Source organism: Nelusetta ayraudi, unplaced genomic scaffold, assembly GCF_046127955.1.
Source record: "Nelusetta ayraudi isolate G7.1 ecotype Tasmania unplaced genomic scaffold, CSIRO-AGI_Nayr_v1 ptg000135l, whole genome shotgun sequence".
Lineage (NCBI taxonomy): Eukaryota > Metazoa > Chordata > Actinopteri > Tetraodontiformes > Monacanthidae > Nelusetta > Nelusetta ayraudi.
Genome location: NW_027466185.1, coordinates 14637500 through 14709588, shown reverse-complemented (window position 1 = coordinate 14709588; position 72089 = coordinate 14637500). Strand labels below are relative to the sequence as shown.

General features: G+C 48.1%; 1 protein-coding gene across 3 annotated transcripts; it reads right to left on the bottom strand.

Moving 5' to 3' along the window:
- Window positions 1-30561: 30561 nt before the first annotated feature.
- On the bottom strand, window positions 30562-61054 carry LOC142877056 (teashirt homolog 1-like). 3 transcript variants are annotated; one of them, XM_076011398.1, is made up of 3 exons: window positions 60673-61054; window positions 59714-60445; window positions 30562-35278 (listed from the first exon to the last, which is right to left on the bottom strand). In XM_076011398.1, exons 2-3 carry the CDS (start codon window positions 59751-59753, stop codon window positions 31935-31937), a joined length of 3384 nt encoding a protein of 1127 aa, XP_075867513.1. In that variant the 5' UTR covers window positions 59754-60445; window positions 60673-61054; the 3' UTR covers window positions 30562-31934. The 3 variants fall into 3 exon arrangements, with proteins under 3 accessions (XP_075867513.1, XP_075867515.1, XP_075867514.1); XM_076011400.1 differs by having other exon boundaries at window positions 60335-60445; window positions 60673-61053; XM_076011399.1 differs by lacking the exon at window positions 60673-61054 and having other exon boundaries at window positions 59714-60634.
- Between the last annotated feature and the right edge of the window lie 11035 nt (window positions 61055-72089).

The following is a 72089-nucleotide window of genomic DNA, read 5'->3' as shown; positions in this document are numbered from 1 at the left end:
CCCACTTGGCTGTAGAGCCCCCCGCCCCGCTTCTCGCCAGGGAGAACTAACATATGTGATTGACAGAGGTTTTTACAAATCAGACTTTTTTTTTCCAAGTCACATATCCATCAACATTCAGAGGTCTTTTTAAGTCTGGAGCCTTTTACACAGTTCACAAGGGTTGGATCTAATTCTACACTGATTCACATAAAGTTTTAAAGTCTTTTTCCTCCACCAAAGTAGAGCAGAAGTGCGTTGTTGTACCTCTGAATGTGGTCTGACAACAAGAACAACACCAAAAGTCAAAAACAAACGTAGCCTCTTTGCACAGAAGAGACTGGCTTTGAAAAAAAGGCACTGAAATTGAGGCAAACGTGGCTGCAAGGAGGAAGTTTCACCAGAGACTGGAAACGATTCACCCGGGCTTCAGCTCCACTCTGGAGGTGATCATTAGCTGCAGGCTGGGGGGCTGTAAGGGGAGAGGGGGGCGGGGGGTGGGGGGGTGGGGAGTGAGGTGAAGGTGGATTTGGCGACGTCTGAGGCCGAGCAGCAGCAGCCTGTGCAGCGGCCGTCCAGGGGGAGTCGCAGTCTTTAGTCGAGGACTCGTGTTTTATTAGTTGAACGATATAAAACATGACAAAACGCCGACTCAAAGAGAATCAAAGATGCTCCCCTCTCCCACAGGGGGACTCGTATATAGGCCAAGAGCTGCTTGCAACCCCTCCCTCCCTCCCCCCTTTTCTGTCTCTCTCTCCTGGGTGGCGTGCGTGCATTGTCAGGCAGCCTCTAAATCCACGCCCCCATCGACAAACAACCAATCAGCAGCATCTGTAGAAACACAGGCACACCCTCCTCCTCCTCCTCCTCCTCCTCCTCCTCCTCCACCTTCACCATCTTCACCACCTCGGTCCACAGCACATTGTGACTGTACGACTGCAAACTGTATCCACATCAAAAAGAAGCTGAACTTCTTTAGCTCTGCAGGAAACAGCACACTTAACCCGGTGTTTACAGCCTGCCTGCTGAAAACTGAGGCTTTGTGGAGCCTCTCTGTTTGAAGAGGGATGAAAACAAGGTGGTCTCAGGGGGCGGAGCTGACACTTGGCAGGGGGTGGGGACGTTGACTAACCTGACATGGGCATGAGGTATTAGGGCACTTATGTGACATCACAAGGGGACGGTTCCCAGGATTGAAAAGAGGAGATATCAAGAAAAGGAAAAGTTGGAATTGCATCACATGTAGTGTTTGTCAGACAGGTAATAAATACATTCTGATCCATTTTCCTTGGGAATACTGGATACAGTGCTTGACCTTTAATGGTGACTTTGCTGAACCAAACACAGTTAGCTCTCTGTGTTTATTACAGTTTGACCCTAAAGTGACCCATCAGCAGCCGGAAAACCTAAAGTTTCTTTGTGGCTTTGTGACCCAACAAATCTGGGCTAAATTCAGCGTACAAGCAATTTGTCACAATTTGCCAACCTTCCGTCACGAACCCAGGTGGCAGAGAGGAAGGAGGCAACTCTGCAGGTGTCTGCCTGCAGCACGCCGAGATAAAAAAAAACAAAACAAAACACCACAACCGCTGCTGTGTTATTACGGGCTGGGGGTTGTATAAGTGTTTGTACTTTTTTCCCCCCTCAAAGACGATGACGGCGTCGAAGCGTCTGCTGCTTTTGAGCAGCAAGAAACAACAGTTTGAAAAACTAAACAGGAGTGCAATAAGTGCAATGTTTTATTTATTTACTTTTTTTTTTTTTATTACTTCACTGATGCCTCAGGAAGGAATTTCCAGCTTTGGTTTGATGGCTTTGAAGAAAAGGTTTCTTAAAGGTGTCTTTTCTCCTTGTTGTCTGAAGTTGTCATTTGATTTTTTCCCCCAATGTTTCTCTGTGTGAGCTGCACAAACTGAATGACTGGAATTGATTCAATTAAGGCAAGAAGCACCAGGACAGGACAGACGGGTCAACGTGGCTTTAACTGATCTGCAGCTGGAACTATATTTATCATAAGCGTGCTCACCTAAGACAGACCCTGTTCATTACAAGTGGAAAAAAAATATAATGACGGTACAATTTCAAAAAAAAAAAGAAAAAAAAGAAATCGGCCTCCTGACGCATTACATGTGAAACGTTCTGCGCTGCCAAAGTCAGGGGAGATGGGCAAAAAACATCGCTGACATTTGCGCTCACACGATGTGAAGTCACGGTTTCACTGTGTGACCTTTACTTCGATATTTTGATGCTACAAGAAAAAAAAAAGCAAGCCCACAAATCACAATGTTTCAACTGCAAGGAATTGAACCTGAAGTCGCTGCAGCTAACAGCTATGCTAGCTAGCTTAAATGAATCATTATCTACTGTACCTGACAACACAGACACAATCAGTAATTATCTTGAAGCCCTTCTTTAACTGACATCAACTGCTCATTTTCTGCACTCATCACGGGCCTGGCTTACTTCCTGCTCAGCTGCTCTGACATTTTTTACCCCCTCCCCCCCCACACCCCCACCCTCCCGCTAGCAGTTATTTATCACCGCGGCGACTCCTGCCTGTGAAACACAGGTGCTCTGTCTGCGCTCACGTCGCGTTACCGAGTGATTCATAAACTCTGCTGAGTCTGCGCTTCAGGCACCGACGTGGACATTTTTCAAGCGGAGGTGTTAGCGGCGGCAGCGCTAACGGCTCGTCCCGGTTGGCGGTGTTGCGGCGATGATGTCGCCGAATTAGTCTTCCTAATCCGACGGCGGGAGCCGAGAGATTTACAAGGCGGTAAAGAGCTGCAGCCGGGGTGTGTGTGTGTGTGTGTGTGTGTGTGTGTGTGTGTGTGTGTGTGTGTGTGTGTGTGTGTGTCTCGCACGTCTCTCCATTACAACCTGAACAACAACAAGAACAACAAAGTCAACATTTGTCTATTAATTCCGCTCAAACGCACACATTGAGTGTCCTGCGTGCGTTTATCGACTACATCTGAGTTTTAGCTGTTTTTTCTGCGTCTTTCTGCTGAGCTGCATTTGCTTTGTTTCTATTGAAACAACTCGTCGGTGGTGGGATGGGACAGGGGGATGAAAGACGACGTGAACGACGTCTCGGCTCTTTGGAAGTCTTGTCACTTCACAGGAGTCACCACGCCGCTCGTCCTTTCATCTGGAGGTTTAAAATAAATTATGTCACGCTGCAGGACATTTCTTATATGGTATCGGTGTTCTACTCTTCTGAACAAACAATCGTGACAATTGTTTGTTCGGTTTGTTTGTTTTTTCGTATCCCCAAAAGATTTCAAATCTGCACTCAATTAAAGCCAGAAAAAAAAATCTCACACAATTTTATTTTTTAATCTTCTTCGTTCTGTGACCTGGCAGTTCGGATGCGAAGAGGCTGTAGAAAACATTTGAACTGAAACTTCTGTCAATCAGATAAAAACGGGCCAATTAGGAGAAACTGCCAGGTCACTGCAGCTACTGAACCACAATGCGAATGGCGACATTGTTACGTGACAAACCGCTGAGTGGCCACATTTTCCATTTGATTGGTTTATCTGAATCCATGAAAAATCAACACTTTGTATCGCACATTTTGCCAAAAAGTACAGGGAGACATCTGGGCTGCGAACAAATGAGAAAGCTGCTGCTATTTACCAATTAGCAGCAGGTAGGTTATGATTTACACATTTCTAAATCTTTACCATGACTGGTTTTGCAGTTATTCTAGAAATTCTGAACTTTCTAAGTTTTGCAATGTGTTTTTGTTGAATGTTCCACAAGTTATGTTGAATATAAAAAAAGGACGTCTGCGTTTCTTTTTTCTAGACAGACGGTCCGATGTGAACGTCTTCACAATAGAAAACTTCTGCTTATATAAGAATACAAACTTTGCAGTCCCACGTACTGGATCCACGCCAGAGAAAACAAGTTAGACACACTTAAAAGAAAACATTTTCACTCTGCGCATATGTTCTGCAGTAAATGACTGTTGCATCTGCCAGGATGAGTCAGGATGGCAGCAGGACTGACGGCAAACAGCCGAGGAGGACGACCGACGTCTGCTGCTGCGGTGTGCCGTGTCTTCCCGCTGCTGCTGCTGCTGCTGCTGCTGTTGTTGCTGCTGCTGCTGCTTGTGTTCGTGCCGGCCTCATTATAAAAACCACGGTCCGTACACGAACAGTCACAGCACTGAAGGCTGTAAATGATTTATTTTGCTCCTTTAGGCTCAGCACATGGAAGCACGCGGCCCTTCGACAGAGGTTTCCTTTTAACAGCGGCAGCCTATTGCTTGTCATGATGCGTTTGAGGAAAAGAAAAAAAAAAACAGCACAAAGTTTCTTTTTCTGCATTTAATTTAAACCAACCAAGCCTCAAAGATAATGACACGGTTGAAAGAAAGCTAAGATTTGAAGTTTTGTTAGACCCATGTTGCCGTAGCTTAACTATTAGAATTCACTGTTTATCTTTTAAAACAAAAAATGCCGTCCAGTCCTGAGCTCACCTCTCAGGTGCTCGCCTCAAAAGCCGTTTCCTCCGTGTTCTCCTTCAGCAGTCTTAGAAATGCCTCTCGCTGCTTCTGCTCCGATTGGTTAGGAAGGTCAACTGTGAAGAGCTTGGCAAGATGGATGTGGCGGATCTCAGAACTGAAACCTCAGTGATTTGAGCCGCACTGCAGTCACCAGCAGTCACCACTTGGGGCTGGTTTGGCCCCACTATTATCCACAATCAACAACGCTGTGCAGAGGCGACACACGCACTTCTAGTTAATCTCTCCTGGAACATTTATCTTTTTCTCGAGTGTGTGTGTCTAATTTCGGACTGAGGCTGCAGTTCCTGCCGCCGACCAACAGAGGTGGGTAAAAAAAAAAGCCAGAGGGAGGCAGCAAGCGTCCTCCTCCGCATCATCACACAGCGATGGCGAGCACATTAGGCTGATGTGATGTTTACGGTCTGTTGTCCGCGCTGCTTCCAGTCTCTCTGCAGCTTCCCCTCGATTGTTTCCAGCTTAATTGCTTTACTGCCCCCTGAATACCCTTCCCTCTCCTTCTCCCCTTCGTCCTTCCCTTTGCGGTCACACACACACACACACACACACACACACACACACACACACACACACACACACAGTCAAACGAACATTCTCTGGCCCCGAGTCAGACAGGGCAGCTGCAAAAGGCCTCAGCAACGCAGGCTGACGAGAAGTGACAGCTCTCTGTATCACTGGCTGGCTCTGACAACTGACAGATGGATACCGCTCACACACACACACACACACACACTCGGACTCGCACACACACAGACAAACTCACACACACACACACACATGCTGCAGGAAGGGAGGGGAGGACCGGGAGGTTGATTCCCCTCCTGCATTATTGTATTCTCATTTCGAGAGGCTGCCGCGGCAGAGCGACACGCTGTCGTGCCAACTTGGAGCCACTTCCTGCTCTCGCACACAGTTTTTTACACAATAATGATAATAATAACAATTGAAAAAAATGGGTAAAAATAAAAGACATGGTAGCGATTAAACGCTCTACAAGGAGACAAATTAAGTGTCAATTTGATTTGAGTAACCTAGAATTAAGAGAGGTGTATTTGTAATCATGACACTAATCAGCCTTGTTTTTGTTGATAAAATGTCCTTTTAAAAAAAAACACCCCACAGAACCCTTTTTCAAACAAACACAAACACACTTTGTTCGCGGGCGTCAGAAGTCTTTTTTATATTTTTTTAAATCACGCTGTTCCTCATGTGGATACGCTGCCTGACTGCTATCAACAACTTGTGAAAGCCAAAGACATTTACGGATCTCACGTTGTCGAAACAAACGCTGCCTCTCTGCAACATTGGCGTGGCAGAGTCGCTGCAGGAAGTTTGATCTTTTTATTCACGTGTCAGACGCTGATGTGTTGCTTTCAATAACCGGCCAGACACCTCAGATTTCAACATTCTGGAATCTCACTTGATTCTCAAAAAAGGAGCGACACGGCAAACCCAGGAGGTAACCGCAACTAGCAAAAGAACAGAGGACGACACAGGAGCTCACTTTTAACAGAGTTGTTGCTGTGGTAGCAACACTTTTAGAGGAACTGGACAACGTTTTATTTATATCTGGACATTAAGTCTTTTCATAAAAAATGGAAAAACAAAATAAAACAAAATAAACAAATAAATCTCAGAAGGCATCGTAGTTTGCTTTTGGCTTTAGCTAGCTAGCGGCTAGTCACACACATCAATAGGAGCCCTCAAGCTGTAGCGACTGGGTGGTTAATCTGGCCTGTTTTAAAAGTGATAGGAGGTCTGTCCAATCAACTTCTGGGTCCACCTTGAGGAACAGTTTCTTTGGGCTCTGTACAAGACGGATACAATCCAAAATCCTGAAACAAATGATCCAGGTTGACTCCAAAGTTACACAGGGTTCAAGCTTTTTTCTTTCTTTTTTTGCGGCACTTAACCAGCCTGCGGGTTTGTCCTCAATGTGTTTGAGAGCAAAAGAAACACCACAGCCTGTCGGTGCCGGGTGAGAATCAGCAGACAGCCGTTGATTATTGAGACGAGCGACTCTGCAGCGAAGGAGTGCGAAGCGAGAAAGATGACGGGAAGTCGGATCGGGAGAGTTAGCTGACACAAACACACAAACAACAACGGACGGTAGAAATGGAAACTGTGCCCTGACTGCCAGACGCTGCGAAACGTGAACCTGGAAATGTCTCCTCTCAGGTCTGCCGCCGTGTTCAACCTCCTCCTGCTTCCTGCAAATCAGATTTCACAGCCGACGGTGACGGCGGCGTTTAGAGGCGCGGCAGCTGCGGTCGGCGCACGCTGAGTCTGATTGAACTAATAAGCTCACGCCTGAAACCTGAAGTGACACTCTGAAACAGCGACGGCGGTGGAGGCAGCGGGGCCTCAGACGGGCGACGCTGACGTGCGCATTGTGTGCCGCGGCTGAGGAGAAGCGCTAATGTTGTCAGCGAAGCCGCGGGCCCTGCTGACGCCGCCGTGGCGTCCACATCTCGTTAGCAGCTGGCACACTTCCTGTCAGTCTCTCATTACTTCCTCTCCGCTTCCTGCATCCGCTGAGGCTCCTGGCTTTCTTTTTTTTGCAATAATAATTGTAAAAGCGATATTTTGTTTTTCAGTATGAATTAAACAAAAAAAAAAAAGGCCTCGTGATCCTGATAGGCCCGAGCTGTCGCGTCACATGATAGTGAGCGCGGTGACGGCCGGAGCCTGGCCTGTCTTTCCTGGAGGGGGCGGAGCCTGTTGGAGCCAGATGGGTTCGAAGCCAGGCCAGGAGGCGGCGATGCCTCTGGCAAAGCGCGAGATGTAGTCCATCTCTCATCAGATCACTACTTATATTCCCTCCGTCAGCGATAATAGTGACAGGCCAACGAGCTGCTAAGACAACACAACACGAGCCGGAAGTGAACCAGGCAGCGCTAAAGGTCCCAAATTATGCAAAAATCACACCAATAGTTTTGACACGCAAAAGCTCAGAGTCTCGGACCCGTCAGTCAAGTCCACCTTTGGCTTCTCTAGCTTGCTTCTCTCTCTGTAGAACTGTGAAACATTCAGTTCTGGCCATCAGTCCGTTGTGATGCACACAGACACACACGACTGTGTGTCTGTATCTGTGTTTTCCTGGAACTCTCGTCAGACCAGAGTCTCCAACTGCAAAGTTCACAAAAAATAAAGCGCGCGGTCCGTTAACACGAATGTGACAGGCAGCAGGTTGGATCCGCTGACGCTAACAAAATGACAAAACAAAAGAAATGCATTTGAGCTGCGTTTTCACCCCAGGCAGAGAGATTCAGCAACCCTCTCTTCCGTTTAGTTCATTAATATAGAGGCTTTTCTTCATCATCAGCCGCACTGAGGTGATTCATCTCTACTTACTGTGAAACAAGACCCGCCCACATGCGCAACGCGCACACACGGACGTGGAGCAAATCTGCCATGAAACCCAATCACCAAAGGTCATGTCGGCGAGGGAGGAACAGATTAAATTAGCATAGAATTAGATATGGAAAATGATTTCTGTCATATCTAACTGCAGCACAATTACAATATGTTAATTACTTCTTTCATTAAGGGAGCTGATTGCGGCTCATTCGTGAGGGAGAGACACCTGGGAAAAAAAAAAGAAGAAACCAGACAGAAGGCGGCGGCTCCTCGGTTTTTCTGTTCACCCCCCCCCCCCCCACCCCCCCCCCGCTCAACGTCTCTTCTTCGTTTAATCCCACTTCTGTGTTTTCACTCACTCGCATTAATTGCCCTGAGTGTGGCAGACAAAGATCCTTCACATGGGGGAGGGAGGGAGGGATCGGGGGGGGGGGGGGGGGGGAGGGTGCAGGACCTCTCATTTGTTCATCAAAAGGAGCGATGATGAGGAGCGCCGCCGGATCATGTGACCTACCCACAATGCTCCTCCAGGGAACTGGGGATTGAATTGAGGGCGGAGATTATTTTAACTCATCAGACTGAACGCGACATGATGTTTACCAATAAACCATCTTCACAGCCACACAGGCTGGTTTTGTTTTTTTTAACAGGGAAATAAATGTGGCCCGTGGCTTGGTTTTTTTCATCATCATCTCGCGGTCAAAGCAATGTTATGAATGTGTAACTAAATATTAATAGGATTTCATCTGATGGGCAAAAGTAGTGCAAACAGCCCAAGATTTATTTGTTGCTGCTGTGACATTGAGTCAGCACTTTCTGGTTTGTAGAAGTGTTCACATGCAAGCAAAGCAACATTAAAAAAATACAGAAAAGGAGAAAAATCCAACACAGTGAATTTCTAACGATTTAAAAGTCTGCAAACTGAAATTACCAAAATAAATAATAATAATAATAATAAAAAAAACAGCTAATGCCAACAACTCCAAAACAAACCAACACCAACCATACATTTTTCATGGTATCAAGTACCAGTGCTTGCATTGAGTCGGATTACAACAGAAAAAGACACACAAAAAACAACATCCAACCAATCATTTCACTGCCTAACTTACTAAGTCAGCATTGTGAAACTTCTGGTTCCCCATCCTCCACTGTCACAGAGCACCCAAATAACTTCAATTAGCAATTAGCAGCAATAATAGCCAATAACTACAAAGCACTTTGAGACACATTTTGTTGTGATTTAGCGCTGTACAAATGAAAGTTGACTGAAGGTGAATGCATGGAACGCCAGAACTCCACAACAATTTAAGACCTTGAACAAACAGCAGTTGTGCTGCGTTTTCTTTTTTAAATATCACCAAAGTTTATCCCCAAACAAAAAAACAAAAAACAAAAAACAAAAAAAACAACATTCCTCAGGCCAATTCAACAGCGGGACAGGCCGAGTAAGAAACTCCTGAAGCAGGAGAAGCAGCAGCAACAACAAACAAACCAAGAAGCACGTGCTCAGCGCAGCAGCACTAGCCAGCACTAGCTATATGTGATACAGATAATTCTTCATTAAAACTGCAGGAAAGCTCACTTCAGGGTCACTTCTGGAACTTTGGCAGCGTCCACATTTAGACACTCACTTCCCTCGTTTGCCATCTCTAACGATTAAAGATGCGTAAACCGCACATTTGCACAGACAACCACACACACACGCACGCACGCACACACGCACGCACGCACACACACACACGCACACACACACACACACACACATGCACTACAGACTCCCTTGCATTTCTGCCAAATTGGATCACGTCTTATCTCAGCGAGTGGACGGATGAGTTTAAGCTGATCTGAAACCTTTTGGCCCTGATTGAAAGGCTGACACGTCCTGTGTTGAGTTACGGGCGGCGGCGGTGGCGCTAAAACGGGCGCTCGCCTGTGACAAGAGGCAAATGGAGGGGATTAGCGCGAGCCAATGAGCTGCAGAATGAATATATGTTCAAACCTCATTTGAAGTGGCGTCTGTGACATTGCCATGCCAGTTTAGAGGGAATTCAATCTGCCGGCATCAGCCCTCCAAAAGTGTGATTGCACTTGTGAAGAGGCCAATTTGTTTCTAAATGTGCGCCGTCGGGCCTCTTTGTGATTGTGATGCGATATCTGTATTTATTCCGCAGCTTTTGGCCGTATTCTCGACTCCATCAGCGCTCAAATTAGCCTTTCTTATCGAGTGTTTGAGGGAAGATTAGGACATAATACAGTCGATCACTTTGAGAGGCAGGGTTAATGTCGGCCAGGATGTTTGAGAGGTTATCAGCTGTCAGAACAAATTGCTGGAAAGTTGATGAAGTCCACGCGCTTCACTCGTGGACGGCAGTTAATCCAATGTAGCACATTTGTATTCTGGAATGAATTATTTTTGATGAGGCTGCCGTCCTCCGTCCTCCTTCATCAGTCCCGGCCATGTTTTTTTTCTCTTGCACTCTAGAAATGTGAGTGTCACTGTCAGAGCGCGTCCAGTTCTTTCTGAAACGCTGCAACGCGCCTTAAAACGGTCTGTAACTTTATATAACATAGGACGATCGCTGTGATGCTATATGGAATCAAACATTAGATAGTTCAATATCCATTAAGACCCTTGTTTGCTTTTCATTTAACGGGCCGGATGGAATGTTTTACTTGGAATTTATTCATCACGTCCTTCCAGAGAAGGGCCCACGGAAAACAACTTGAAAATAATGAATTGGAAGAGAATTAAATGAACCTCGGAACTCCAAACCAACCTGGTCAGGAGCCGCAGGAAGACAAATCATGGCCACTCCCGCTCCATCTTCACCGTTTGTAGCAAGCTAAGCTAGGCTAACTTAGTGCTGCATCCTCACATCCATGCTGCGCGCAAGGAAATGGTGTCGGAAAATCTCCTGGCAGGTAAAATCAAACGACAGTTTCACAGGGAATGTGTTTTACTGATGAAATCGTCTCTTTGGACGCAGATTCAAGAAGCTGGTGGCGACCACAGTTCGTAAACACGACAATGACGGTTGCAAAATTAAACAGTGGTGCCGGTGGAACATACAGGTGCCAAAGAAAAAAAAAAAACAACTGTGTTGTTTAATAAGATAAACACTCGTTGAGCTCATGAACTGAACACACACACACACACGCACACACACACACACACACACACACACGCACACACACACACTGGCGCCGCCTCCTCCTGTCAGACGCTGCAGGAGGCTGCGGGAGGAGGCCGCCTGCACGTGTCGCACGCTTTTGATTATTGTGATGAATGATTATGGTCCCTCTTCGCTCCCTCTCGCAGGGCAGCGCAGAACAAGACTGACCGGCTTCTCCCAGAATTATCACTCATCTGTTTGTGCAAACGGCACTTTAATGCTTCAGAGGAGCTGCGGCGGAATGAAATTAGAATAACTGGATGTGAGGGAAGGAGCTGCGCTCAGCCGGCAGCGGCGGTGTGCGTGCGTGTGTGTGTGTGTGCGTGTGTGTGTGTGTGTGTGTGTGCAGGGGAGCCTGTGTATGTCCTGTCACATGATAAATGTTCTCTCTCTTATAATCTATGTGCTTCAAAATATGATGTATGTGCGGATGAACTTTGAATTATAACCTAAAGAGTGACTCATTAATCTTGTGACTCTGCCGCGCGGCCGACCGCCGAACTCATCCCAGCTCTTCACGTTTTATAAATAATGCAACGCCGCCGCTGGTCACCCAGCTGCATCCATCCGGCGGCCTGCGAGGGTTCACACAGGCGGACGACGACGACACGAGCAAACAGCCGGTGTTACAAGAGCCGGGTGAATCGTTTACACACAGCAGGTCAGCTGATGGCACCAGGGACTTCCGTATAGACTCTTCTTTCTTGTTATTATTGCTATAATTGCATTTGTTTCTTATTTTGACTTTTTTTTTTTGCAGTGCACAAAGTGCCAAAAAACAGCTATTTAAACAAGGGCCCACAAATGAGGAAAAAACTCTCTAAAATATTTGACATTGGCAAAGCCACGAGGCTGAATATAGAAATGACCAATCATTACGATGCAGTACAATACGGCACAGTGTGGTATGGATGGGATGGGATGAGATGCAGTACAGTTTTATTGTCCTTTTTTTTTGAAATTGTCTTCTCAGACTCCAATTGCATAAACAGTGAAACAGTGTCTGCAAAGAACACATTTGGTGTATAAAAACACACAAAGGGCTCCAGTGGGTGCAAAACAGTGCAAAACGGAAGACAAGAAATAAAAGCACCAAAGGCTTAACGGAACTAAAACGTCCTGTCCAATAGGTTGATTTTGTTTAAAACCACGTTGCCCACACTGTCTGCGCCAGGCTGCTTATGAAACACAACATCAAGATTTCAGTTCACTTTTTCCCAAGATGTAAAGTCAAAAAAAATGAAAGACAAAAAAAAAACAATATTTTGCTGCAATTATTGAAAAAGATGCTTTGAAAAGCAGAAAAACTGCCGCTCAGGTGTTTCAGCCCACCTAAAGTGCGGCTCGTCCAAACTACTGCAGTCATTGAATGCATCGTGTGGATCAATTACACATTTCCACGGGGAGCTGAGTGGAGGCTCCTGTGTCTTCAGCGAGCACTGCTTTTCACGCCCTGCGTCTCCCTCTGCTCTGATCTCCACCTAAGCGGCCACTGAGGAGCCTCCACGGTCCTCCTCATTACGTGGCTCCTCCTCCTCCTCCTCCTCTTCCTCCTCATTCGCCTGCCCAAACATTAAGCAGCCTTGTGCACGACGCCGACGCTCGCCGCTCCCCCATCCTCAAATGTTAATGCCTCTCATCCCTCACCGCCGCGGTGGAGCCTGACAGGCCGCCGAGGTGATTCCACGGGCTGAGATCACAGCGACTTACTGAGACCGTCGGTTGGGTTGATACTGGCCAGGCTGGTGGAAAAATAAATACGTCTACTGGAATAAGTTGAGTGGTTATCTGCTTTTTTTAATGATATATTTTACAGTTAAATTTAACGTTTTGACGGTTAGGTTTTGGTCTCCCAGACACAATTTGCCTGCATTGGAACCGGGATCTGGCAACTCTGCCGCTCCTTCGGTTTGGGAACTTCCAATTCTCTCAAGTTACACTCGCTAATCTTTTTCAAATGTTTTCTTTTTGCACGTGTGCTCGACATCTCCTCATGTGCAGGAAATATTTCTCGAGAATTATTTCACCTCAACTGGTTTATCCTACTTAAATCCTCCTAAAACTGTTGCAGTGGCCTCTTCGTCAGAGGATTCAACGCCAAACCAAACCAGAAAATCATTTATTCCTCTCTTTTCCAAACATTCTCAGTTGGTTCTTGTGAAAAGAATCCCTTTGAGAAACGTTTCACCCTGAATGTTGATTTGTAACTCTAAATATTTTTTTTTTAGATCTTTTTTTTTCACTGCAGACTCCTTGACAATCACTAATCCAAAATCATTCAATGTCCATAAAACAGCATATTTAGCCGTTTGGCTCTGTTTACAGCCTGGCTGCAGAAAACATCAACAACTGATGCCTTGTTGCACCTTCCCCATGCTTGGAAGGAGGCAGAGCCTCAGAGGGCGGGGCTAGCCGACGCCTGGCTGGGATGTGGTACTTCCCTTTGTGACATCACACAGGGCTGATTTCCAGAAGTGCGTGTAAATGAAGAAGTAAATAATGGAATTTTTTAGAGACGTTCAGAAAACATCGGTGCAGTCAATTATGGGCATTTTGATACCTTTTTTGTCTCCATCCAGCAGGTGAGACTGGAACACCTGTGCACACCCGCACACACCCGCACACACACACACACACACACACACACACACACACTATCTTGAAAAGGTGCAGCTGGCTGAGCTGCCGACTTCAACCCAACAAGATGGAGAAGGATACGGGAGGTGGGACATCAACCAGCCTGTAACCCTGCTAGCAGCCGGGCGGCCGCAGGGCCGGCGGAAGCGTGGAGCGCGGTCGTTACGGCCCTGCAGCCCCACTATTTACTCTGCCACGCAGCAGGACACGTTAGTTTAGCAGCAGCGCGCGCTTGATTTATGGACGACAGGAAGTAATCCCTCCTCGTCCTGCCGCCCGCCGCCGCCTCCGCCGCCGCCAAGCTTACACAGTCTGAAAGCCCTTGATAGCGCCTTCGCCCTCAGGTGTAATGTTTGATAATATAACTACAGCTTCTGTCACCCACCACCTCATCTGCACCCACAGCCAACCCTCACCGCAGCCGCAAATACATTCCATCCACACAACACTGCAAGATTTATGGGAGAGTAGTGGGGAGGAGGGGGGGACGGGTGAGAGGGAGGGGTAGGCGAGGGGAGGCGGGGGGGGGGTGAGAATATGCATTGATTGAAAGGCCCAGATAGTCCCATCCAATCCCACCCCGAAGAACATCAGTTATTTTGCATCCTGACACGGCGATTGATAACTCGTAAACGCGCGCGGCTGTGACAAATGCACACGGAAAGTGACTCTGACAAAAAAGATAACGGCGCCGGTCTCCTGGGGGGACGGCAGCGGCGGCGGCTGGCGGAGGTGGGAGGCGGCGACGCTGCTTAAAATATTTAATAATTGATACCGAGGCGGGCGAGATGTTGTTTGACCCTGGAGGAGTGTGAATGTCATCAGAAAATTGCCAAGACTTTGATGTGAAAACATTAATGATGCATGCGAGCATGCGTAGGTGTGTGTGTGTGCGTTCGCGTGTGTGTTGGGGCGCGCGCTGGTGTGTATATTTGCCGGGGAGGCCAAGAGGTGATGGGGTTGTAATGGTGACTAAACCATATCGGCGCTGCTATCACTGTTGCTGTTTTTCGTGAGTGTGAGTATTTATGTTTTGCTTCCTTTCTTCCCAAGGGTGCAACTTATTCCAGCAACGTGTGTTTTGCTGCCTGCCAAAGAAATTCCAAGCCCTCACTCCCAAATCTCATGTCCGTGAGAAAAAAGTTGCAATGAAGAACTCATGAAACAAACTGCGTCACCTACTTGTAGTTAGCCAAACTTTTGCCTCTTTTTTGCCTCTGCACGTTTGCGAATATGCAAAATTCTGGTGGGTAGCATGTATGCTAGTTTCAGTCTCAAAGTATTTCGATGTTTGTTTATAATAATATAATTACTGATATAGATATTCTTTAACCCAGGGGTGTCAAACTCATTTTGGTTCACGGGCCACATAGAGGAAAATCTATTCCCAAACGGGCCAGAGCGGTAAACTCATGGTATGGTGATAATAACATAAAAATAACAACAACTTCCAGTTGTTTTCTTTGTTTTACTTTGTTCGTGTTCTTTGAGCACTCTGCACTCTGCATCAGTGTTGCCAACTCCTCAGTAAGGAAAGTCGCTATTGGCTGTCCTGAAAGTCGCTCGGAGTCGCCAAAAGACGTCATTGTCTAATTTGCATAATTGACAATTTGCACTTGATCGCAACGTCAGGAAAAGTCGCTAAAGTTGTCGCCAGTCGCTTTTAACAAAAAAAAAAGTCGCTATGGGAGGATAGCGACTTTTTGGGGGAGAAAGTCGGCAAGTTGGCAACACTGCTCTGCATCAGCGTAGTCTGTTTCGACAGAGACATTTAGGGGGTATTGAGGGCAGCCAATAGGAGACGTTCTGGGGTAATGAGGGCAGCCAATAGGAGACGTTCTGGGGCAATGAGGGTAGCCAATAGGAGACGTTCTGGGGCAATGAGGACATCCAATAGGAGACGTTCTTGGGCAATGAGGGTAGCCAATAGGAGACGTTCTGGGGCAATGAGGACATCCAATAGGAGACGTTCTTGGGCAATGAGGGCATCCAATAGGAGACGTTCTTGGGCAATGAGGGTAGCCAATAGGAGACGTTCTGGGGTAATGAGGGCATCCAATAGGAGACGTTCTGGGGCAATGAGGGCATCCAATAGGAGACGTTCTGGGGCAATGAGGGTAGCCAATAGGAGACGTTCTGGGGCAATGAGGGTAGCCAATAGGAGACGTTCTTGGGCAATGAGGGTAGCCAATAGGAGACGTGAGTGGCTGTACTTGTGCCGATTTGCTCAGCCCCAGTATTGAGTTTGTTTCCGAAGCAGAAACGATATAGCGACACCGAGTGGACACATTTAGAACAGCGCTTTCTTTCATTGAGAAACTGCATTTTTTATATTTTGCAAAATCATCTTGTGGGCCCGAAAAAAACAGTCTGTGGGCCTGATCCGGCCCGCGGGCCGTATGTTTGACAACCCTGCTTTAACCAGTCAGTTAACTCATTCATACAATAGGTATTGATTTGTGTAGCTGCTTGCAGAAGTCATGTCAGATCTAAGGAAGGACGAAGGAAGCAACGCCTCATAAAATAGTGACCCCTGCCCTAAGGTGACCCGAGACTGGACGACAACAAGAACTGACTTTGTGACTCTCATGAAGTGAATGACCAGATTGGTTACAGCAGAGCGATCGCAGTATAGTGGTCCCAAGGACTGGAACTTTATGACCTCTGAACTTTCTGATAGGAAGTTGTGCCTGCAGGCAATACCAAAAGGGAGATCTTTTGGCTCCCTGCCAAAGAAGGACTTGCTTCCTGTCTCTGACTTCAACCAGAAACTGGGGACAAAAGCTGCCTCAACATCCAATGAGGCTGGGGTCTGGGGGCCAGGCAGCCAGTCAGAGAAGTACAACATTGCTTGCATGGTTATTTGTATGTATAAAAGGACTGCGTCAAGGGATAGATAGCAGTCAGACTTCATGCCCTGACAAAACATTGTTGTTGTTAGGGCTGTATATTTGTATCCTGAATTGATTTTGTTCACTAAAGACATATTGACATTGGCATCTTTCTCCTGAGAAAATATTGTGATCCAACACAGTGAAATTCAACAACAGGTTAAGTTTCAGGAGGAGCATAGAAGCTAAGGTAATCCTGAGAAGCTAACCCCCACATGACTGATGCTAGCCTTAGCTTCAATGTTACTGCAACTACAAAACAGAGGCCCTGTTTGCACTTGGTCATTTCATGCGTTTTTCGTATTCCGATCGGCAAAAAACACACAAAGTAACCAAGTGCAAACAGTCCAAATCCGTTTTTGTCATCCGAATACCCAAACCACCTCCAGAGGTGGTTTTGGTATTTGCATCGCATAAAAATGCATTCCTCATGGACCTGCGAACAGAATGCGACTTCAGTCCACATTAAGGACCGCCTACTCCACTCACCTCTCCCGTGTACGTACTTGGTCGGCGCCCCAACTCCCGGCGTCGTCATTATAAAGTTACAAACAAGAAGCGAAAACAAATCATTTTTGTTAGACTCGTTTATTAGCATGCTAATAAATTTCATTCTGCATTAGCGTATTTTGTCAGCGGAGCAGTGGTTGCAGTTTCCCCACATATGAGATTAAATGTACGACGTTGCATCCGAAAATTTGCCAGCCACTGTTGATCCGAACATAAAGTGGTCACCACTCTGTCCCACCAGTCGTTACTCCTCTTTCGGATCCATACGAGCTGCAGTAGAGTTAAAACAAGTGACTTGATGTAGTCCGCAAACAGGAAGTTGATTCTTATTCGCTGTCATGTAAAACTCGCCGTGGTTTTGTGCTTTACTGCCCCTAGTGGTTAAAAAACGGAAATGAGGCATGTTGCATTTGCATAGGTTTGGCAGGGGGCAGGGTGGTGATGCGATCACAAATGGCACGCTCGAGACGCATGTTAATGGCTGAGTGCGAACAGATGCTGCGAGATCCGTTCTCGTGATCCAATCACCCAAAACAGTTACAAGTGACCAAGTGAAAACAGAGCCAGAGATGTCTTCTTTGTGTGTTCCTAACATTCTCCTCCTAACAGTTTGAGTGAATTAGCCCTTTAAGACTCGACTCACATTGATACACGGTCTCAAAACTTGTCACCGAGGTTAAAAGGCTACTTTCTTTTTCAAACGTCGGATTTCTCACTAATGGAATTAAATCTAGAACTTGATGGGTGTAACTCAGTAGAACGTCGCTTCAGACTTCAGTTTATTTGTCGCTCGAGCCGATTCCAGTCGTCAAACAGCCATGCGCCGCGTGTTCTGCGGGCTTTGATGGGCTGCTGGATGAGAAGCGCGCACTAATCTGCTGGGATTAAATTATCTGCCGTCTAATGATGTCGGCGCTCCGAGCGACTCAATCACTCCTCGTCGCCGAAGCCTCGTTCCCGGAGTTGCTCCTGTCGTGAGAGAGCCACATTGAGCCGAACGAGTCACTGAGTCTGAGCAGCTGGATCTGGGCGGGTCTAATAGTGGAAGCAAATAGAAACTCATTGTTTGTGGTTCCGTTTGTTTGATCTTTGTGATCTATTCACATTATGTTTATTAGCATTTTCTTTTAAATACACAACCTTAGTACAAAAAACATGTTAATATCAAATGTTAAATATATATATATATTTTTTTTAATAATAAAATTAAACATAAAGATCGTGCCTAAAATAGTATGAATCCAAAATTTTATGAAACAATCCAGCCGATGAAATTGAGTTTCCTTTGAAAAAAATCAGCCAGAAATTACCATTAGAATTATTTACCATTAATTCTAATGCCATAATGTTTGCAATGCAAAGATTATAAACACTGCTGTGGCAACTTTGAGAGAAACGATGCACACACACACGCACACACACACAAACACGCACACACACACACACCTCTCTCCCGCAGCAGCACTTCAATCACTAAGAGTTCCTTAATTTTTCCCGCCATAATCCTCTGACGGCGTCCAACGTCGGAGCTGTTCCTCACCAGATGGCACGCTGTGCACCCCCTGCTGGGTGAAACCAGTGGGGTGCCGGGCGGTCTGAGGCTCAGCACCGATGGGACCCTTCAACTCCCCGCGGCTCGTCTCGCTCGGCCTTCAGACAATCAGTTTTTCGAGGGGCAGCAAGTTTTTTTTTTTCCTGGTTTCAATCCTCTTACGGGGCGCGTCGCACGTCTGAGGGGCAGCAGACAGTTAAGAGGGTCCAATCAACAGAGTGCCTCAGATTAACGGGATCACGATCACTGACACGATGCATCTCATAGCTTCATTATTTTCATTAACAAGCGCTGCGTCAGAGCTTAGAACATCTGACTCTCCTCTGAAAACACAGCCAGACGGAGGTTGGACTCAATTTAGAGGCCACAACTGGGAACATGTCCCCTGATGAATCAACAGGACTATTTTTGATGATTGGGTGTTTTGTGTCAATTCAGCGTCTCCGTGCAGAAATGTTGCTTTCAGTCAATAGTGGAACTGTCCCTTTAAGAACTGTGCTTCCAGGACGGCGACCGCAAACTTTGAGTGTGAAGGATCGTCATGGTGTTGCCGCTCCCATTTGAACTGACAAGCTCAGGGTCGCCCCCTGTTGATCAAGATGGATGTTAATAGGAGCTCTAATCCACCTGAAAGCCACTCAGAGTGCGGGCGTGCACGCATGTGTGTGTGCCGTGTGTGTGTGTGTGTGTGCGTGTGTGTCCTCTCTTGGGAACGCCGGATCAGGTGCGACAAATGGCATCTCTTTAATGTAAGAACTTCTCCAAAAGGCAGCGCTAACGTTTTGATTAAAGCCGGACTGATGTTCCTCAGAAGTTAGTTCAAGCTGCTTCTTCTTCTTCTTCCTCTTCCTCGTCTCTCTATTTTTTTTAATGGAACACGGCTGCCAAAGCATTCCACCTCCACGAGCTTGGGGTGAGGGGACCGGAGGTGGTGGGTGGGGCAGGGATGTGGATGGGGAGGGGGGGGGGGAGTTCGACGGGATGCACGGAGACGTTAAAACATTTCAAATGAAAGGTGCGTCAGAGGAGCTTGTCAGTGCATTAGCGGCGAGATTAAAGGGGCCTCGGCGTCTCCTGTCGGCGGGTTCGGGGGGTTGGGGCGACGGAGTGGATGGGGGTGGGCGGGGTGGAGGGAGGGGGGCAAGAGCGCCGAGGATTTGCCTCCGACTCTTAAACACCTCTGTCGACCGAGATTCAAACAAACGCTCGCGCAATAATTACAAGTTGACTCCGGCGCTCATTGTGCGGAAGGTGAAGTCGTTGTCAGCCGGCTGCTGTTTGTTGGAGAGAGGAGAGCAGCAGCAGCAGCTCCGGGAGGAGCATTGTTCTCCGATTAGCTGCTCAGACACGCCATGATGATGGCGGCGGTGGCGGCGGCGGCGCTAACCAGGGCGACGGCGCTGAGCTCAGGTATTAGCGGCGGAGCGAGGAAGACCAGAAACAGGCGGTCAGAAGCACCGACGTCTCATTCAGAAGCTCCTTCGAGGCTTAACGGACACAAAAAACGGCATTAAAATGAAAAGAAAAAGTTACTTGCGCGACACGTGATGCAGGTGGTGTGTTGGCGATTCTCACTCTGCAAGTCCTTCGTCTTCTTGCTGCACCCAGTTATGACGTCTGACCTCGCTCCCAAACTCTCCAAACCCCCCCCCCCCTTTTTTTTACGGTAATTTCACAAAGAGAGAGAAACATTCTTTTGTCCCTGCAGGAATGAAAAAAATACATTTTTCACTTTTGCATTTGCATTAAAAGATGAAGACTGAAAAAATCTCATTGAAAAATCTGAAAGAATGTCATAGAAGTGTGACCTCATATTCCCTAAAAGATTCTCTATTGGCTCTTTATCGGATGGATACATAAGAATCACACAATAGATTTCCAAACACAATAGATTTCAGAGACGTTGCAGCAATGTAACTGTAGTCGGATTTAAGTACAGAATATGAGAGAAATAAAGTGGATTATTTTCTGTTTCGATGGAACTGGTGCACAAAAAAAAACAAACAAACTAACAAAGGGATAATACCAACAGCTACGACACAGCGACACTTAGCACACATGCTTTGATATTTGGCCCCTAGCATGAAGTCGTGAATCTGACTGACTGTGTGTTTGTGGAGAGATAACCTCAAACATTTCACCGAAAAAGAAAACAGAGAATTCAGCAGTATATGTTTGTATTTCTTTAGGGAACAAACCATAATAAACAGACGTATCTTGACACACGGCGGCAGCGAGTCACCTCTTCTGATGCTAAGCTACTTAGCGTAAACGCTGTCCTGACGACGGGAACGCCGCTGCTTTCTCTGTAGTTGACCGATGTGACGACTACAACAACAACGTCAACAAAAAAAAAAAAAAAGAGAATCAGACAGCAGTGGCTGCAAATTGATTTCAAGTTGTGTCGTGACGGCGGAGAGAGACACAAAACAACAAACGGCGGCGGTGGCGACGCCTCTCACAGGCTGCCTGCAGAGAACAAAACGCTGCCATTAAAACATAATAGGATTATCGTTTCTGTTTGTTTGTCACGGCGGATCAGCAAAATTACAGTTAAGAGAAGAGCTTAGAGCCACATTGTTATCGGCGCCGCGCAAAATAAATAAAAGAGGAAGGAGAAGAAGGAGAGGAAGGAGAGCAAGGAGCCTGGAGACGGACCATTTACATATTCATCTGCTGCTTTTGATATTCACCTTTTTATTTTATTTATTTATTTTTTTAATTAGCCTGCCTGCCTGCCTGCCTGCCTAACGCTGGCTTAATATCCGCAAACGGCGCGACACCTTGACACGTCGGCTCCCGACACGGGTTCATCACACACGGGAACGTTGTGCATATGTGTGCGTGTGAAGCCTGAGTGGGAGGAGGTTGCGGGGGTGAGGAGGGGGGAGGTGGAAGCGGGAGGACGAGGAGGGGAGGGGCAGGATGAAGGCTAACAGTCAGTCGCAGGGCTTGTTTGTTTGTTTGTTTAGTCGTTAGCATTGGGGAAAAGCAGGAACGAGACAAAACACGTCGGGACAGTGAGGATCCCGGTGGTGACAGGGACGACGCCCCCTGCTGGTCCCTGGCTGCCAGCTGCAGCAGACAAGACAAAGAACCTCCCTTGTTGTTGTGATTATTAACCTGGAGAGCAGCGGAGATCGACTGTGTGTGTGTGTGCCGCCGCTGCTTGTTTCTTTATTTTTTCTGTGACGGTGAACGACAAAGTTTAGCTAGGTGAGTGAAAAAGTCAGAGCACTGGCAGATGAAGAGAAGCAACAGCAACAGCAGTGGTCGAAACGGCTTTTACGCTGGAATGTTCAACGCATGCAAGGCTGGACAAAGTTTTTATACCATTGAATAAACATGAGAATCTAATGGGTGGATACACGTGCAAGTTCCCTCAGCTGGAGAGTCTCTTCCTCTCCCAAGGTAAGATAAGAGACGGAGGCCTGCAAGAGGATGTCGCCCTCTCAAGGATTTAGCACCTCTTCCCACTGGAGAAAGAGACATGAGACACTTACTAGGCCAAAACATAGCAAGTCAAGTGTCGAAGAAGACTGTGAGACAAAATAAGATATATATGAACAACCTGACACTGTGGCCATTGTTCAAGTGCAAATTCACATTGTGAAAAGAGACATGGTAAACACGAGAAACAACATGAGCAATAATCTTTCCACAACACTTCTCGCTGTAATTTTTCTGCACCACAAGTCAGTGACACCTCAAGCTTTTCTTGTCTCGGCCGCGAAGAGTTCACTGGCGCTGGAACGCCGAGTTAAAAACCCCGAATGAGCAGAAAACTTCCGGCCGCCACTCAAACATCAGTCGCCACAGATGTGCCGCTAATTAACACAAACACTCACTCACACACACTTGGGCGTTCACACACACACGCTGAGCGGGAGTCGGTCCCCCGGTGCCTGGATGTTGCCAACGAGCCGCTGTGATGTTGAACCCTTCACGTGTCGCCACCTGCAGCTAAACTCTGTAGCGCGGCGGCGAGCGTGCGAACGCCAGCTGTGCGACGCCGCGTTTGGCTTTATGTGATTTATGTCCTGCCGAGGATGAGAGGGATTACAGAAGTAAGAGCAGCTGAACGCTGACTCTGAAAGACTTTGTTTTTTTCCTAACGGCTTCACGTCGTCATACAGTTAAACTCTGCGGGGGCTTTAAAGTGCTTTAGAGCCATTCAACGTTGTGAGTAAGCCGAGTAAGAGTTGTAAAAAAAAAACCTCGCAGATCGACAGCTCCAACGGAGACGATGGTGGTGATTCAATTATCGGTGGCTGGGACTGGACGTCCACAGCGATGCACTTTCACCTACGAAAATGATTTCATCTCAAAAATTTAGGCAACGAAATTCTGATTTTCTATTTTAAAATTTCATATGTCCATCTTGCTAACATCCAACCTAAAATACTTTCAGTCCGAGTCCCGATACTCCAGAGATCTAATTAGATTCCTTTTTAATTTGAAATGATATGGAAAACAGGAAGTGACCGTGAACCATGCTAATGCTAAACAGATTAGCGTCAAAGCTTCAGTGGTCAGATGCACTGCAATGACCTGCTCCTGCTCTGGGCTCCACACTCTCATTGTTTCTCTTCACGTTTCACTTTCTTCTCTTATTTTTTGTTGTTGTTGTTGTTGTTGTTGTTGTTGTGACTTTCATTTCGCTGTGGACACTCGCGCCTCCTCGCTATCACAGTGAGGAAGCCTCACCTCAAAAGATTTATGAGCGTCGTCGCCGGCCATCGTGCCACATAAATCAAGCTCATTACTGACACGACTTGTGCAGTGGCACCAGAAAATACTTAAAAAAACAAAAAAAACTTATGTCAGTCGTCAGCCTTTTCCGTTTGCTTTTTTTCTCTTCCAAACAGGTTTATTTGGGGTATCCCTGCGAGCGGCGAGAAAAAGCAGCCATTTCTCAGTTTTATTCCCAGGTTCTGTAACGTAGCACTTTTTTGACATGTTTGATGTGTTTTTTTCTTCTTTAGCGTGTCTGGGTGTGATCTGCGTGCGCCTACGAATAACACAACTCTGGATATCTGTGTGTGTGTGTATGTGTATTTGTGAGTGTGTGTGTGAGGGGGGGGGGGGCAGTGAAGGTATGGGGGGTGTCTCACCGCTGTCTTGTTGCAGCGTTTCTTGCTGACAGGTCTGATCAGAAAGTGATGACAGGCCATGATTGTCAAACCGGCTGTCAGTGAGTGGCAGCTCGGCGGCGGCACTGCCTCGTTTCCCCACTTTCCCCCCTCCGCCGCCCTCCTCCGCCTGGTTTTGTCACATCTCTCTCCCGGCGGCGGTGGCGGCGTTGGCTTAACTGGGAGTGAAGGCAGCCGGAGAGTCGCACAGGCGGCGAGCGGAAGCTCAATCTCGTTCGAGGCCGCGCGCACATGTCACGCGCCGATACTCCCACGATGTGGAGGAGCGCGGAGCCGAGCGACGCTGACAGTGTGGGAGTCGAACCGCCACCGCGCTGCAAGTTTTTTTTTCTTTTTTTTTTTTTTTTCTCTCGGCGAGCGTCTTGACAAACAAAGCTCGCCGTCATCGTCGTCATTGCCGTTGTGCGCTGGACAGGTGTGACAGGAGCGACGCCTGGAGTTTCACTCGGGAGGTGGGGAGCTATTCAAACCAAGAGCCTGGAGACGGGTTTCACAATGAAGTTCGGGCTGTTTGCTGAGAGGATTGGAGTGATTCCAGCAAACAGGAAGTCACCCGCTGCAGCAAAAGTTGTCGTATTCAGTCGATCTCCAAGCCTCCTTATTTCAGCCCAGAATCGGACACTTAACTCACCAATTGTACGTTAACTGAAAAAAAAAGCTTTACGGGTTTCCAGTAGGGGCAGTGTATTTAGCTTCCTGTTTACGTCAGTCTGCTAAAAAAAAACAAAGGGGAGAAAAACCAAGGCGGACTCAGAGGGTGGAGCCAACAGCTGGCTGACCTATCAGTGGCCTTTGTGACTTCTGAATAGTGTAGCCAGCTAAAGAAGTAAATGATGGACTTTCCTCATATTCGGGCAAATCGTAAACCATCATAAGATAAGCTGATTCTTTTGCTCTGTAATAATCTACCATGGGACGAAAGTCCTAAAGACGTAAACAATTAGGGGTCTGTTGCTGAAATCTGAAACTGAGAAAGGCACAAACAGTTTTTCTCTGACATTTTTGAAAACATAATGCACCGCTTCTTCTAAATGCAGATCTACAAATGAAGGACAAAAATAACATCAAAAACAACAACAGCAGCTCTGCTCGTCAAACCATCTCGTCATATTAGCGGCGCTCAGTACAAAGTCCTCACTTTGCCGCCGCCGCCCTTCCTGTCAGCTCGCCGTCACTCAAACCCGACCGCGATCAGGCTTTCTGGATAACTGATAATTAAAGAGACGTCAACGGCGTGCTAATGATAGCGTCTTAATATGGGGCTGGGAAAATATAAAGCTGCCGACGCCGCCTCCAGCCGTACGGAGAGGGCCTCCGCCGCCGCCACCACCACCATGGTGGCCCTGGGACCCCAGTTAGCCTCAGTGGAGACGTTAGCCACGGCAGGAAGTGACAGGCCAACATCCATCCGCCTCCTCAACTCCTCTATTTATACCTATATTCATATGCATGAGCTAGTGGACCGTGCGCTGTTGGCGATGCATTTAGCGTTATTGGGAGGGAAATGGGAACCTCAGCCCTCCTCTCTCTCTCTTTCTCTCTCGCTCGCTCAACGCTGCCGACAGAGAAGGATGGCGCTGCCCGAGTGACAGAGGACTGGCAGGTTCCCGGTGCTACATCACCGCAGCGACGCCACTGCCAGCGCAAAGCGAGCGGCTTCTCATTCCGGGAATTGTAAAAATGACTCCGGCGCTCAGCAGAAATGTCGACGCTTCGGTTTAAAACGTCTCTTAAAGAGGCGGCTGAGCGGCAGTTTCAAGCTTTCAAGGCCACGGCTTTAAAACCACGTCAAAACTTTGCCCAGGTTGACGTGTTTTGGACTCTGTGTTTGAGGAGCAGGCGGTCGAGAAAAGTTTTCCCAAGGCGCTGAATATGGGAGCCAACACCTCCCTGACAGGAAGTCAGCATCAGTGGTTTTATTTTAGAAAACAGGTCAAAGAAACTTGTGTCACAGTACACCAACAATCTCATGCACTGAGTTAGATAAAAAAACAAAAAAACAAAAACTGCGGCCACTTAAAGCGCAGTGAAGTCATTGGATCATCGCAACAAAGAGGATTTCATTTCTTTAAAAATTTGCTTTAAAGGGCTTGACGGGAACTTAATAATGGACAGGAAAATGCACAAACTATTTTTCCAAGACATAAGCTCATAGTTGATCATTTAGATTTGTTTCTCTTAAGTAATTACACCAAAAATAATCAAAAACTGGTCCAAACAATTCCCTCCACTTGCGCTGATTTAAAAAAAAAAGAAAAAAAAAGAAGAAAAGAAGAATTTAAAAAAATTGTCTCTTCCTCCTCAACTTCCTGTGCCGGTTCCTCCTCTTCCTCCTCCTCCTCCTCCTCCTCCTCCTCCGACACCCCCTGACAGTGGTGCGGTGCGGTGCACGTAAAGACACGCTGCGCCCCTTTTTGCATTAATGCGGATGCACCTTCTGTAGGTCGGCTGAAGCTCCGCCGACATGTGTCAGAAGCTCGTTGTGTAGGCTTGGACTAATGATGGCACGGCGGCCAGCCCACTGCCCCTCAGCATATATATTCCCACTCCTGCACACGTGTGTGTGTGTGTGTGTGCGTGTGTGTGTGTGTGTGTCCTGTGTGTGTGTGTGTGGCAGGGTTCGTCATGCTGATTAAAAGCAGCCCCCTCTTTCTCCTCCTCCTCCTCCCCTCCCTTCCCCGCAGAGGCCCCTCTGAAAAAAAAAAAAAAAAAAAAAGACAGCGGGGAACATGAACCACTGTCAGGTCGGCCCAGACGAGGACACCAGATCCGTGTCACCTGAATTTACCGGCCTAATATGACAGCCGAGTTGTGATCCCCTGTCTGGGACGTGTCACGTCGGCAGAGTTTTGGCCTCATTCTCATGCAAATGACGTCAGGTTGGGACAGAATGTGAATGAGACTCGTCACACTGTCGGCCGCCGCGGGACGCGCCGCTTCCCCCAGATGAAATAAATACCAAACCTGACATTCCGTCCTCGCCACCAATACCAGGAATAGTTCAAAATAATGAGGATTTTTTTTTTTGCGAGGGTAAGGTGGGGGTGGGGGGGAGGGGGGGGGGCACCAGGAGTAGGAGTGCAACCGATTTATCTTTTGCACCTAAGTAGCGCGAGCTGCGTTAAAATCTACAAAACACAAACCTCGTTGCCAAAACATCTTTTACCCCGGTTTCAGAGAGAGTCGCCTTCCCAACATGAAAAGGTAATTGAGCAGATTTTTTTCCTTTTTAAAAAAAAAAGAAACACATCCGACAACGCGAGTATTATGTGGTCGTAAAACTACAGATGAAATTCCCAGTGAATCCGGTGAATGTGTTCCGTCATCTATTAATTACAAAAAGCAGAAGATGAATGATAGGCTCCCCCAGCAGACCCACCAGAGTGTCAGTCCAACCACGGAGCCGTTCCCATCACACCTGTGGGCTTCACAGTGATGAAGGGGGAAAGAGAAAACACAAAAAAACACACACACAAAAAAACAAGGTTCGATAGATCCTAAAAGACACTTCATCCATCCGGCGCCGCCGACAGCCGTCATTATTCTCCAAAGAATCGACATTGTCACGTCTCCATTCGCCAGGAGCCTCTTGTCCCGGCCTGATGAATTATGTCGTCTGTATCTGGATCCAAAACAAGGCTCGTCCCTGACAGCTACACAACACTTTGCGCGATGGCTCTGACTGCCGACGGATCTCAGCGGGGACAGAAAGTGTCAACGAGCGGATCGGATTTGAACTCTCTGTCCATGACGAGGCGTCCCAGGTGGCCTTAAAGAAACAAAACACAACAAAACCCCCTTAAACAAACCTTCAGGCTCACGTTAAATCTTCCTGCTAAGCTTCCAGTGCTTATTCCAAAAACTCAAGGTGCTACATTGTTTTTTTTCTTCCTTTACAGACTGAAGTGAGTCCGACACCTCGGCTCGTTTTACTCTGTTATGTGGGAATCAAGCGAGGTCACTTCTGACTGGTGTCACAACAGAGCGCGACGCCAGCAGTCGAGAGTCCCGGCGCCTGGATCGACGTCAAACTCCATCGACAGACTCAACTGGAGTTTTCACTAAGCGAAATAAGACACCTTCAACTGAGCTATTTTTGCTGGCGCACTGGTTGAGTTTCCATAACATAACAGTTAAATTTAAAGTAAGTTCATAAGATTTGCTTTAAAGCGTGTGAAAGGTATAAAAACACGAGTTCTGTGTTTCCGTCAAGTAATTTGATTCAAATAAACACAACGCTACGCTATGTAAAATGTAGTTGGGGTAGTATTACGCAGGTTACGCAGCTACACCCGAAACACCGCAAGTATTACAGCAGAAGCAGACAGACTTGCTAGCTGGACTAATCAAGCTGACTGTTTCTTTTGAAACAGTGACACCAAACAAAAACAATAAAAAAGAAATAGTTTAAAATATCAGCATGAAGAGTGAAGCACAGAGAGCGATTAACTTTATGTTAATTTCCCTGAGGGAGTCATCCCAAAGGGATCAATAAAGTCTATATCTATCTATCTTATCCACCACATCCGTGACACCGTTGTTATGTTACCTGGAAGCTCCGATGACTAGAAGCAATCCGACGTGCCATTTACGTGGACCCTGATTGGACCAAAGAAGACCGCTTCCCTCCCCTGCAATCTGATCAAAATTTCTGAATGGGCATATTCAATCAAAAACAGTCATTCCACAACACAATTTTAACCGGGTCGGAGTTTAATTTGGTGACTTTCCATGTAGCCACAGTGACTGTGTGCACGTTGCCGACACCAAACACTCTATGCGGCTTGTGCAAATGCAACACAATGGCTGCGCTGCGACTCGCGGCTTTCCTCTCTGATTAGCGCCAGCGGATAAACGGGCCGCGTCGCGACGCCTGCCTCTTGTCATAAACACCCCTTTGTTTAACATCGGATTTGTGCCGCCGTCTCGTGAGCCTCTTCCCCGCTAATGGCGATGACACGGAGCCAATTTATTTTGGTGTTTACTTAAAAGCCAGCAGAAGTCGAGACAGAACAAACAACACATCAAGTTGGCTGACAGAGTCGGCGTGCGTAGCGTGACAAGACAAAGACGGCCCGTTTCCGAGCAGCCGCGCAAGTCGGCAACGTCATAGTACAATGTATCGGCTTATACTGGCTGGATAGTCGTTTAAAAGTAGTTTGCTGTGTAAAAAAAACGACGATGAAAAAAACCTAGTACTAAATCCACATGCTAAACTTTGGTGCTAATTTGAGAGCATAAACTAAAAACTCCATTATATTCCCAAAAAAAATCGGTGTCTGAATGGAGCAGTTGTCGTATTCATTTGAATAATTTGCCCTTCTCCAGAAATGTAGCCCTCTGTTTGCAGCCTGGCTGCTAAAACTAACATGTTTGGAAGGGGATGAATACAAAGTGCCCAAACAAGGGGGAGCGAAGGCAATGTGTGGCAATGGGTTGCTGTCACTAACCCGGGAGAGGCCTTAGTGCCCTTTGTGCAGGACTACGTACTAAATTAGTAGATGGACTTTTTTTTTAAACATATATATTATTTCACAAGGAGTTCACTGACAGGACAGAGACAGATTACTGATTACTGATTACAGATTACATTCCAAGCCATAGTTAAAAATTTAGGTAAAAAAAAAAGAAAAAACTTCAGTCACAGGTTTGAAGACATTTCAATAACACATTTTTCACAATATGAGCCCTTTCATCATCTCCTTTCCCAAACGACCTCAAGCTTATTTCAGTCCGCGAGTAAGAAATCAATTAAAGACAATCACAACTTCCCCTTCACATCGTTGCTGGGCTTATTAAGTATTAGGCAGTACCGCCGTACTAGAACTGCAGTATGTCGCGTTCCTGTCGCCAACTGCCAACGTCTCCGCGGCTCGATATTGTGCGCTTGCGTCTCTCCTCCCTGCCGCTTCCTGTTCCTGTGCTCCGCTGCCAAGCGCGGCGCGCACTGGGGCGCCGGAGCCCCATTGTTTCTTGGGAAAAATTGCCCGAGGCTAGTGTTGAAGAGATGCGCTGGGTGGGAGCATGTCGACTTAAATACCTTCAGCGGAGACATGCCACGGCCTCTTTTATCAGGTGTCTCGCTCGGCGAACTAGAAAGCTTAGCGCTGTGTTAAACCAAAGTCAAATCCTGTTTTTTATATGACACTCTCATATTTACTTTGCCCCCTCCTTCTTCTTCTTCTTCGTCTTCTTCTTCTTTAAAAGGATTATGTCTCTGTTTGAAATTGCATGCACACTGACTCCCTGATTCACCAGCTTTCGAATTGAAACCCCCCCCCCCCAAAAAAAAAACTCAAACCCCTTTAACGGCATAAGAAAACACATCATGTCCACGAAGGTCCTATTGTATTTTAAGAAATACTGGAGCGAGGAAGTTTGAAGTGGTACAGTAACGGTGCGGTAAGTAATGTCTCCCATGTAAATTTGGCAAAGTTGGCTCTGTTTCTGTGAGCAGCTGCTTGCCTGATGACGAAAAGAGAAGAAAAAAAATGTGGTTGCAGTTCAAAATTCTGACAATCAAACTTACTACTGACCTCCATTCAAACTCACGGTGAGGTCCTGAGGCCAGGGTTAGAATTTAGCTTAGGACTGAGACAAGAAACACAAGGCAAGAAAAAAACAACAACTCACGAGCAAACTCGTATTGTCTCTTTTGGTTTATCTGTACAAATAAGCAAAGAAAAAGTGGGCAGTGTACTTAAAATGAGAGGAGAAGGATGCATTATGGAAACATATCACACAAACGGTTCACACAGACGACACCACGTTGTTCCAGAACATGGACTTTATTTTACAACTTAGGATAAAAGAACGTCATTCTGAATAATTACGTTGATGATAAAACCTGAAATCCATCACTGGTTGAGAGTTTTTTTGTTTTTGTTTTTTAGTTACTGTTATGTACAGTACCATGCATCCCAGCAGATGCCATTAAAATTCAGTCATTTTATGTAAACCGCATTGAAGGACCTTCATTTCATTTGAAAAAGAAAAGTGTGGTCCGACAATATTCTGTTCATTTACACACCCAACCCCGCCCAAACAATTGTCTAGAAAATAACATTGTAAAAAAAAAAAAAATGCACACGGTACAAATAACGTTGGGACTGGAAAGAGCAAGATATGTTGACATACATGTACACATACTTGCTGATTATTCATACAATTACAATACATTTCAATTAGCCTTATACTTCATTATTTTTTAAAACGGTATTTTCACAATAATAAAATTGGCAGTCTACAAACGCAAATACTGTACACGTTGAAAGAATCAGGGAAGTAAATGTTACCAGAGGAAAAAAAATAATTTCATTCAAACATTTTGTCTGAAATTTTTGTGTGTGGAGATTAAACAATGTTTGAATCATCAATCCTACAAATTGTGTTGTTGACTTAGAGAAGTAAAACTGAAATGGGTGACGTGTTCTCTTCTTCACGCCTTCATTTCTCACTCAATGTACACTTCCTTAAAGTGCTGAAATCATCTCAACATCATTTTTTCACATGGTTACTCTCAACCATATACCTTCATACAAACATCAATACCTACAACTTTACCCCCCCCTACAGGAATATCAGTTTTTCTTATCGTGGTTAAAATTTCATTACACTATATTCACTGTTTTACGTTAAAAAAAAAACAAAACAAAACAAAAAACATGCACAAACTATCTTATAAATAAATCGCATTGCGTTGTGTTGAAATATATTTATCTTAATAAACCAAAGACAACACAAAGAAATCAGTTAACAAATCAGTGATTGTAACAAGAGCATGGTCCAGTTTGAAAAGAAGAAGATGGACTCCCCCCCCCCCCCTCCCACAAAGGCTCAGGTAAGATGCAGTGCATTATGAAAGCGACAATCAGTCAGTGACAACATAGTGCCATGGCTGTACCCAGAATTACACTTTTTCTAACGTAGCTTTGAGCTCGATGCGATGGAAAGGCCCATTATGAGTGGGTCACTGGATGGTTACAGTATGTGATATTAAAGCTACCACGTTGTTGCTGTGTCATTGAAATGCTCAACAGTCACTATTTTGTTTTTTTGACTGATTGTAGCTCCAGAATTATAGTGCAACAGTAGTCTATCATGCCATCAGCGTTTTACTGTCTGTTTGTTTTCTTCCCTCCTTCATTGTTTCTCAAACTCTTTCACAAAGATAAGATGGTCCTCTGGCGACTTCCCGTGCGTTTTGCAAAGGTGCAATTTGATTGCGTGCTTGCTGACAAATGTCCGATTGCACAGTTTGCACTGGTATACAGAGCCAGAGTCGTCCTCTGTGAGTCCCGAGGAGCTCAGAGTTTTCTCTTCCATTCTGCTCACCGCCTGCTGCTCTATCAGGTCGATGGAGAGCTTTGACAGGTCCTTGAGGGTGAAGCCGAGGTGGGACTCCAAGTGATGAATGTAAGAGGACGGGTTCCTGAACTGGGACGCACAATCGCTGCACAAAAACAGCGGCTGGCCCGAGTCGATATTCTTGAGGAATTTTGTGCCCCCTGTCCGTTTCAACTGGTATTTTACATTGGCCAGCCAATGCGAGATAGTAGTCATGGACAGACCGGTGAATTTGCAGATGTGCACGCGCTCCTGTGGCCCCAAGTCGCTGATGACAAACTTCCCGTCGGGAGTCTCCCTCAGACTCGAGGCAAACTGGGCCTGGAGGATGAGGAGGTGCTGGGGATTCCAGTTGGACTGTCGGCCCTTCCGTCTCTGGATGGGAGACAGTTCCTCCAAGCTGTCCTCCATAGTGCAGCCGTCAAGGTCTGACTTTTCAGAGGCGGTGGAAGGGGTAGTCGACTTTGGTGTCAAGCGGCCCGTCAGATTTTTCACCATGTCTGAAATGTCCATCAGGGCGTTCTCCCGCAGGGGTGGCGATGAAGACTGCGAGAAAGACTTGTAAGCCAGTTTGCCGTTGTTCGCCCTGTCACTGCCGTTGGGTGCGGAGTTCATTTTCTGCGGAGCCCCACTGGGGCTTTTCGACTTGGTCAAGTCCATGGGCTGGTCGTCGTCATCGTTCGCAGGCTCTGCTGACTTTCTCAAAGCAGAGTTACTACCAAATTTACAAAGCATTGCGAAGGGATCCACTGAGGGCGTGGCAACCTTTGCAGCCTTCCCTAAGTGGGTGTTCATGATGGACTGCAAAGCACTCAGAGGGTTGACAAGCGGTTGTTCCGACGAGTGATTGGTGATGATGCTCAGGTTACCACAGCCATTACTTACAGGCCTTTTGGGCGAGACAACTTCACTCTTAATCTGTGTTTCAGTTTTACTCTGCGGCTGCTCGCCCTCTTTGCCTCTCGACTCAGCCTGAACATTGACAACGGTATTTTTAACCGCCTTCAGGACGTTTTCTGGCTCGGCCATGGCCTGTTTGTCCTTGGCATTCGGCAGGGGCGACTTTGCCGCCCTGCACTTGTTCTCGAAGGGCTTTTCCTCCTTTTCCTTCTTCACTGATGTTTTCCCTGTGACCTTCTCTACCAGCTCCTCCATGGCCAGAACGTTGCTTTTGTGACTGGGAGGTGGCGAGGGGCTATTTGGGGAATGGATCAGGCCCCCCAGATCGGAGGACAGTATTTTCATACTGCTGCTGCTGAACAAGGGTTGAACCTGGACACTTGAGGGAAAGCTTGACCTCAGGGATCCATGAAGCTGATAGGCTGCATGGATGCTGGGGTACCCACCCCAGGTTGGTGTGCCAGTCTGGGCTTTGCTGATGGCACTTGTAACAGTGTTCTCCAAAGACTTCAGGATGTCGAGGCCTCCTTTAGGCGTCTCTTCTAAATCCTCCTCTCTCAGATATTGGTAAGATCCAACAGTTTTTTCTTGTTTTTCAGCTTTTTCAGGAGGGTCTTCCTTCTCCTTCTTTATATTTTTCTCCAGCCCCTTGATCTCTTTTTCCTCTTCCTCTGTCTCATCATCCCTTTTCTCGTTTGACTCGCCGGGGCTGGCGGGATGCACTGGGGAGTTGGGCTGCGATTTCCCGTTGGGCGTTGGGAGTCGGGTAGTTGTTGGTGGCAGAGGGATGGACTGGATTTTCTCCTCCACGATAGGGTCAAACACTAACTGCTTGCCTTTCTTGGATGCCGAATTAGTCACTTTGAGAAAATGCCCTGTGACCATCATGTGGGCCGTCAGTTGCTGCAGAGTGTCATGGGAGCTTCCGCACTCCATGCATTTGAGAATTTGTGCCTTGCGCGCCTCAAACTGCCAAGTGTAGCTGGCACCGTTTTGGTACCCGTATCGATTGTTCGGCGTGACATAAGGATTGGCCGCTTTTTGGTCTTTGGGAGTCTCTCCAATGAGTATGCCGGATGAGACGGACTCGGGGGAGCTTGGCGACATCAAGTCTTGAAAAGCTCTTTTTTTGGTTGGCGGCACCAGCTTTGAGGCAAGAGCTGGCATCGGTTCTTTAAGAGGCACTTTTTGATAGTGTTTCGTTTTGATCATGTGCACGCTGAGATCCTGCAGCGACTCAAAAGAGTGACCGCAGTACATGCACTTGAGGACTTTCTGGGCATCCTCCTTGCCCTCCATCTCCATCAGAGACCTCTTGCGCGGCTTGGACCACTTCTTGCTCCGATCGTCCTCGGTGTCCTTGTTGTCGTCGCGATAGTGGCCCGTCTCATTCATGTGCACCGTGAGCCCGACCAGGGTGTCGTATGCGGCACTACAGTCCTTGCACCTGAACTTACTAGCTCCTGTGAATACTGGGCCATAGAGTTTATTATTTTGCCTGTACAGCTGCACGGTACTGAAGAGACTGGGCTCGGGGAGGAGTTGGTACGGGGTCTGTTGCAGGGTCTTGGCCAGTGCTGCTTGGTGCCAGTCGTAGGCCAGTCCACCCGCGCTGCTTGAGCTTAAACTGCTGCCACTGTTGCTAGAAACCGTTCTGGCACTAGCGCTGCCACCGCTGCCGCTGCTGCTGGTGGTGGTGACGTTGGTCATGGCCGAGGAGCTGGAAGTGCTACATTTGTTTTTCACTTGGACGTTGGCCGGGCTCTGAAAGTTCAAGAAGCCGTTGCTGCCTTTGTGAGTGCTACTGTTGTTGCTAGCTGCATCGCCGTTCCCTTGTTTTTGTTTGAGCATGTCCAGAGCAATGCTGGACCAGGAGGCTTCAGAGATCAGGTTTGCATAGACGGCCTTCATTTGAGCCAGACTGTCCTGTATGGACAGGTTGCTGCTGCACTCCTTGCTGTCCTCCAACTTCTCCTTCACCTTGTCCGGCTCGCTGAAGGACGACACGGCACTAAGGTCCACCATTTGCTCGCTGGTGGTGCTGAGCGGGGAGGCGTAGCCGGCATCCGGGTTGGTGCCGTTGCTGAGCGGCGAGTTCTGGCAGCTGTAGTGATCCCTCGGCTCCTCGTCGTCATTGAAGAGATAATCTGCATCGTGGCCGTCCAGGGACAGGCCGTCATCTTGCAGGTGCTCCTCTTCATCGGTCTTGTCCACTTTGAATTCATCGTCCGATCCATAAGCTGCAACACACAAAAAGGGGAATATTATATTAGAGTAATTTTCAGAAAAACAAAACAAAACTTCCTTTCTACTCAAGAATGCTGCCAAATATGCCCGTAGCGTCCTTATGCCGTATCAGGTGGGTGTGTGTAGTAATGCTGAGGAGATTTCCGTCAATAGTCTCAGCAGAGGACACGCATTTGTGATAATAAAGCGGCTAACATCCATATCTCGACAAAGACTGATGGTCCTCTCCGACTCGCCTGCCTGCCTAATAAGGCTGCAGGGCTGCGCAGAACAGCAAAGTCAGAGAGTGAGAATGAGCAACAGAGTAGATTCTGCTTGCAGAAAAAAACAAAAACAAATCCGACATTGTGACATTTTTAAATTGAGTGTGGTCAGCAATGTTACTGTTGTCAGATTTTTTTCCCCTAACAAATAATCAAAAATCTGTTGCCTAACATCTCTCCTTGACATGAAACCGGTCGATGAAGTGAATATACACAAACATTATTGTTTATATTCAAGATGGCTGCAACCGGTTTCTCCAACACATTTTTTGTAAATTAAAATTTTTATATTTTTCATCTTGCCGCTAAGGAAACAAGCCTTTAAATCTACTCGGGACTTTGATTTGCGCCACTCGTTTTACGTGCCACGGATTATACGGACTCGCAAGTAAGAGATAGTGCCAGCAGAGATGCCAGCTGCGTCGGCCGTGCCAAGCCGCGCTTGGCCGGAGCTGACTTGGCGGCGGCGGCGGTGGAAGTCCTCGCTGCGTGATGCGAGAGAAAACGGCCAGCGGACACGACAAACTGTGTTTTTCCTGCCTGTGCTCCCCGACTCCAGTGTGCCATTTAAAAAAAAGAAGAGAGAGAGAGAACACAGACGCAAGATTTATCGCGTCAATTTTTTTTCTTTTACTTCATACAAATCATCCATTTAAAAAAATGATTTAAACCCCTAATGATAATTCCTCTCCAATATCCAGCTGTCAGAGATAAAAGAAGCGAGAAATAAAGAAAAAGTCATTTTTTTAAACAGTGGAAACATAAAAGGTTTTTTTTTATTTTTTTAAATTGATTCTGGAGGCAGATTAGGAGGGAAATATTCGAAGCAGGCAGGCAGGCAGAGAAAAGGCAGCCTACCACACCCCCCCCTCTGAATCCACTCCTCTAAAGATGCATGTCTGAGGTGCCAGAGTCGCTCTCCGCCGAGGAGCCAGACGTGCTGTCAGCTTCAAACGCCGCGCGGCTCCTTCCATCCCGTAATCGGAATGGACATAATACCTGATGTTTGCGAGGTGCCAGTTTACGACTGACTGGGAGAAGCTGCGAGAAGTCCGACGGCTGCAGCCTCTCCTGCCTCCTAAAGGAGCGAGTGAGCGCGCACAACCTCGGCCGTGCACGCTCCTCGGCCAGACTCGGCCTAATTAAACTGTTCTGGTGCTGCTGGGGATTTGTTTTGTTTTTTCTTTCTTTGCGTGGCACCGTGAGCTCTGAATTATTCACGGAGGCCACGTGGAAATCACCCGGTCCAGACGGACCTCATCCTTTTAGCGGCTCTTACGGCGCGCCCCTCAGGAAGTAGGCGGGGCATAGTGAAAAAAACCCCACAGGAACGAAGCCTATTCACGGTGGCGAGGACAGAACACAAAAGAGGCTCGACAGGCAAAGTGAGAGAAACCTGACAGTGGTACAAACACACACACACACACACACACACACACACACACACACACACACACACACACACGCGCGCGCGCAGTTCAAGTCTCTCCTTGTTGTCTTGACAGGCGTCAGTGTCAGGAGTGTGTCAGTGTCGGGCCCGAGGTGTCAGCGTCCGCGCAAAAACAAGCCCAAGGAGAGGTGGGAGGGAGGGGAGGGAGGGAAGGGGAGGAGGAGGAACAACAACAAACACGAGCCAGCGAGCCCCTCCCGCCTCTCCATCCCTCCCCCTCCCCCGCTCCTCCCTCACCATCTGTGTCGGAGAAGCTGCGGGTGCCACCGCCGGCTAATAAGGCAATCAGAGATGGAAAAGATGCTGACACGGCGGCTTTCCAGCGTCACTCAGAACAAAAGAGGGAGAGGAGGGGATGGATGGAGAGGAGGGAGGATTAGAACGGGGAGGAGAGGGAGGGGGAGGCGGCGGCGGAGTAGGGGGTGTTGTTGGCGAGGTGTCTGTTGTGGTTGTCAATCAAGACACGTAAAGCCCACTTTGTGCTGTCAGAGAGGATCTGCGGTGGAGAGGAAGTTTCCAAAGAGAGGGGGGAGGAGGAGGAGAAAGATGTGTTTAGGCAGTGATCAAGAGGTGTGTGTGTGTGTGTGTGGGGGGGGTGCATTCATGCAGCAGAGTAGGGAAAAAACCCTCAATATATAAAAAAAATGTAGTCCAGGCGATCAGGAAAGAGGAAGTGGTGTGTTTCCCCCATGCTGTCAGTCCCTGTGTGTGTGTGTGTGTGTGTGAGTATGTGTGTGTGTGTGTGAGAGAGAGAGCGAGAGGGGGAGAGAGAGAGAGAGAGAGAGAGAGAGAGAGGTATCAGTGTGTATCAAGTGTATCGGGGGCACGAGGTGTAAGCTGGTGGAGGCTGTGTGGTGGTGCAGAAGCCATCTGTGTCCAGACACGAGCGTCCAGGATTTCCTGCTGCAGACAGGTGACACTGCAGTAGGACACACACGCACACTCGCAAACACACACACACACACACACACACACACACTCGCACTCGCAGACACACACACACACTCACACTCACACACTCACACACACACACACACACACACACACACACAAACACACTCACACACACACACACACACACACACACTCGCACTCGCAGACACACACACACACACACACACACACACACACACTCGCACACACACACACACACACTCACACTCACACTCACACACTCACACACACACACACACACACACACACACACATATGCATGCACTTGTGTGCTGGCAGTTAAAAGAACAAGTGCAACTGTGCCGAAAGAACAGATTCAGGACCTGAAGGAGTGGCCGACAAATTTTCTTTTTGATATAAAAATTGAAAAAAACAAAAAAAACAAACATATTCTGCCCGAAAGACAAAACGCGTCCACTGTATCAAAGAACGTCCTGGAGCTCGCCAACTGCGACAGAGGTGAAATATTTCAACAAGACGTGCTGGAAGACGGTCAAAGTCAGCCACATCCGGCAGCCTCGACACTCAGTGGGACGAGTTGAACTGCATCACACAACCAGCACTCGGCAACACAACACACACACACGGCTACACACACACACACACACACACGGCTACACACACACACACACACGGCTACACACACACACACACACACACACACACACACACACACACACACACTCCATCCAACTCTTCTTCATTTATTCATGTTGTCTCTCAGTAGAGGCCAATCCCGCCTCTCATTTGCAGCACTAATGTCCAATCCCTGCAGCTCTCACGCTGCTGATTTAGCCGCCGCCGCCTGTGGAGTCGCCGCCGCCACCGGCTGCCGATGGAAGCCAGCGGCGACTGCTGCCTCGCAGCCGTTTAGCTGTCCTTCAAACAGCGGCAGCTCTGGCGTGGCAGCCTTATTTCTCCGGCCCCGTTTCGCTTTGTCGCGGGCCGCTCTCCTCGCCGCCACTCACCCCTGATGGCGTTGGACAGGCCTGATCAGTGTGTGTCATTGACCTGGGCCACGAGTGTGTGTGTGTGTGTGTGTGTGTGCCCACAGAGGGAAGGCTGTAAATAAAATGACATTATTATTTCCTCTGTCCCATCGTGTAGAAAAGCCAATTATGCTAATGCTCAGTATGTCAGGCAATCTCCCTCCCACCCTCCCTCTGTCCCCCCCCTCAAACCCCTCCCCCCTCGCCCCTCTGTCCTCCTTCGTCCCGCCTGCTATTCTGCCGCAGCCGCCGCCGCGCTTTCATCGGACCTGACACTCGCTTTGGACTTGTTCCTGGAAGACGGGACAGCGGGGCTAAATGGTGCCCCCTCTGGCCGCCTCACAACGCCACCAAAACCCACCAACATTTCTTTGAACCTCAAACTAACTAAACTCTAAATTTTGAATTCTATTGCAATTCTCAGAGCACACTGATGTTTTATTTGTTCGAACAATTTCCTTGGATGGGATCACGGACTTCGGCAAATAAGAACAGAGTTTGTTGCTGACCAGAGGGTATCATGGATTTGATCCTCATGGAACTAAACTCTGTCATTTCAGTTGCAGGGCAGTTTCGGGACTCGTCACCTGGCCAGCAGCCCAAAGAGCCAAACAGTTTTTTAAGGTTGAGCTCACTGTCAGAAGCTCACAAGAAAAACAAGGAATTTATTGTATCGTCACAATCTCAGATGGTAAAATCAGTGTCAATTTGCGGGTGGTGTGTGTGTGTGTGTGTGTGTGTGTGTGTGTGTGTGTGTGTGTGGTGTGTGGGGGGGTATCCATTGATTCTAGTTGAAAATAATAAAATAAAAAAATAAAAAAACATTCATTATGTTTTGGCTCAGAGAGAGAAATAAGAACTTTTGGCAAACTAATCATTTTTAGCTGAGTGCGACTCTTCCGTTCAGCAGCGTCACAGCCAGTTCTGCAGGCCTCATGGATGCTCGTCCAGCTTGACCACACAGGGAAAAACCTACCTAACAACACGGCCCTGGCTCCTCCCACACTGCCCCCCTCCTGTCCCTCCGCTAACCCACATGGAATAGCTGGACCATATGGCACAATAGCTCCGGGGGCTCTTCCAAAAACGCTTGTGTGTGTGTGTGTGTGTGTGTGTGTGTCTGTGCGCGTCGTACAAATCCACCTTCTCAGCTTCCCCGAGTCTTTCCGGTTTGGGGAGGAAAAACAAAAGGAGGCCGAGTGGCCGACAGTCTGCTGCTCTCCACGCTGGCACGAGAAACGTGCACCACCGACACCCGACACGTTTTTTTTTGTTTTGTTTTGTTTTTTGTGTGTGTCGTTTCCGCACGTTGTAAATCCTCTCTCTCAACCCCCCCCCCCCCCCCCCCTCCCCCGACCCTCTCCCCCCTGCAAAACTTTGGGTCAGTCAAGCAGGGCGGAACATATGCTCCAATTAATACGTGATCATATATTCTAAAGTCCTTTGTGAACTAGGTCACAGAGGAAGCGCACGTCACCTCTGGCTACAAGCGCAAAAGCACGAACTGGACAAGAAGGAAGGAAGTTTGTGCGAGCGCTGAAGAGAAAAGTTCCTGCAGCTTCCTCCCTTCACCCCTTTCTCTCTCTCTCTTTTTCAAATCTTCCCTTCCCCCCATTTTTTTTTCCTCTGACATGCCATGACAGTGGCCGCGCTCTATAAATCACCTTCCACGCCCCCCCCCTCCGAACTGTCAGCGCCTGCTTGTTCTGAGAAGAAACAACAGCCATTAGATCATCGGCGCCGCAGACTTCACCGGCGGCTCAAACCATCTGGTTCGTCTTTCCGGAAAAACTCACCGGCGAAGGGATTACTAATGCTAATTTAAGATGACGCCAGCGAGATCTCGGCCACTCGCCCGCTGCAAGGCGTTTGTTCCGACAGATGTCGCCTGTTAAACGGAGCCAGTGTGGCTGATTTGGTTGCTCCCCCCTTCCAATTTATCTATATATTTATTTATTTATTTTGTTTGAAAAAGAGTTGAAACCTTTGTTTCAAGATTGGAAACGTCTGCGCGGTTAGCTTCGTTAGCTCATGTCTCCCGCAGCGAGGCTGGGTACCCAGAATATGACCTCGCAAAAGATGTTGGGGGGGGGAGAAAACTAAACTGGTTTTACGGGACCCCCCCCCCCCCCCACCCCCCAACCTTTTTTTCCCTGACAGCCGCCGTTTCCTGTCGTCACCTGCGCTGCCCCCTGACGGTGGAGCTTCCTCTGACTAAACAACAGCTGCTCCCCATTGCCTAGCAACAACCAGTTGATGGATGACCCCCAAAAAAGATGGATAATTACCATCAATCACTTTGCTTGCGCGCAGAGCAGACACAGAAAAATGAAAAAAAAGCAAAACAAAACAAAACACTGAAGGCTAAAAAAAAAGAGAGGTGTAACTGGTGGATTCTGCGACTGCTGAGAACAGACCTGCAACCTGCAGTGGATTTATCCCTTTTTGGGTTTTTTTTCAGTCTGCGTCTCCTCAAGTTTCAGCCGCAGTGAATGGGGGCTGTAAAATGAAACCCGATGTGCCGACTCCCGGGGACAAAACCTGTCCTGAAGGAGCGGCGACAACCAGGAAACTAAACGGGCAGGAAGGAAAGGAGGTGGAGGATGAGTGATGGTGACGGCTGGAGTGGCAGAGGAAGAAGAAGCAGCGAGAGAGGAAGTTTGTTTACCGTCCCAAACACTCGCGAAGCGTTCGTGGAAAGTAATAATAAGAAAAAGTGCTGAGGATGGAGGAAGAAAGGGGGCCGAGGGGCTGCTGGGCTCAAGCAGGGTCGCAACCCCCCCGCCCGGGTCCGAGCGCACAATGAGCCATCGATCAGGAGCCTCCAGGCTGTCAGGACCGGGACCTCCAGCCGCAGGGGAGCCAGCAGCCGAGGAGCAGGGAGGGAGACCGAGTCTTCTTTAGCTCTTTGTTTACAGCCTGCAGCTAAAACTGATGCTTTGCTGGGGCCTCGTACCGGTTTGGATGGGGAAGAAATAAAAAAATAAAAGGCAGTCTCAAAGGGGGCGGGGCCAACATCTCACCCGCCTGGGAGAGGCATCGGTGGAGTGTTGTGGTGCTTTGTGATGTCACAAAGGGCTGATTGCCCAGAAGTGCGTTTTTTGTGCTTTTTGCACGCAATTTCTGAAAAGCACAGCAAGCAAAAAAAAAAAGGAAGAAGAAGAAGAAGAAGAAGAAGAAGAAGAAGAAGAAGAAGAAGAAGAAGAACCAACAGCAAAGGATGGACTTGTCTACTTCCTGAGGTGATCTTCATGCACTACAAGGCCTTTAATCAGTCAGACTACATTAAAACTCAGATCCCATCAGGTCGTCTCAGCTGTTCAGGTAAAAAACTCCCCTGCAAGAAAATGTGTTGTTGGAGTTTCCCCCGACAAGGAAGACGCAGCGTCGCTCTCCTGACAGTCTAGCAGGTCCAAGACAGCGGGGAGAGGGAGACAGACGGCAGCCTGCGCGAGCAGACGACCTCGGAGAGCTCGACTTTCATCCCTCCGCAGACATTTAACAAAAGACGCGCGGCCAAATTAGAAACGGTAAAAGTCACTTCAGGGAAATTAATTAGCGCGGCGGAGCCTCGGGGCAGGAAGCTGCCCGGGACAACAAACACATCCCCCAACATTTTAGTGCTTTTAACGGCGTGCGCGTCGCCGGGGAAATTCCGGCGAAGTGGGCGCCATCAGAGCCGTTATCCTTTATGCATCGCCATGTTTTTTTTGCATACCCCCCCCCCCTTACCCTCTCTCCTCCTCCTCTCTTCTCCTCCCTCCTCCTCTTCCTCACCCACCCTGACTACAGTGATGGGTTGGAGCCGCAGTCTGGCGCTCCATTAAACAAAGTTCTACTGTTTCCTTTCAACACTAGTTTCGGATTCAACCCCGTGATGAAGAGCACGGGGGAGGAGGGCGAGGGGGGGGGGGGGGGGAAGCATGGAGGGAGGGAGGAAGGGAGGGAGCGCGACCAGAAATAAAACAAAAGCATCGCTGGAACCACACAGCACTGCGTCGTGCTGGTGTGAGTGTGTGCGGAGGGAAGGAAGGATTCTTTTTCTCCTTCTTCTCCTCCTTCTTCTTGATGACCGAGGCAATAAAGAAGCGACAAAGGGAGAAATGGGAGGAAGGGGGAGGAAGAGGAGGGGAGATTAGCGGCTGGAAAAAAGCTCCCCGGAGAAAGTCACTAAATTATCTGCTCTGTAAGTGGACCAGTATCAGCGGCCATCTCGGGCCTAATTGCATCTGTGTGCGACTATGCATGCCTGCGCCGCACACACACACACACACACACACACACACACACACACACACACTCTCACACACACACACCAGAATACAACACACTGTTGTATTCTGGTGTGTGTGTGTGAGAGTGTGTGTGTGTGTGTGTGTGTGTGTGTGTGCGCACAATGGCTGTGAACAGCTTCACAGAACCCAAAGAGAGGGAGACAGGAAGAGAGGAAGTGATCCTTCAACACAGCACAATATCAGAGCGCGGACAGACAACTAACGGCTGGAAGGTTCTGGAAACCAGAGAAAAGCTTTCCCTCATACCCCCCTACCCCACCCCCTGCCAACCAGAGTCCAACTCTCTCTCTCTCTCACACACACACACACACACACACACACACACACACACACACACACACACTCAAACACACATAAATGGCAGCATAATTCCATATCCACAATCAATCTCCGCAGTGGAGACGCATCCATCTTCGGTAATGCTAATGGGAGTTTTTTTTTATTATTATTTTTTGGGCCGTGGGAGGGGCTGGAGGACACTTTGGAGGGGATGGGGGGAGGGGCACAGAGGGGACGCGAGTCGGTGCATCGACCTCGGAGCGGCGCGAGGTGAGGAAATAAGCGGCGGGTGAATGGACGCGGGGGGGCGAACAAAAAAAACAAAAGGCAGAACGGTGGATGTGTGCACTTTTGCGGGGCAGGTCAGGTGTGCACGGCGCGGCGCCGAGGTTGTGTGTGTGTGTGTGTGTGTGTGTGTGAGAGAGAGGGAGAGAGAGAGGGAGAGGGAGGGAGGGAGGGAGGGGGAAGAGTGATGGCTGTCAGCTTGCATCTGGCAGAGAAAATAAATTAGGCTTATGAAGACAAATGAACGGCCTGTGAAAAGAGTAAACGGGGGAGGAGGGGGGAGGAAGAGGGAGGCACAAAGAGGAGGAGGAGGAGGAGGAAGAGGGGGGACAGGGCGGCCGAGGGGTGTGTGTGTGTGTGTGTGTGTGTGTGTGTGTGTGTGTGTTGTGAGTGTGTGGTGGTGGTGGCACGGATACGAGAGAAAAGAGAGAAAGAGGGACGGAGGCAGCGACGCTGCCAAGTAAAGAGAGTTTCCCCTCTCAGCGGCCGTCGCTGCAGCCGGAGCTGCTGCTGGCAAGCAGGCAGCAGCAGCGGAGGAGAAGAGGAAGAAGAAGAAGAAGAGGCTCTGGCTGCAGCTCCGCTGGCTGCTGCTCCGCTGGCTGCGAGGGAAATGCATTTAAACGTGCATGTTGTCTGTATGTGTGTGTGTATGTGTGTGTGTGTGTGTGTGTGTGTGTGTGTGTGTGTGTGTGTGTGTGTGTGTGTGTCTGGAAAACTTAATTTTTAAAAAACGAGGGATAGTTTGCTCCAAATTCTTATTTTCGGCCCATTTGCTTCAGCACTGCTGCTGTTTGAATGGAGGCTTTCTGTGACTTTTCTCATCCCCTAGAATGGAAGAAATGAAAATGAAAAGGTTGTTGAGTTTTTAGGCGGGAAACCAATCTGCTCAGTGTGGACGAGGACATCGAGAACCGACAACCAACAGCGAGTCTCGAGTGGCATCGCCTGAACTCAGTCCGTCTTGTCTTAACTTTGTGGATTCAGCCAAATAAAAAAAAAAATCCAGCGTTAGCAAGCGGGGTTAGCGTTAGTGGGGTTATCATTAGCGGGGTTAGCGTTAGCTGGGCTACGAGGATCAGCCTCCAACAGGGTCGGGGAGCCAAATGGTTTCCCTAGCCCTTTAATTTCAGGACCTTTTCAGCCACAGTGCAGCTCTGCAGATCATTGGCTTGCGTGCCTGTGTGTCTGCCTGTGCGTGTGTGTGTGTGCGTGCGTGCGTGCGCGCGTGTGTCGACATCGTCAAGCGTGCATCCATGTGTGTTCCATCTCGGCAGATTTGTCAGTGTGTGTCCCGTGACGCTCGCCGCCGGTGGAGGGGAGCCTCTCAGGGGGCTTTGTCACGCGGCGCCCCCCCCCCCCTCGCCTCCTACTCCCTCCTCCCCTCCTCTCCACACCCCCTCCCCTTCCCGAGGCCTCGGCGCCTCCCTGTTTGATAAATGACACGCGTCATTCTGTCAGCCCCTGCCATCCGGGCTGGGAGGCCCCGAGCTGATGTATGGCCGCCTGGGCTAAAAGGAAATCGGGCTGTTTTGGCAGCACCCTGAGAAGGCAGTGTGTGTTTGTGTGTGTGTGTGTGTGTGTGTGTGTGTGTGTGAGAGAGAGAGAGAGAGACTGTTTATGGTGTTTAATTGTGTCTGTGTGAGAGAGAGACTGTATGTAGAGTTTAATTGTGTCTCTTTCTCTCTCTGCGTCTTTGTGTGTGTGTGTGTGTGTGTGTGTGTGTGTGTGTGTGTGTGCGTGCGCGTCTGCGTCCACCCTCCCCGGCTCGAGTGTTTGTGCGTGTGTGTGCATGTTCTCAACCTGTCAGTCGGACGGGCAGAGGGAGACAAATCATCGTCACGGACGCCCCAGCTGTTCCCCAAATTTGGTGCGAGGAGGGAAGGGGGGGGGGGGGGGGCTTGGGGGGGTGGAGGTGAGGGGGCGGGGGGTGAGAGAGAAAATTCCTGCCGTTTGAGTTTTAAACAGACGGCGCTTCCCAGAAAGGAGGGACGAGGTGGCGGGCGAGCGGAGCGCGATGGATTGTGCACGGTGTGCACGTGAATATTTATGACTTCATGATTCCTTCTCATGAGTTGTTCTTGATTTTCCCAAAGTCCACCAGGAAGTGGGCAGCCGATCGCGCCGGGAAGCTTCGCAGCACCTAAACAACACAACGCACACGTATACACGTGCACAAACTCGTAAACTGCACAAACTCGGAGCGGAGGTTTTTCTTTTTTTTCTGCAACTTCACCAAAACTTCACACCCCCCCCCCCAAGAAAACAGGACGGAGGCGGACGCAGATGTAAACAGAACGCAGGACTCGTGTTTACACGCTCGTCAAGACGGGAAATGAATCTGCAGCAGCAAAAAAACAAAAAACAAAGCAAAACCCAAAAAAAGGTTGTTGTCTTCCAGCTCGGCTGCTGGTCGCCGTTCAGGCCCAGAGACAAGAGGAGGAGGAGGAGGAGGAGGAGGACCCTCCCACCTGGACCGTGTGAACTCCACATGACCCCGTCTGATTGGGCGCCGGACGCGGCCCCTCCCCAACCTCCTCCACGGAAGAGGGGGGGGGGGGGAGAGAAAAAAAAAAGCGGGAAAAGGAGAAGGGGGAGGGAAAAAATGGCGTCATTAAGCTGTGAGTGATGAGTGGCAGCCATGGGTGACATCCCCCCTCCCCCTCCCCCTCCCCCTCCACACACACACACTCACTCTCTCTCTGCTTTCGCCATGTCTCTCGTCCCCTCCCTCCCTCCCTCTGCCTTGATACCGCTCTCTCCATCCTTCAACCCCTCCAGTCATTTTCTCTTTCACCCCTCTGTAGCGCTGCCTCCTCTTTTCCCAAGACCCCTTTTTTCTTCCCTGCTTCTTTTTTGTCTGCTGTCACTCTTTCTTTTTTTTTTTCTCTTCACCCCTCTATGCCCCTTCACACACACACACACACACACACACACACACACACACACACACACACACACAACACACACACAATAGTGCCTGGCTCAGTCCCATCTTGCTCTCATGCTCCGGTCACGCCGCAGACACTCGGCTCATTTCCGCACTAAACACATCACAAATATCACATATAACACATCATATATATATATATATATATATATATGTACAGATATCGGATTCATTCATCTTAAACATTCTTATCCATTTTTTTAAAAAGCGTGGGGTCAGATCTTTTTTGACATACATGTTTATATTTTAAATTTCTTTTATTAATATTGTCAACCTTGTAATTTTTTTTTCGAGACTTTGAGAGTTACGAGATTTCCAGCAAACTTCCAACTAAATAAACCAACATCAATCTCATTTTTCAGCCTACAGGGACGTCGACTGCAACTTGAACCCTGTTTGCCTTCACAGAAACAAAGAATGCAGGTAATTTAGTGACGTTTGAACAAGCCCCTCCCCCGCCAGTTACAGATGCAATAAGTGAGAGAAAACACCTGCACCAGTCTGTTTTCCAGGTCCTCTCCTGTGGGAAAACGGCAAGGAGAAATTTGCCGGCTAACATGACGGCGCAGTGTAACGCTGCGGTCACACCACAGGCTGCTAAGCAGGAAGTGGCACACTTGCGTTCGGTTTCAGAAAATAAAGGCATTCAAAATGTAAGCACAACCTGCCCGACTCAACCGAGCTCAATGAGCTAAACAACGGCATGGAAAGCAACACATCACACATTCCTGTTCACTTCCTGTTTTGGGCCTCGTCTTACGTGGTTACCGTCGGTTGTCGCGTGAGTTTTACCTTGTGGCCCTGCAAAGATGAACCCAAGCGGCACCGCTGCATTCCAGGAAGTTTTCCCGGCTAGGGGAGCATGAAGATTCCAGCAATTATGCTAATCTTTATAGCCTTTGTTGTTGTGGCCCCTAAAGGTTTACGAGCTTCCCATCACAGTCGCTCTCCACTGATACCCGGCAGCAGCTACTTCCTCATCGCTCGTCACAGAGAATCCCAATCGTTTGCTCGAAAGATGTGGAATGTGGCTCCTCAAGACCAACCTGTGGGAGAATTCTGATTTGGAATCTTACTTGGCCCATTCACTCAACACCGCAGCATCCAAACACTTCAAACACAGTTTTTCCTGAACACAGGAAGCGACGCCCACCACGAGGTCCTCTTGGCAAACGGAGTCACCGCAGGACAACAAGGAGACAGAGTCAACCTGATGGGCCTGATGTTCATCACCGTGAGCCATTTCTGCCCCTTCGTCCGTTCAGTTGGACCCACTTTTACCCCCACTTATCCAGTACCGACTTATTTCAGGAGCCTGAACACACAGAAAGTGCAGCGTGGTGGGAGTTTCTCCACCTCCTTCCAAAAAGCGAATGAATTGCTGTATAATTTGACATGAAGTTCACGGTTTGGTTTGTTCTGAGAATAATAACTAAAACAAATTCAATTAGTAATCCTGTTTTTCATTTTAGAAAATGCCACGGTTGTATGGAACACAAACATTCCACATATGCGGATGCGCACGGACACACAATAACTTCTTAAATGTTTCGATCAGTCTAAAGTTGCTGCTTGTTGTCTCAAAGGGGAACTTTGCATGAGTAGAGGCCTTTTAGTAGCCCTGTTTTCCAGCTGCCACCTGATACGTTCATCTTCTACTTTTTTTTGCCTTTCGCAATATAAAAATCTGAAACCCAACCAATGGTCACTGTTGCATCGTTTGTCCTGAACAATGCTCATGATTGACAAAAAACAAGAACTCATCACATAAAGCTGGGGGTGGGGAGGCAGGTGAGGAGAGGCAGATGCTGGTTCAGGTGGGAGCAGCAGCAGCAGCAGCAGCAGCAGCAGTCCTGCTCTGCTCTGCCGTCCTGTTGTGAGGACAGGAGGACCCCCCGCTGAGGTCTGGGAGACAGAGACTTAGACAGAGACCCCCGCCACCCTCGCCGCCGACTGTCACCGTCTGAGACCACACGGCGGCTCAGGACAGATTTAAGCTAGGAGGAGTTTGGGTTTTTTTTTTCCTCCTGCTGTTCCGGCCGCCCGACACATTATATCCTCTTTCAGATGCCCATCAAGTGATTGCTTGTCTCCAGACAACCCCCCCCCCACACCTCCCTTCCCTTCCTTGTAGCTGATTAGCCTCTTATTCTTCTTTTTTTGTTTTTTCCGGTGTTAACGGCTCAGACAAAACTAAATTGAACTACACTGAACTACACTGAACTAAACTGAACTGAACTGAACTGAACTGAACTAAACTCAACTGAACTGAACTAAACTAAACTGAACTACACTGAACTGAAATAAACTGAACTAAACTAAACTAAACTAAACTGAACTGAACTAAACTGAACTGAATTAAACTGAACTGAAATAAACTGAACTGAACTACACTGAACTGAAATAAACTGAACTAAACTAAACTAAACTGAACTGAACTGAACTACACTGAACTGAAATAAACTGAACTAAACTAAACTGAACTAAACTGAACTGAACTAAACTGAACTGAACTAAACTAAACTAAACTAAACTAAACTGAACTAAACTAAACTGAACTGAAATAAACTGAACTGAAATAAACTGAACTGAACTAAACTAAACTGAACTGAACTACACTGAACTGAAATAAACTAAACTAAACTAAACTAAACTGAACTGAACTAAACTAAACTGAACTGAACTACACTGAACTGAACTAAACTGAACTGAAATAAACTGAACTGAACTACACTGAACTGAAATAAACTGAACTGAAATAAACTGAACTGAACTACACTGAACTGAAATAAACTAAACTAAACTAAACTAAACTGAACTGAACTGAACTAAACTGAACTGAACTACACTGAACTGAACTAAACTGAACTGAAATAAACTGAACTGAAATAAACTGAACTGAACTACACTGAACTGAAATAAACTAAACTAAACTAAACTAAACTGAACTAAACTAAACTGAACTGAAATAAACTGAACTGAACTACACTGAACTGAAATAAACTAAACTAAACTAAACTGAACTGAACTGAACTAAACTAAACTAAACTAAACTGAACTGAACTAAACTGAACTGAACTACACTGAACTGAAATAAACTAAACTAAACTAAACTGAACTGAACTGAACTAAACTAAACTAAACTAAACTAAACTGAACTGAACTGAACTAAACTGAACTGAACTACACTGAACTGAAATAAACTAAACTGAACTGAACTGAACTGAACTGAACTGAACTGAACTGAACTAAACTAAACTAAACTAAACTGAACTGAACTACACTGAACTGAACTAAACTGAACTAAACTAAACTAAACTAAACTAAACTAAACTAAACTGAACTGAACTGAACTGAACTACACTGAACTGAACTAAACTGAACTACACAAGTGACAAATTAAGCTTTGATTTTCCTCCCTGATGTCCCAGATCACCGCAGGAATGCTGAGCAGCTCTGGGAAGATGGTCGTGACGGTCATGTGTTTGGACTTCAAAGATGATGACACACACACACACACACACACACACACACACACACACACACACACACACACACACACACACACACACACACACACACACACCAAAAATATCAGAAATTTAAAAGGTCACAGTAAAATTTGGTTTGAGCAGTCGGATGACGGGGCAGAGATACTCTCTCCTTCCCCGCTTCAGATGTTGAGTTGGCGTTCCTGTAACCAGCTCACTGACTCTCGGGCATCCGACTGCCGCGGTGGCGGGCGATGGATGAGGGCGAGAGACGGCCGGGAAGATGAAAGAAAATACGAGCGGCGGAGGAGGAGGAGGAGGATTGAGTCGGTACGATGGAGATGGATGACAGATAGGACAATGAGGAGAGGCTTTACGGAGGAGGCTGGTAATCCCAAAAAAAAAAGAAAAGAAAAAAGATAAAGATGAAGGGGAGAAGGAGGAGGGAGGAGGTGCCTCACCCGTCTTGCGGCACAACCTTCCCCACTACACCACCTCCAAGGACACCGTGTCATCTGTTAACTGCACTCTTTCCTCCCTGACGGCTTATCTGCACCAAAGTAGTGTCCAAAAAAATAGAAAGAAAAAAGATATTTATTGCCGCCCCGTCTGCCTTATCAGCTAAACAAACTCCTGGAGGAAGGGAAGGAAGTACCAGCCGCCTGCCTCCACCCGCCGACCCTCAGGACTTGTCGTCCACCGCCGCCGTTAGGCTGAGCTGAGCCCAGCTTTTATCATCCAAAGAGCAAAACATCAAAAAATACTACTTCCCCCCCGTCCTGATGTACACATAAAGCAGAGTGGAGTTCAAACCAGCTAAAAATATGAATTGAGTTTTAAAAATGTCAAAAGTACAATGAGATTTTCTCTCAAATTGTGAAAAGTCCTACATTGTTTGTATTCACACCACCTAAATGAATCAAAATCCATTTATTTTGAACTGTCTCCCTCCCCAAAAAACAGGACTTGAGCAACCTCAACACAACTGAAGCTTTGGGGGATCCGACACTTGATTCACTTAATGAGGCCAGTTTAGGCCCTGATGGCCATCAGTTGACTTTAATTACAGGCCTGTTATAGAGAGAGAGAGGCTGAGGGTTAGCTCACTGGTCTGTGAACCATCTGGTGTCAGGTGGGATTAGCCCATCATCAGGAATAGATTGTTTAATGGAGTCGAGTTTTACGTTTGGATGACACGAATGAATTGTGCCAGGGATGAAACGCTGCATGGTGAAAATTCTGTCTCGAGTGATAAATATTAGCTTGGCATTATAAAACCTAATCGACTGCAGATTAAACAAACAATAATAATAATAAAATAATAGAAATGCTCCATATTAATAATACGACTAAATTTGTTTCTACCTAGCAACAGTGCGGCAGCCTCACGGCCGTCAGCGGCTGAAACCACAGCTGCTTGAATTTGCTGCGAAACAAAAGTGCAGAAATACAGCGAACGCGACGGCGGATCGGCGTCGCTTCTCCAGCTCTGCGGACCCGATGGCGACTAAACGGGGGGAAAAAAGGGCGCTACTGGGGGGTAAAGTGTTGTTCCTCCGTGCGTGTGTGCATGCGGGTGGGCCGACAGCTGGGAGTCTGCAGGGCGGCGGCACTAATTCTTAATTGACACCTGTCAGCGGCGCCGCAGCTGCGGCCGACTGAAGGCTGGGCCCAGTTCTGCTCATCTGTCACTTTCAATATAGCGCCGCTGCTCTCCGCCTCTGTTGTCTTCCACCCCCCAACACCTCCACCCTCCTCACCCACCCGGCACCGCCTCTTTAACCAGCCAGATGTTCCGGGTCTGTTAACCGAAGCGACGGGAGCGAGTCGGAGCTGAAGGGAGCGCAGCTCTGAACAGGAGGACGACAACTGAGAGAGAGAGAGAGGTTCGTTATGCCGCATAAACTCACTTTAGCAATTTGTGCCTTTATACTGTTGGAACGGAAAGGCAACCCTTTGTGATGTCACAGAGGGAAGTGACACCAACGCTCCCAGGTTGCTGCCTCCACTCTGCCTTTGTTTTGGACCCCTTTCAAACATCCCACAAGGTTAGCAGGAGGCTGTAAACAGAGGGCTAATCATGCTCTGTTTCTTGCAAGGTTCTGGCATCGTTCGCTGTGTGAGGCTGCGCTGTTGGGAGTCTAAGAATGAAAAAAAAAAAAAAAAAAAATTCTAAATGTAACATGCAGATTTAAAATGAATGCAAAAACGTGTAGTTTTTTTTTTTTTTTTTTGCAACTGGCCGCAAACAGAGGGCTAAATAGTGTATTTTCTACTGAGGTTTTAGGGTCTCTGCAGTATGAAAGAGGTTTAGGGCCACAAGAGTTTTAAGACAAAATTTTCTGAACAAAGTCGACATAAAAGAAAATCTCGAAATTTCTTTATCTTCTTTATCACTTTAATCTGAAAATTTCAACTTCTCGAATTGGAAACTTGAACATTTAAAAAATATATATTTTTCTCTTCTTCCGTACTGCAGTCTGTTTGACTGTAGTCTGAGAATAAAAAAAAAATGAACAACTGAATAAAGTAAGTAGGAGCAATGTTGTTCTTTCACCAGTTTACAGGCTTTGCTGCTCAAAGACTTTCACTTTCATCTTATTGCACGATCACGTCCACCTCAGCAGAGGGAAACGTTAAAGGCTGAAGAGAAGCAGCAACATGGGAAAAAGAGCAGTGGGACGGAGCGGACTCGACCCTCTCTGGACCTCTGGACGCAGCGATGTGACGGAGAACCAGAGAGACTCCACGCCAACACAACGTGAGACGACAAAGACAGAGGAAACGCACAAAGGTGAGAGAGAGCGAGTGAGACTGTAGGCGCTGCAGACGAGAGCTCCAGGAGTGCACGCTGACCTCGCAGTGCAACTCGGACCTCCCGTCTCCAGGCCTTTAAATCATCTCCTTTTTTCTCTTCTTCTCTCCTTTGTTTTTTTTAAACAACACCCATTTCTCCACGCGGTCCCTCTCGCTCTCCGTCTCCCTCGTCTCCTCCCTCTCTTTGTCCCGCTCTGAGTTATGCCACAAACGGTCGCTCGGCCTGCGTGTAAATAAAGCAGCTGGCCCACTTTACTGTCTGATCACCTCCATGGCAACCGAGTCCCAAACAAGTGACGACGGCGATGCTTTGATACTTATCGGGTCCGGCGGCGGGCAACGCTTGTCGGAAATTGTTCCCGCTTTGGAATTATGAGTCAGAAAAAAGAGTTTTCTTTCTTCAATTTTTCCCAGACTCAACCGTCCCATACGGTCCCTGCTGATCCCTGCTGCTAAACTGGGCTGCAGGTTAAAGCTCAACACGTTGATTTGAACTTTATTTACAACTATTAGTGGCAGAATCTCATGCAGCAACCTTCCTAATGTCCCGTCGGTTGCCCCCCCGCTCCCGGCACCTCCTGCTGCCCCCCTCCTTCACCCTACTCTTGCCCTGGACCAATAGGAGTGAGTATCCGCTGTGGCAATCAGTGGCCACATCCTCAAGGACAATCACGCAGGCCATCTTGTCCACGCCGCCGCCGCCTCCGCCATTCCTGTTTCATTATTTCTCGTCGCCGCCGCAACATTGTGGCTTTTTGTTTTCGCAGCCGCCCTGGACCCGAGCCAAGACGTGTCCGTCCCCGGAGAAGCCAGACAATAATTCAGAAAAAACTGCTTGGATGCTCGCTGCGAGCTTTCGCTCCGGCTGTGAAAACGACCTTGTTTTTCTTCCTCCCCCCCCCCTTTTTTTTTCTCATTGTGTCACCCCAGCCAGGTTTTCCTGCTTCCTCCACGTCGTCGCCCTCCACCCGCCCGCCCGCCCGGGCCCTGATTCCTGCGTGTTTCCGTTGCAGCCTCCTCCTCCACCTCCTGCTTTTCCTCCTCCTCCTCTTCTCCCCGAGAGCAGTCATCCATCTTCATTTGTCACTTAACCTCCGCCAAGACGAGGACGCCGAGCGAGCGCCACTATTAGACGCTGCGTCTTTGATTTCCTGCAGGCCCGACTGGCTGCAAGCACACATGCAAATGAAATGTGTACCTGTGTGTGTGTGTGTGTGTGTGTGTGTTTAGTAGAGTGTAGTATAGCATCCACTGACTCCTTCAGTCAATGTCACCTGTTAATGACACTTTACATACATACGCTGCCTTATCACAGTATTATGCGCACGTACGCACGCACGCACACACACCACACACACAAGGGAAGTACACACTCGTTGCTCAGCGATGCAGAGTGATGCACATGCACACATACACACACTTTTATGCTCAGTCCTCATCAAAAGCCTTTTTCCAACTTATTAAATAACTTTCCACAGACAGACAGACAGACAGACAGACAGACACACACGCACATGCACACACGCACGCACGCACGCACGCACGCACGCACGCACGCACGCACGCACGCACGCACGCCTCAAACGTCATTAAACACTTTATCAGCGGCGTCCCGATAACAACCATCCAACCAACCAACCAGCGGTGCTTCTCGCTCGGCGGCGTCAACATCCTGCTTGACAGCTGCCTGCAGCTGCAGCTCGGCGGTACAGAAAAAAACGCAAAAGCAGACAAGAGCAAATATCGCTTTGCACTGGCGCCGCAAAACAGCCCGGATGGAAAAAACCTTCTGAAAGTGTCTCATGATCGCAGCCGAAGCTGCAACGATCCTCCTGCTGCGTTTCGGAGCGACCAGGGGGCAGGTCTGTCCTCCCACTACAGCCAGCAGGGCCGCTTCACAGCAAGAAGGCTTCCATTCTGGGCCTGGGGCCTCTCTGTGTGGAGTTTGCGTGTTCTCCCTGTGTCTGCGTGGGTTCTCTCCGGGTTCTCCGGCTTCCTCCCACACTCCCAAAACAAGCATGTGAGGTCAGTTGGAAACTCTAAATTGTCCGTAGGTGTGCATGTGAGAGTGAATGGTTGTTTGTCTTCGTTTGTCTCTGCGATGAGCTGGCGACTTGTCCAGGGTGGCGCCATGCCTTCGCCCCAAGACAGCTGGGAGAGGCTCCAGCAGACCCCCGTGACCCTGGGCTCAGGAAGAAGTGAGTATTGAAAATGAATGGATAGACGGACAGCCAGCAGGTCGCAGCGGCGGCAGCGGCAGCGGCAGCGGCAGCAGCAGCAGCAGCAGCAGCAGCAGCAGCGGCGGAGGATTGCAGACTCGACACGTCGCTGAATTTGTTCGCAGTAATCGGCGCAGCCCTGTCAGCTGATCCGTCAGCTACCTGGATAATTAGGGAGCGCCGCTAACGACGGCGTCGAGGGGAGAGACGAGGAGCTCGACTTCTACCCGCCCCCCCCCTGAGCCCCTCACCCCCGTCCCCCTCCACCACCCGCCCACTTCTCAAGTCATAATTAAGAGACTCACTCTTTGCACGGCGACGGCGTCTCTGCACAGGAGCGGCGGTGAAGGGCGAGGTGTCAGCGGCGGCGGCGGCCGCTGCTTCCTGTTCAATCAGTGGACGCCTCGCTGCGCCCACCGCTGCCGCTTCAATACGGACGCGTTGCAGCAGCTCCTTTAATTAAACGCGGCCGGCCAAACAAACGCCGGGCAGATCATTAAAGAAAGAAAGAAAGAAAAAAAAAACGCGTCTCATTCGGTCGGTTGGATCATACACGCATAAATTAACAACACGTCCATGTGAGACCTGGACGCTGGGCTTTATGTTTACCGGGGCTGAACTTGCTTAATTAGCGGCAGTGGCAGCCAGACGCATGTTTCCACGCAGAGAGCAAACAAAAGGCAAACTGAACAATATCTGCCACCATAAAAGAAGGAACGCCACCATCACTCTTTCCTTCTTTCTCTCTCTCTCTCTCTCTCTCTTTCTTTCTCTCTTTCTTTCTCTCTCTCTTTCTTTCTCTCTCTCTCTTTCTTTCTTTCTCTCTCTCTCTTTCTCTCTCTCTCTTTTCCTTCTTCACCTGCGCTAATTCTCAGGACTCAGGATCAAGTGTTTGCAAACTTTAACGTCTTGACAGTGGAGGGAAAATCCAAAAAGCGCTTCATCACTATGAAGACATAATTCAGGCCCCTGCATGGCTCCGCCCACCCTGCACAGCTCCTCCTTCTCTTCATCCTTAAACTGTTTTGTTTTCCCCTCTTTTTCCAAAATAAGAAACAATGTTTTTCAGCGAGACATTTAAAGACGCGCTGACTAGATGTGGATATTCTTCTATACACATAAATATATAAAAACTCTGCAACGTTGCGCTGTAATCAAGACGGTTGATCGCCCGACAGATTCATGACTCGGTGCGAGGCGTGTTTGATTTAGAGACGCGGCGACTGCCGAGCTAAAAACGGCGAGAACAGAAGAGGCCGAGGGCGGAGTCACGGCTCCTTTGTTTGTGTCCTGCGACGCGGCCAAATGAACAGCAGCAGCAGCAGCAGCAGCAGCAGCAGCAGCAGCAACAGCAGCAACAGCAGCAGCAGCACCAGCAGCAGCAGCAGCAGCAGCAGCAGCAGCCGCCGCGTTTCCACGTCGTTTCCTTTCAGCGGCGACAAAAATAGGCGCTAATTACGAGTCTCCCTGGGCTGAAAGTCAACAGAGCGCTGGAGAAATTATTTGTCACTCAAGCGAGGCGTCAAGTAGGATTCCTTCTTTTTACGCAAAACTACGAACAAGCGACAACAGATGGTGCTTGAGGTCGTCCGGGGTCAGCGGCGACACCGTTTTCACCTGAAGTGACTAAAATGCAACATTGGCAGCAGGTTTGACTCCAGGCAGGAGAAGGAACCCGCACAGAGTCGGGAGGAAACAGTGCTCATGACGAGTGGAACAAGGCCACCAGTGACTCATCCACGACAAATGTAAACAGATCCTCTCTTCCCGCCTGCCGAACACATATTTTTCCTGTAATAATGACTCGATATTAGAGCGCCGTCCTGAGAGAGAGATAACCCTACACGGCTGTCCTTCAGCGAGGAGGAGGAGGAGGAGGAGGAGGAGGAGGAGGTGGAGGAGGAGGAAGAGGAGGTGGAGGAGGGGAGGGAGACAGAGAGAGAGAGAAAGAAAGGAAAAAAAAGCGAAAATGACAACAAATGACTGCAGCAGAAAAAGTCTCCGCAGCTCAAATTGCACTGCGCCGCTGAACTCGTCGGGCCAAAACTAACAGACGCGGTAATGAAGTTCCGAGTGAGAGAACACTGATGTATTGTCACTGGTCATAAAGTAGACGGGCTACAGCGGCGCTACAGGGTCTAAAATCATCAGTGTGACTGATGAAACAGAGCCCATTTTCAAACGCCATACAAAGAGCCATTGAAGCATCTCTCTCACACACACACACACACACACACACACACACACACACACACACACACACACACACACACACTACAGAGAGAGAGAGAGAGAGTGTGTGTGTGTGTGTGTGTGTGTGTGCTACCCCTCCACCCCCCCACCCTTGCAGTTGCAGCACAACTCCAAAGTGACAAATCAAGGCTGTGGAAACATCTCGTAACGCACCGTAAAAATAGCCTTCCGTTTATAGGTGTGTGCACCGTTTCGCAGAGGAAGCGGTCAAACACACGCACGCATACACAAACACACACACGCACGCACGCACGCACGCACGCTGGCGTCTGTGGAGGTGCTGAAGTTTGCAGCGCGGCCAGATGTCACGCTCTGGAAAAGCGGCGGCGGGACAAAAGGCTGCCAGGCGGCCGCCATTGACCGTCGGCGCCTGTGATGCATGCGTCCGTCACAAAAACAGACAATTAAATCAATATTGCAAAGCGGAGCTGAAACGGGGCCACTCGGCTGAGCGAGCACAGGAGGCTGCTGCGAGCGACACACTTTCTCTTTTTTGCTGGTTTTTTTCACCGCCCCACCTCCTTTTCTCCTCTTCTTTTTTTTTCGTCCGACTCCCGGCTGCGACATTAAAACCCGTCCTCCTCTTTTCTTTTCCTCTCTCTCTCTCTCTCTCTCTCTCTTTCTCTCTCCGCACGGCCCTTCAAACGCATTTCCGTCCGCCTGCCTGTCCGTCCATCCGTCACTAAAGCTTCACGTCAATTAGAAATTACAGCCCCACCGAGTTCAAAGTCTCTCTGTCACAACCTTGATTAAGTCTGCTTAACCTCACATTTCCACCGCCTGCTTAACATTCTGCAGCTGTTTTATTCGGCTTTGGTCATTACCGCACTGACTTCAAAGGGCCCTGTGCACCCCCCACGCCAACACACACACACACACAGGCAGGGAAATGCATGTCAATCACACACATCTCCCCAGGATGTCTCATGGATTTAGGGGAAAACACGCAATTCTCTCTTTTTTTTCCTGCCATCAAGTCGACTCTGTGGCAGTTGAAACTTCAGCACAAGTTTTTTTTTTCTTTTTTGCAACCACAGGATTATATCATCTTTTTTCCAAACAGGGTCATTTGCAAAGTTGAATTTAAATAATTGAATAGATAAAATCATGCCCATTATCAAAACAGACGCGGTAAAAAGGAATTGTCAGCGGTCGCTTCGCGTTAATAAACTCTGGAATGTCAACAATAACCATGCACGACACTATATTTGTGTTGCCACCGTGACTGCGTACACGTTGACTCTTTAATTAAAGTGAAGAGCGAAGGTTTGCAAACACTTGACTCCCTCCTCCGGTGAGGCGAACACAGAGGTCAGATTAGAGGAGTGAGGTCGCCCCTCTCCCAGTTCAGCACTCCTTTCTTGCCTGGAGTGTGTGTGTGTGGGGTGGGGTGGGGGTGTGGGGGGGGGGGGTCCTCTGTGATCTCCCCCCCCACCCTCTCTGTGAGGTATGAATCACCAACTATTGAAAACTTTCCCCCCAACAATTTGTCTCCCCCTTTCTTTCTGCTCCTCAGTGTTGAGGGTCAAAGTAAGAACAAAAACTCCAAAAGTTACCTACTCTCTCTCTCTCTCTCTCTCTCTCTCTCTCCGTATGTGTGTATGCATGCGTGTGTGTGTGTGTGTGTGTGTGTGTGTGTGTGTGTGTGTGTGTGTGTGTGTGTGAACGGTTTACTGATGTTTATCGGGAATGAATAGATCAAAGGCTGCTGCGTGACAGGCGATCAATCAAGCATCAAATCGAGGATGGCAATCCGCGCCGCGTCTCTCCCTTGTCTTCCGACTCTGGGCGCCATCAAACACTTTGTTTGGTTCTGTGCAGGCGAGATAAGATGAGCTGTTGCGCGGGCGCGCGTGCTTGCATGCACGGGACGCGAGAGTGCACGTTCTCCCTCAACAATGACGTTGTCACTCAGACAGAAGAAGAAGAAGAAGAAGAAGAAGAAGAAGAAGCAGAAGAAGAAGAAAATAGGGGGAAACTTGTTCCGATGATGATGATGACGCTGTGCGAGTGAGAGCTGTGCACGCGAGAGGCCTCGCGCACGCTCTCTTTAGAGTGCGCGCGTGACGGGAGTGAGTGTGTTTTGGTCAAGGAGGAGGCGGGGGTGGTGGAGCGGAGTGTGTGTGTGTGTGTGTGTGTGTGTGTGTGTGTGTGTGTGTGTGTCCAGCGGAAGGACCGGGGCTTACCTGCTGACCGCCGCGGCGCTTGCTGCTTCCTCCGCGGCATGCTGCCGCCGCTGCTGCTGCTGCTGCTTCCGCTGCTGCTGCTGCTGCTGCTACGAGAGTTTCCACGAGACTTTTCATGCAGAGATCAGAGCTGCGGACGACGAGTCTTGGCGGGTCGAAATGAAGCTTGTGTGTTTGGAAAAAATAAAAATAAAAACAAAAACAAAAAGCCTGCAGCAGCGTCTGGTGGTGGCGAGAGAAGAAGAAGAAGAAAAAGTGCAGATTCCTCGCAGGAGGAGGAGGAGGAAGAGGAGGAGGAGGAGGAGGAGGGAGTCCGGGGCTCTCGCCTCGTCGATGCAAAGTGCAGGAGGTGGATCTGATCACTAGATCGTTTCCCCCCCACCGTTAGAATCCCATGAAAACGACGAGACTGCTGCTGCTGCTCGCGTTAAAAAAACACGGGAAGCCGAGGCTCGTCCGTCGCTCAACTTGTGGTTCGGATCTCAGGAAGGAAGGAGTGAAGTCAGCGGGCGGCCGGACGAGGCTGTGCTGGCTCGGCTCGGCTGGGCTGAGGACGACCGGCGGAGCTGCTTCGCCGCCTTCCCATCAAGCAGCGGCTGCGGCTGCGGCTGCGACACTCACCGCGTTACTTCGGTGCCCCTGCGCGGAGGACGAGGAGCCGCTGGCCGTGTTGCATTCTGGGGATCCGAGCCGAGCTGCTCTGCGTCCCTCCGTCCGTCCAGGTGCTGCCGGCTACCAACCAGGAGGAGGGAGAGAAGGAAAAACCCAGAGCAGAGAGTGACACGTTAGCCGGACTGGGTGTGTGTCAATCAGGCGAGTGTGCTCGTGAGAGTGTGTGTGTGTGTGTGTGTGAGAGAGAGAGAGTGAGAAAGCCCGCGGCGATCCGCACAAACACACTCGTCAGTAAGAAAGAAAGAATCTCGTAGGGATGAAATTAAAAGAACAGCAATGATACTCACATCGCCCGGTTGTCAACGCAGCCACTTGACGGACTCCTGCCCAGCCGAAAAACAACGAAGAGAAAAAAAAATATTTACTGATTTATAATAGAACTCCTGACAAAACCACCAGCAGATTCCAGCGCCTCTTCTTGCTCCCTGTTGCTGTTGTTATTATTTATCTCTGGGTTGCGTCCCTCCGGAGATCCGCCGCGTGCAGCCAGACGGAGCGCACGCGTGGCTGTGATGCGCGCGAGAGACGGCTGCCACTGATCGACAGACAGACACGCGCATCCAGCTGCCTCCCCTTCTTTACTCCACCCCTTCACCAGCGTCACCCTGACACTCAAAGCCCACCTGTCAATCTGCGCCGCGCTAATTGTTCGCTCGCTAGGATCGTCTCCTCGCGTCACACACACACACACACACACACACACACACACACACACACACACACACACACACACACACACAGAAGCGCGAGGAGATGCGCGTTATGTGCGTGAATTAATGCACAGTCGATTTGGTAAAAAAAAAAAAAAAAAGAAGAAAAGAAAAAAAGACACTAGTGGGAGAAATGTTGCGTTTGGTCTTTTTAACTCTGTGGTATCTCTATAGCGCTGTTTTTTTTTTTTTTTTAATTATTATTGTGGAAAACATTTGTTCGCATCGTTTGGATTCGCAAACGTAAGCATGAAACAGACTGCAGTGCATCATGACCCGTGCGACACTTTTGCAACAATTTACGTCGAACTTGTGCAATACGAGCCCAACAGAGCAACACAACAAAAATGTGTATTATAAAAGCGAATAAAAGCAGAGCTTGGTGTCTTTGATAGGAAAATGCTTTTATCAGAGAAAAATCATAATTTTACATTGTTGAGTGTCCCGCCCCCCCCCTCCCACACACACACACACAGACAAACACACACATTCCAGACAAAACAAACAACACACACACACACACACACACACACACTAAAAGCACAACTTGAGTTTATATGTACGTGCCTATCGCCGTTAAAGTTTCTCTTTCTTCCTCTTCTTTTTGTGCCGACATGCGGATATGTGCGGTGACCTCTTTAGCGGCACAATACGGGGGGGGGGGAGGCTGCGGATCGATTCGTTCCACCTTTTTAGCAGCCTTGTGGTGAGAGGGGAGGGGCTCCCAGCCCACCAGAGGCTCCATTAATAGCCTAGCGCCGCGCTGGCCGCTATTATCCTGCCTTAAAGTGTTTATAAAAGGGCACGCAAGCGGGTTTAATGTTGCCTCCAAGCTGTAAACACGGCTGCGCCGCAGGAGGGGGTGAGGCGCAGGGGAGCTGATCGAGGGGGTGCGTTGTTGTAGCGCTCATGTGGAAAAACTCAACAAATAACAGAAACATCACCGGGACTTTTGCACAAGCAGGCGACCGAGACCGGATTAAGCAACTTTTCCGCAAAGCCTCCCGATTCCGGTGAGTGTCTCTCCACCGTCTTCCTTATTAGCGCACAGCGTGGTTAAAGCTCCACACTTTTTATTTGCGCCTTTTTTTTTTCTTTTCTTTTCTTTTTTTTAACGCATGCACGGCACGGCGTACCGTGTCTCGCCTCTTCCTCTTCCGGCTAGTTCGGTCCGGCGGGGTCGCCCGCTATGTAGAGGACGGACCGGCAAGTACCGCCCCAACATCTGTCCATCCCCGTCCGTCACTGCGGCCCGCCCGCTGATTGATGGAGCCCAATTACGTCACTAACGTTTCCGTCTCTGCGTGAACCCGGGCAGGCAGGCAGACAGACAGACAGACAGGCAGGCAGACAGGCAGACAGACAGACAGGCAGGCAGGCAGGCAGGCAGGCAGACAGGCAGGCAGACAGACAGACAGGCAGGCAGGCAGGCAGGCAGACAGACAGACAGACAGGCAGGCAGGCAGGCAGGCAGGCAAACAGACAGGCAGACAGGCAGGCAGGCAGGCAGGTAGACAGACAGACAGACAGGCAGACAGTAGGTAGGCGGAAGGACGCTGCACTCAACACATTCACACGTTATATTTTTTCATAATCAAATCTGAACCCGATTCATCCCTCGAGCACCACTTTGGAAGATGCAAACCTCTCAGTTTTCAGGGATGAGTGGCAGCAACCCAGTATGGATGGAGAAAAATTCAGACTATAATTCTCAGAGGTTGCAGGCGTGTATTTAGTTGAGCTTTTTTCCCCTTTAAATCACAAAATGTTTGAGTCAGTTGCTCCGACAGAAATCAAACATACACATACGCAAAATTGTACAACGGCAGTGACTGGAAAAAATAAAACTGAACCCACACGTCGAGACACATTCACATCCTTGGAGTGTATTGCTGTATGTTTTTTAAATTTATTTATTAGTGAAGGCTTTTGTTTTTCTTTATTTTTTAGGTAGAGGGGAGTGAGGCCAGGCTCTGCTGCTGCAGGGTGTGATCCTGGACCAGCAGGGGGGGACATGCGGTCCTGTGAGGAAGATCAGGGACATCTCGCTGCTCTGCATTGACTGACTGTACGAGCATGAAACACTAAGAGAAGGCTCAGAAAGTTATAAAAAAAAAAAAAAAATATCCAGGCATGTCTGTTAAATTGAGTTTTTATTTCTTGAAAAAAGCAAGAATATTTTCAAGTGTTTCTTTGATATGAAATCCAGAAACATACAGATGCACAAACCAGATTTTTTTTTTAGCTTTATTTATTCATTCTTATTTTGAAGTTTTAATAGAGGCAAAAATAACTGTTGAAACTACACAGCACAGTTTGAGAAGTGAAAAAAAATGTGTAAATCATTTTTTCTTAAATACGAAGGCTACTAAAAAAAAAAAAAAAAAAAAAAAGCCCGGCTGAGCGGCGCCTTGGTGTATTATTCCCAAAAGCCCGCCACGTTCCTCCTGCGGCACGCTGTGATCCAAATTGGCGTCTACAGTGTGCAACACTACCTGTGTCACACACACACAAACACACACACACACACGTCGATATGCATGTGCGACAGAAGCCGAACACACAAACAGTTGTCGCCCGCCGCCTCCTATGACTTGTGTAATGTGAAGCCCCCCCCTTTAAACCCCCCCCCCCTTTGCAGTGACAGTGCGACGACGCCTCGTCCTGCTTCCTTCGCCTCTGCATGACGCTGCTCATCTCCGACTGTACTCACACACAGGATTCTATATTTTTTTCCTTTTCCCCTCTGTGCGGGTGTGTGTGTGTGTGTGTGTGTGTGTGTGTGTGTGTGTGTGTGTGTGTTTCCAGGTGTCCATGACCATCGTCTGTAAGAAAAGTGTCGACAGTGTCTGCAGGTTTCACACCAGGTGAGGGCCCCTCAAACAAAACAAAAAGCAAGTTTTTTATGTGAACGATCCAAGTGTGAATCACATCCGAGTTAAAATACAGAAATAAAAGCAAAAAAGATTATAAAATGCAATTCAGATAAATATGCTGTTTGTTAGAATGTGTGTTGGTTCTACTTCATATTTGTTATCATCTCATATGATGTCTTTGTAAGATTGCCAAAGAGTTTTTTTTTTTTTAAAAGACAATCTGTAAATAAACAGAGTGAGATGTCACCTGGAGATTTTGCTTCTTTGCATTTTTTCCTCCCCTTAAATCTGTCACACCAAGCTGCCCACCACTGGGTTTCTTCTATTTCCCTCGTCAATATACCGCAGTTGTCACATGACCCTCTCGCTCTCTGAAGAGGAGCTGGTTCCATTTCACCTGCAAACGTCCTCTAAAATAAAAATAATAAGTGGGGCAGCTTCTGTACCATCAAACTTACGGTAAAGCAGCATTAGTTAGAATTTTAGGCAAATCTCAGATTTTCTGTTGCTTCTGGCAAACAGGATGCTCCTGAAACAACCTTGTATCTGCCATATAATTGGTGGAATTTGTTGTGAAGGCTGCTGTTTAGCATCGTGGCCAATGTATCCTTTCAGAAGAAGGAAGAAGAGAATTTCTTCTCTTTTTCTGTATCTTTTATTTTTCATTTTAGAATATTTACACCGTGGTGAGACTGCTAAACTTATCCCCCGTCGGACTGAAATAGCCTCGCCTCATCCTTTGGTGTCATTCAAGCTAGTTAAGGTTTGAAACGATGAAGGCATAATGCCTCTTAGTCTTGACTAATCTTCAATCAAACGGCAGGCCGGCCCCCTATCAGATCCCCATATTCCCATTGACAGCCCCGAATATAAGAATATATGATGAGGAAAAAAAAAAATTAATAAAGCGGAGACTCTAACTTTGACACCAGCTGGATCTCCAACATCTATCAGATAAGACTGCATAATTAAAATGCCAAGTGTGGGAGAAGTGGAGAAGAAGGCAGATATTTTCACGAGATTTACTTTTCCTTCCACTTGTTCGCAGTGCACATTTTTCCTTTTTTTTCTTTTGAAAAAAAGAAATGTCGGTGTGCTTTTGACAATGCAATTAAAGGTTCGTAATCCCCGTCCAACGGTGTCACTTTGGTGAGACGGACGAGAGGAAACGCGACAGACGCAGGTTAATATAAAAAAAAAAAGGATTCAAACCCGGTCGTGATTATTTGAACCACAGAGACAAGATGAGGAAGAGGAGGAAAAAAAACTTTGCATGTGAAGAAGTTTGGCAGCAAAATGAGTCATCAGAAAACATTTTTTTTCTCCACCTATAGTTTTGTTTCATTTCTGTGCAGCCTTGCTAAAAAAAACAAACAAATAAAATAAATCATACAAATAATAACAATAAAAACAACTTCCAACTTGGCGAGAGATAGTGACACATTTCACCTTTTCCAAACAGCCGCCTCTCCGACGTGCACGCTCTGGCTCTCCGCCTCTCTCGCCTTTTGTTTTCTCTGACACCAGCTTCCCCCAATTAGCATTTTTCAGCTATTAAGGAGGAGCGAGAAGCAGCCCGATGTTTGTCTCACCCGGCTCCCCTCCTCCTCCTCCTCCTCCTCCTCCCCCTCCCCCTCCTCCTCTCTGGATCTCTCTTCTTTTTTACCCCAACCCCACCCTCCCTTTGCAAAAATTAAACATTCCCACTCAATATCATCCCCAGTGTTAACATGATCTTCTTCACATAACAATTAGCAGCAGATTTGTCTGGGATGTGACAAAGCAGCCGCTGGCTGTCCTTGTCAATCCGCATTTAGAGCAATTAATATGATTAAAATTTGCTTTAAAAAAAATAACACGAGCACATGAGCAATATGCTGATGGCTTTCTTTCCGTGTGACGTCCTGCGAACTGTAAACCGTTTCATTTTTGCAAATGTTTTTCCATTGGATTGGATTTTTAACCAGCAGCGGAGCCTTTCCCCCCACCCCCAGCAAAAACCTTTCACGCTGAGCTCCGCACAGTCCCACAGTGAGGACGAGGGCTGGCTTTACTTTGGCGACGGCGTGGTACAACTCTGATGTTTTTCTTTCAGGTTTCAAACCTCGCAAAATGTCACTGCGCGTGGCTCCGGGCCTCACGCCGGCGGGCGGAAAAGGCGTCGCAAAAAGGTGCTTTTGTGACATTAAAATGACTTGTGTGCGCAGCGCACGTCGATCCCCGCCGTTTGAGGCGTATATTTATGAATAGGAACCTTTAATTAGGGCCTGTGTTTCCTCCCCAGTCACATTGAGGGATGGTCCTCACCGACGTTCATTAATGATAATCACCAAGAGCGATGGCGCAGCTACAGGCCGAGTCTCCGGGGACCTGACACTTGAAAAGAAGCATTAAATTACACGCAGGGACTCTTTAATTGCAAAAAAGAGAAAATATATAGCCATCATTGTTAAATATGATCTTTTTTGTAAGCCTTTACTGGTCCGAGGATTTGTCAGAGGGTTTCTTATCCTCGCACTCTTTCAATCTGGGGATCTGGAGCCGCGTTTCTGCGATAACAGAGCGAGAAAAGAGAAGAAAAAACACATTCCAAGCCGAGAGAAGCCATCACTGCACGCTGCCACTTTTCCCATACGTTTTGCCTTTGGTTCCAGGTTTAGATTCGGCTCAGCGAGTTGAATCAAGAGACGCGGCGTACGTTGGCTTCTTCAAAAAGGAGCATTTGCATGAGAGGCCTGACGTAAGAACCTCGGAGGAGTGGAATGTCTCCGGTGAGACAACAAGGCTTCTCATCCTCAGTCTGTCATTACGTTCAAAACCCAACATCGGCCTCATCAAGACAGTGTGTCGCAGACACAGCCACTGAAAAAAAAAAAAAAAGGTCATTATTTTTTAACACTTTATAATGTAGCGCAGATCTATGCGTTAAAATGAGAAGAATTTTTAACGCGTGGATCAGATTTTTAAATCAGGAGGTGTTCAAAGATTAAAGTTGCAATGAAAACATTTGGATTTAGTTGTTAAGATAACCAATGACATTTAGCATCAGAGGGAATAGGAAAAAATATCTTATTTTCTTACTTTGAATGTATTTCCTTCTTACTTTTCCCAGTTACTTACACACATAAACGTTTTAACTGATGTCTGTATAAACTTTCTAAAACAATCATTATTATTGATAACAATGTATTTGAGAACTAATTATAAGCAAAAATGAACTGCGACAGCATTTATTGGCAAACCGAACAAAGTCGCTCTCTCGCCTGCTCTTCTGGCTAGCTATAGGCTGTTGCCCGGTGATGTGCTGCCACAAGGTGGCAGCACCAATATCTTGGTGCACGCAAACAACAAAAACTAAAGGTAGTGTTTGTCCCGGAAATATACAACAACATTAACATTCATTTTACCGTCCTCCTCAACCTCGTTGTGTTTTCTACTGGAGGAATTCTGCTTCTTCCACTGTTTTGATTGGCACTGCATCAGTAGTTTCCACCCACTGTGGTGCTGAGAACTTCTCGCTGGCGCCCCAGTGACGATTGTCGGAATGTGTCGATGGAGCATAAAATTAGCCATATGTTGCATCACTGATATTGCATTTTTTCATGCTGTATTATTCCGTCGTCCTGTGTTTCTTCCGTCCACCCTCCTCCAGCACCCCTCACCAACCACGACACCTTCTCCTCGCTCCCATCACATTCACCTGGAGAGCGAATCCAGAGCACAGCACAGCGCAGCACAGCGTGGCCCACATCTATTTTTACATGTTATTGGGGAAAGGGGAGGAGATGGAGACTTTGCAGAGGTGAGGCTGGGGCATGCTGGGAAAGGAGGAGGGTTATGGGGCGGGGTCACAATGCTCCATTAATCAAAAAGAATGACACTCGTGACAAGCGTCCCGTCTCCTCCTCCTCCTCCTCCTCCTCTTCTACCCCCCCCCCCCCCTACCCCCCCTCAGACAGGACAACTTTAGTGACGGGGAGGCTAAGCAGAGATGGTGGGGAGATGGAACTTTATTAATCAAGCATCTCACATTAATTGTAATGTGTCAGCTATAAATTCTCCATTTGGATTTAATAATCTCGGAGGTAGACTTAACAATCTCTGTCGCGTTTGAGTTTTATTGAAGAGGCTGCAGAGCGGGGGGGGGGGGGGGCGGGTAGAGGGGGTGGGGGGGAGGTAGGCAGTGACACAAATAGCTTCTCAGCGGACAGTCCCCTCTCTGCGTGACAGTTATGAAATACAATTATCAGCCAGATCTGCTTAAGAATTCATCAACCGCACCTCCGCCTTTCCTAGGAGAGGAGTAAGAAGGAGGGGAGGAGGGAAAAAAAAAAAGAAGAAAATTCCCGTCTTAAGTCTTAACTGATAAGACTTGTCTTCTCGCCACACACCCTTAAAGACTACCGTCTGGTTGCGTCGGCACCCGACACGTGAAGTCGCTGTACAGGTGCGGCGAACACGTGGCTTTGAAAGGCGGCGTATCGAAGGAGGAACCGGTGGAGTAATCAGGGAATATGGCAAACGACAGACCACATGCAAATCACGCTTTCCTTTGAAATGTATTAGCCGCTGGTTCGTCTCCCCCCGTCGGTGGGGAGGGTCAATAGTAGCTGTTAATCTTCTCTCCACGCCGGCCCGGAAATATACTGTCGCCGCCGCGTCGCACGACGCCCCTGTCAGCGTCTTAAAAGTAACCGAATCATAAAACGCAAACGATTTCAATCAATTGTCGTCTAATTGCAGCCATATCTTTGCCGACGAACAAAGGGAGGCCGGCGTGTAGGTTTGACAGTGTGCATAAAATTAGCATTGCTTTGCATATCGCTGCGACATTAATGCTAGTTTTATTGGTGGCTCGCTTCTTTCTCGCTGTTTTTTTTTTTTTTTTGCATCTCACCTTAAAGGAACAAGGATGAAAACTCGGAATGTGCTCGCTTCAATCATCCAAAAGATTCTTCATGAAACAAATTCCCAGCTACGTCACTCCAAAATCTGAAGGTCAAACCTGAGATACATCAGACTGTCAGAGGTTGTGGGGTATATCCCAGCTAAGCTAGGGCGAGGGCGGGGTCACACCCTGGACAAGGCTAACAACCAGCCACACTCGCACCCACACACAACTTTCCCACTGAAATTAGGGGGTTGACACTGTGTTTTTTGAATGTGGGTCGATTTTAAATCAATCGGCATTTGGCCCCTTTCCCACTGACCAAAACCAGTGTGGTCTCACTGCCGGCGAAAAGCTGCACAGCCTTCGTATCACCGCTGCGTGTCTGCTGATGTCATCCCGCTGAGATCGCGTAGATAAAGTGCGACAGAATTCAGGGAAGTAAACAATGGAGAGCAACGTGGAAACGAGTCCGGCGGTGGCCAGTGTTCTTTGTTGTTGGGCACTTTTGGCTGTAGAATCGTTCTGCGAGAAGCTGTGGAACGACGGTGTCGTTCATGCCAGACTTGAAGCGGCGCGCACCTCTGCGGCCGGCTCGCGCCGTGCAGCGATCCTTTCGGCGTCTGGTCTATTTTGTGCGAGAGCCGCGGGCGAAAAAGCCAGAGGACGATGAACAACTTTCGAGCGCTGATGCAACGCCTTTGCTTCGGTACGTGACGTCCGGGGACCTTGCCGGGGTGTGAGCCTTTCCCACTGCCACCACATGCCGATTCATAGCAGGTCTACATTATGTTTGGCCAGTGGGAAAGGGGCTTTAGAGTTGCCAGTTAGCTTCATATGTGGTGGGCGTCTGAAAGGGGAACCAGAGATCCTGGAGAGAACGTACAGTACAAACTCCACACAGGAAGGGCCCAGAGTGGGGATGGATTCAAACCCTCAACCCTCAAGCCGTAAGGTGCTAATTGGTGCTCCGCCCACTGAGATCGTCACCCTGAATAATCACAGAAAGCTGTGATTATTTTATGAATAGCTTTATTGTTTAAAGCTTTTCTGCCCCTTTACTGGTCAAACATGATCCTGTAACTCCGCCCCTTGCCCCACCCCTCCACCAGTTATCACTCTGGGGCCGACGGTGATCCTCCAGCCATTAACGAGCGCCTCGTCCCGCCGCCATCAGCAGACGACCGCCGGACATCCCTCAGTGACGGCGCAGCAGCAAACTCCCGCCGTCAGTAATTGCGAGTGTCTTGCTGGGTGATGAACAACTCCGGGAGCATTTCTCTCACTGTAGAGGCCCATCTGCTTCAGTCTGCCGGCCGCTAATTCAATAAGATGTGGGGGGAAGTGTTCGTTAATGTTGTGACACTGGAGGCGCAGCGGGAGGCCAGACCGTCGGATGGTGCAACCGGAAAGTCAGTCAAACTACGGTATTCAAATAGCAGCTTCGATTGTGAGTTATTTGTGCCAGTATATTCGGTGTGGGAGGAGCCAGTAGTTACAAGACATTGATGTTTTTGTTTTCCTGTCTGATAATGAACACCAATTTTATAATAGTGATAATAACGAATAAACAGCAACTGTTTCAATTTCCAAAGAAATTAATCAGCCTAATAAATCGTGATAAAAAATGTCTTTTGTCTGTTCATTGTCTTTGATTATTATTGTGCCACGAGGTTTCGGTGTTTAAAGAGGGGAAAAAAAGTCGAAAATAATGAAATGACCTTTTATGTGGGAGCAGCGTCGGGAGAGGAAGACCTGAGCAACAAAGTCATTATAAAGTCAAACGTCAGTGAACGGGGAGAGCAAGAAGAACGGTGGCTGAAAACTCTGCAAGTCATTATTGATTCATTGACACGAATTGGTTACTTTAACAAAGCTATGCTAGGTCAGTGGAGTAGCAGGGAGGAGACATACACTTTAAACTGAAGTAGAATAAAGCAGACAGAGACAAACTGAGGCAGGCCGCACTCCAGCGATCACCATCACAAAGACAACAACAGCAACATACAACGTTCCAAGTCTGCAAGCTAAGCTAATTGTTGCGTTGCCGCGTAGATGCAGTTGCTAGTGTTGGGTTTTCAGTAGCTTCCACTTCCACTCAGTCGCTGTCGTCCATGCATCAGGTCAGGACCTCTAAACATAGAAACATAGCAGTGTCGCACCTGAGAGCAATTCAGTGACTGTGAAGGTTCAAAAGCCCAAAGTTTGTCGTGATGAATATCGGAATCACACTGAGACTCTGCCACAATATTCACAACAGCGGGGGCACGGAGCCCATCTCACTGCGTCTGCCCCCGCTGGTCAAGGACACCCGTATCAGTGGACATCAAGGCGGGGCCACATCCATCAGAGCATTGTGGGTAATGGAATCAAACGGTGACAATGATCATCAGCGCGGCAAACAATGGCCCATAAACATCCGCTGACAAGTGGTCAAATGCGAGGAAAGGAAGGTAGGGGGTGGGGTGGGGTGATGGGTGGGGGGGGGGTTGACAGATTGCATGTGTGTGTGTGTGTGTGTGTGTGTGGGGCGGAGAGGTGTGGAGGAAGAAGATATCTCCGCGGGGATGACGCGCCAGGCCAACAACACTACCTTGGAAAACAAACGTCTCCCCGGGGTCAGAGGTCAGCCTCTCCCCCGGCTGGCTGGAGGGGTCCTCCGCTCTCATCTCCGCTCGGCTCCTCCCTTTTTACGACCGTTTCTCTCTCTCTCTCTCTCGCTCCTGCTTTTTCTGTGTTTTATCAGATCGGGGGCCTGGACTGACACCGGGGAGTGAGATTTACGTGCGTCTCTCCCTCCGTTTTTTTTCCCCTTAATGAAAATCCGGTCGCTTACTCACTCACCGTGAAAAAAACAACAACTTCCAGGGTTCGAGATTCAAAAGTTTAAATTACTGCTTTCTGAAAAAAACAACACTGAGTCAAACGTGTGCGATCATTGTTTTCCTTTCCCCTCTCAGCTGGTGCAGAGCACATGACCCAATTAGGGGAAATTTGAAGGTTCATTGAAAAGAAAAGAAAAAAAAAACGTTAACTTAATTTTTATTTTTCCTCTCTGTTCTGTGCAAAGTTTCAATGGCGACAAAGCTTTTGTCAAGGCGGGCATTTCGTCCCTCCATCCGTTTTTATTATTTTTTGCGTTTTTGTCAGTGAGCTTCTGTGTCTGAAGTTCAGCCACACACACGCACACACACACACACACACACACACACACACACACACACACACAC

What these genes read in the sequence shown, in the direction of transcription:
- LOC142877056 (XM_076011398.1), bottom strand. Translation starts at nt 59,753, where the DNA reads ATGCCGCGGAGGAAGCAGCAAGCGCCGCGGCGGTCAGCAG. An exon ending in AGCGCCGCGGCGGTCAGCAG is followed by an intron (nt 35,279 to 59,713) that starts GTAAGCCCCGGT and finishes TGTGTGTTGCAG; the next exon opens with CTTATGGATCGGACGATGAA.